General features: G+C 36.6%; 2 protein-coding genes across 3 annotated transcripts; both read left to right on the plus strand.

Moving 5' to 3' along the window:
• Positions 1-37,797: 37,797 nt before the first annotated feature.
• Positions 37,798-46,891, plus strand: LOC145123537 (Transcription factor jumonji (jmjC) domain-containing protein). Of its 2 annotated transcripts, XM_079058745.1 has the most exons (13): positions 37,798-38,041; positions 38,350-38,702; positions 38,782-38,906; positions 38,994-39,087; positions 39,161-39,293; positions 39,852-39,915; positions 40,001-40,697; positions 41,087-41,416; positions 41,912-42,190; positions 42,271-42,343; positions 42,412-42,497; positions 46,456-46,575; positions 46,666-46,891. In XM_079058745.1, the coding sequence occupies exons 2-13, from the start codon at positions 38,355-38,357 to the stop codon at positions 46,744-46,746; spliced, it is 2,430 nt and encodes an 809-aa protein (XP_078914871.1). In that variant the 5' UTR covers positions 37,798-38,041; positions 38,350-38,354; the 3' UTR covers positions 46,747-46,891. The 2 variants fall into 2 exon arrangements, with proteins under 2 accessions (XP_078914871.1, XP_078914872.1); XM_079058746.1 differs by lacking the exons at positions 46,456-46,575; positions 46,666-46,891 and adding an exon at positions 45,075-45,708.
• A 3,063-nt stretch (positions 46,892-49,954) lies between these two features.
• Positions 49,955-52,784, plus strand: LOC145127767 (glycosyltransferase BC10-like). The gene is made up of 10 exons (XM_079062900.1): positions 49,955-50,461; positions 50,823-50,939; positions 51,068-51,168; positions 51,263-51,334; positions 51,481-51,562; positions 51,658-51,738; positions 51,891-51,932; positions 52,018-52,077; positions 52,176-52,322; positions 52,424-52,784. Exons 1-10 carry the CDS (start codon positions 50,171-50,173, stop codon positions 52,559-52,561), a joined length of 1,131 nt encoding a protein of 376 aa, XP_078919026.1. The 5' UTR covers positions 49,955-50,170; the 3' UTR covers positions 52,562-52,784.
• Positions 52,785-72,089: the final 19,305 nt, after the last annotated feature.

Genomic DNA, 72,089 nt, shown 5'->3' on the forward strand with positions numbered 1-72,089 from the left:
AAGTACATACTTGGAAAAGGTACTAAAACGTTTTAGTATGGAAATTTCCAAGAAAGGAGAACTGCCTATCCATAGTAATACCAAAATGAGTAAGACTCAGAGTCCGAGTACCGATGCAGAAATAGCATAAATGACTCAGATTCCATACGCTTCCACCGTTGGATCGATCATGTATTCTATGGCATGTACTCTCCCTCATGTGTCCTTTGCCTTGAGTATGGTCATTCGTTATCAGGGAAATCCAGGTAAAGCTCATTGGATAGAAGTTAAGGATATTCTCAAGTATCTGCGAAGGACATAGGGCTGGGTTAGTACTTGGTGGCAGTGATACATTGAGAGTAACTGGGTATAGTGACGCCAGCTTTAAACAGACAAAGGCAGTGGCTTGGAAAAGTTCCAAACAAGAGACAATGGTTGATTTTACCTATGAATCAGAGTACATAGCGGCGAGCGAAGCATCAAAGGGGGCAATTTGGTTAAAGAAATTCATTAGAGATCTTGGAGTTGTGCTAACCATCAAGGAGCCAATGGAAATTTTCGATGATAATGAAGGAGTAGTTGCCTTGAAAAGGGAACCAAGAGATCATGGAAGATCAAGACATAACGATAGAAAATACCATTTCATCAGACATAGAATAGAAGAAGGTCACCTCATAATGAAGAGGGTATCATCTGAAGAGAATCCTGCAGATCCACTCACAAAGGGTCTGAGTATGTTTAAACACATTTTGCATGCTAGGAGCATTGGTTTGAGAGATGATATTAGTTTTAGTAGTTAGATAGTTATTTTGAAACTTGTAACAAAGTAAATGTAATTGACTTTTGGTGATTACATAATGGAGAATTATTTATGAGTTTGTGATAACGTTTAATTTATGCATATATTTATGACGTTTTCTTATTATTTTATACTATGTTTTTATGTTATTTAGAACTAAAAGATACTTAATACGCTTTGAAATGTTAAATTACAGTTAAAATAGGAGCTGGAATGCAAAAGGGGGAAAAGGGAGCCAAAAAGACGCAAAAAGGGTGTTGCTGGACAGCTTGACCCCTCGTCAGTGTTTTGACCATATCGCATGACTCGTAACTGCAATTGACAAGATTTAAAATGTTATAAAAACTAGACACAATTTCGGACGACTTTCGTGTTTTGAGAAAAAGTTTATTCCCAACGAAGTCGTCGATTTGAGAACAAACTCGTCGAGTTGAGCAGAAGTTTTGCGATTCTTGACGCTAACTTGGGGAATACGGGATTTTAATGAATAACTTGCCGAGTTGGTGTCCAAAAACATCGAGTTGATGCTGAAAACTATAAATAGAGCTGGAAATTATCCTTAATTATATATCTTCAACCCTAGATTGATTCCTGCGATTATAAACCCCCAATAAGTCGTTTTGAGGGTCTAGAAGGCGGTCGGAAGGCCGTTAAGCTGATATGGAGCAAAGATCTGAAGGATTGGAGAGCTGATTCATGTTGGTAATCATGTAGTTTGTTAACATGAACATGTTTAGAATTCCATTATGATTCTATATGCAATTACTTTGTGATTTGGGTGTTAGAACCATTTGCTTTGTGTTTATGATTAGATGAAACCTTGATTTATAGATTAATTGCTATTTGGATTGTTTTATTCGTGTTTAATTTATCTTGTTGAGCTAGTTAAAAGATCCTTATATGTTAATGATAATTATTTTCTGTTAATAATCAAGTTTATTGAGTTGTATGAACATCTTCTCAATTGTTTGAATCATATAGTTTTGCGAAAACAAGATTGTATGCCTAGTATTAGTGAACATGAACTGAGGGTTAATTAGAAAATAAGTAAGTTAATGTGTGAGCATGTGTGATGACCAATCATACAAGAGTTAATTAAATTAACAAATTTGATTAACTATTATTACAAGTCTTGCTTGATACGAACTGAACACTAGGAAACTTGTTAGTTTAATCAATTGGCCACTGTTTGAATTGACTTGTTTGCTAAAGGATTAGTAATAGTGCACATGAACCTAATCATTTTGGAAATCGGTGAACATGAATAAATAAATTTATGTGTGCAATTGTCTATGATTTCAAGATGTAATTTGTCTAAACCAAAGTACCTAAAGAGATTTGTCTTCGGTCAGCTTATCGAGATTTGATATTTATTTGTTTGTTTGATATTTAATTTCATAAAACCTTTCTTCACTGCTTTTGTATGTTTTGTGTAACCTATAATCAAACATTTTAAATTAATTCACTATCGTTTCCCTTGTGTTCGACACCCTTGCTTATCAAAGTTGTACTATACTCGATCGGGTTCACTGCCTGTAAGGTGTGGTTTAGATGCGATAAACTAGGAATTATAAATAAAAAAACTAGTGCATTAAAAATACACATCAGTTTGTTTACTACCTTTTGTCAATTGTTTATTATTATGTTTCATTTTTTCATGTTTTACTTCCCGAATAATTTGATTATTCAAAATTCCATAGTCAATCATACTTTTGGTAGTAAGTAGTGAATTAAGACTGTCGTGAATTAATTTTTAGATTGTCTAAAGAGTTTTGGACATAGCAATAGTGTTGCTACAATGTTCATGAGTACTTAGAAATGGGGATTTAACTATTAGATTAACCCACAATCAGAGAATTACTTTATGGAAATTATCATGAGTAATTCTACGACGATAATATCTTATAATCTTAAAAATGAGATATATGAGTTGTGGTTTACAAGTCAGTTGTGCATTGATAATACGTAAACACATCAGGAACTTGATGTTATAAAACGTATTGTTGTTCATGATTTATTGAGTAACTGGGGCAGTCATATAATTCAAATTTTATTCGTTCCTTTTCCCCTAACGGGAAAAGCGATATCTATAGGCCCCTCGGTGATTTGGTGTTGACTTATAGTGTCAGGCCCGACCAGGACTAAATTGATGTGTTCGATTAGAAGTTCTATGTCATTAAAAATCAGAAATCGGGAAACAAAGTATTGGAGAATGAGATTGATTCTATTCCATGTCTCACATCCGAATGATATCTTGCAGAATGGAGGATTATATGATCACTTATCTTAGGACATGTAACTGACTGGGTTAGAGTGTAACACCCGTAGATCAGGGCTAGTCAATTTAGAGACAATGAGCATCAAAAATGACTTTTTGATAGAAGATTATTTATAATGAATAATCTTAACTAAGTTGTAGTGGTCGTCACAAGGATTCCGGATATATAAAGAATGCTGAAATCCGAGTTATAACGAAGAAGTTATGACCTGTCGAAGTTTCGCGACAGAACCAACACGACACAGTGCGACGTAAATAGTGAATTTACGTTAGAGCGATATTTGGCCTTAGCAATCTAAATGAAATTCGTAGAATATGTTAAACCGAGAGCGTGCATAAAAAGAACGTCCAAATCTGACTTCGTATGAGGAAGTTATGATTTTTCTAAGTTTCAGCTTAGCAGTATGCAGCCCGAAGTTCGAATATGAGATCGAGGGATTTCTAGCCGAAATAATCTAAACGAGAATCGAAGATCTCGTCGATAGTAGTTCAACGGTAAAAAGACAGACGAAAACGGACCTCGGATGAAGAAGTTATGAGTTTATAACGGAGTTTTCCTATCCCGACCTACTAAAAATAATATAATAAAAATTAAAATCAAAATTAGCCGACGGAGTCTAAACGAGAGTTGTTGAGCATAATCTCACCTACGCGTGGATATAAAGAACGTTGAAAACGGAGCTCGTATGCGAAAGTTATGAATTTCTGAAGTTCGGGGCGCGAACCCCAACACTGCGTCAAAGTTTACGACGTGAAAAAGGGGTTCACGACGTGAACTCGGTGCTGACGTCTTCTGGAGCCTGACAGACTGAACATCGCGACTACACACCTGATGACGTCCAAGGCCACGACGTGAAATGATGGTTCACGACGTGAAAATTGAAAAATCAGCCCTATAAATAGAATCGAAGGGCAGCCGATTTTGGTTGCTACTTTCTTACTCTTTCACTCTCTATACCCTCTCTAAGCCATCTGGAAGCACCCCCGAAGCCCCGGTATCATCCCCGATACCCGAAGCGGAGTCCCGACGCTCCGAAGATCCCGAGAATAAAGGAGTTTCGAGCCGAAACTTTGTCCGCGAGAAGCCCGGTGTGTGAAGATATCCCGGTTTCACCAAAGAATAGTACTGGAAGAGCCGTAGTGCTGTCCGAGCATCGTCTAATCAAGTGAGTGTATAGTTACTTTCTTCTAACACATAAATATGAAGTGTTTGCCATGAAATACGTGCTATGTGTTATATATTGTTTGTGTATTTGAGATGGGTGTGGGTTTGATGTTTTATACAGGTTTTAAATGATTTAAAATGTATATGTATTTTATATCTACGAAAATGTTGGGTAGAACAGGGGTAGATGAAATAGTTGGTGTGTGATGAAAGATGGTATTGAGTAAACCCTGGCGACTATGCGACGTAGTGCCTATTGAGTAAACCCTGGCGACTATGAGACGTAGTGCCTGTCGTGTGAACCTTGGTAGCAATGGACTATGGTTAAATTCCTTAGGTCAATTCTTAGGAATGAATGGATGAAGGATAGTTAATTCTTAGGGTAAATCCTTAAGAAATAAAGGAGATATGTGGATGGGTAATTGGGTTGATTGTTTGATGATTGAATATAATAATTGTATTATTGTAGGTTGAAAACCCTATATGCTCACCAGGCTCCCAAGCCTGACCCGCTCAGTTTATTTGTATCACAGGTATCGATACGAAACTGCTTTGCACTGAGAGATTAAAGGAGATGTAAAGCACTAGTGTAAATGAATGTATGTTTTGTTTATGCTTTTGGTCTGTACCGATGTGGACATCCCGAGCTTTGTAATAAAACGAAAATACATTTCTTTAATAAATGCTTTGATAAATATTTATTATATTTTGTTTTGGGGACAAATTCCGCAACACCTTTTGAAAGATTACTTTGATTTTATTTTAAAAAGCATAAACGAAATCGGTCTTTTCTGACCGTGAAATGGGGGATGTCACATAGAGTTCGACAACGACTTTTGGAAGCTACAATTTACTTATAATTTTAGAAGTTATACTAGCAGTTATAGTTCCAGACTTATCCAAGTGGGAGACAGTTGGATTAGGTGTCTATAATTGGTATAAACTTGAATTGATAGTAGCACAATCGTTTTGGGTTGCCCTCAAACCTAGCAATTTGACAGGATAATTTTTGGAGAGTGAGGTTGATTTATTATTTGATTAATAAATTGAAATAAATGATTTATTAATTTATTATGAGAACAATATATTAATTAGAAATAGTAATATTTAATTAATAATTAATTAGAAATTAGTTGGAATTAATTTCAGGATTAATAGAATTAATTAAAAGTGCAGGGGTTAAAGTGAAGTTGTTCAATAGTTGAACAAAAGTCTCCAGAACCTTCCACCAAGAGGGTGGACGTTCTCTAGAGGATAATCTAGGGTTTCAAGATTATCCCATGTGGATAATTAGGAAGTTGGATAATTACCAATTCAAGATAATATTATTATATTGGTTTTAGGGTTATCCAAAGTTTCCTTGTTGCACTATATACAGGTCCCTAGGCCTTTGATTTTCGACATTCATTCTTTCCCAAGGGTTGGCCAAAATTCTTCCCTCCTTCCTCCTCCATCCTCTCTCCTTAATCTCTTTCTTTCTTGTATTGGGTGTGAATCATTAGAGGCAAGACGCTTGTGGTGCTTGCTTCCAAAAGATCAACAAGAGGATTTCTAGCTGTTTTCTATAACAACTAAATGTATGTAACCCTAAACCTTTTCTTTCGTAACTTCGAAAATAACCTAGCGTTCCTAGGGTTATTATTTTGATGTTCTTAGTTATAGGTTCAATAGTGAAAAACATAGATCTTGTTTTAGGTTGCATGCACAGTTAATAGTTTTAAGTTTGATTTGTTATGCCTAAAACCCATCATATAATTATGCCAATATTGTATCAAAATTTGGTTTTGTATAAGTTGGAAATATTTTTCTGTAAAATTTAGATTTCTAAGAGTAAATTTGTCTAACAACAATTTTAAATGGAAAACCCAATTTTCGCAATGTTAAATGTAATGTAATTATAACATTTTAGAAGATGTTTCAAAGGTTAAATATTCAAAAATCCAAACAAAAGGGGAAAATAATTTCCCAAACTTTATATTTCAGTTTTAACTGAAGTTAAAGACCTTAAGATAAATTTTCTTAAATTTTTGATTTGTCTAACTATTTTTCACCATTTTAATTCCTTGAATAATCATAAAATCATGGAAAATAGTAAATGATCATGAAAAATTCATAGAATTTTTGTGTAACTGTTTTACAGTGTCCATAATCTGGCAAAAATACTGAAAGTCATTTTTGAACAGTAAAGCCCGATTTTTAAAATTTAAGTGTGTTTAATACCAAGAAAATAAAAATAAATAGTAAACAGTTAAGATAAATCCTCAAAATTTTTATTTGTGATTATAATGTAATAAAAGATTTCCTGGTAAATTTTTATGGTTTTTTGACTGTTGGCTCGGGGAGCTAAATACCAACCTTGAACAAGTCGTCTCCGCTGCCAACCTCCATCATGATGATGCTCATCATCATACTGAAGACGACTCAGGTTCATTCTCGTTGAGATTATGGTGGGTCAGTTAGGGGCTCATACTCTCTCCCTCTTTTCGGGAGTTCAATGTTTGTGGAGCCCTAGAGTTCTTTGGGAAGAAGGACCCCATTACTAGTCGGCGTTGGATCGCTGACATGGAGAATGCTCAGTGAACAAGTTTCTGCCCTGAGGGGTCGAAGGTGTGATTTACATCCTGCCTTCTATGGGATGGAGCCTGTGATTGGTGGGAGGAGGTCGAACACTCTCTGGGAGTTGTGGTCGTTGCAGCTATGACTTGGGATGATTTTGTGACGAGGTTCAGGGATGAGTTTGCACCGGCTATTAAGGTGTAGCAGCTTGCGAGGGAGTTTCAGGACCTTTACTAGACTATGGAGACTATGGTGGAGATAACTGCCAATTTCCAGGAGAGAGCTCTATTGGTTCCTCAGTATGTGTTAGGAAATGAAAAGGACGAGATACCATGATATGAGGAGGGATGAGATCCAAGAGTTTGTGAGCATCTCCAGCTGCAAGACATTAGAGGACATGATTGATAGGGCCCGAGAACGGGAGATTGATTGGAGCTTCTGAAGAAACGGAAGTCAATTCAGACACAAACGGTGGAGGGCTCAGCGAAGAAGCCAAAGACTTTTGACTTGCAATCTAGAGGTCAGTAGGGCCAAATCCGTTACGGCAAGTATGGGAAACCGCATGATGTCGCATGTCGAGTTAGTGGTTCAGGATGCTATATGTGCGGCAAAACTGGTCACATGAGCAGGGATTGTACCTAAGTATCAGGTCTGATTTGCTTCCATTGGAATTATATATTGGCCACAAGAAGGCCGAGTGCCCTATATTGACAGGAGGAGCAGTTGCGGCTCCTGCACCAACCATATTGAGGGTTACCGTTGGCCGCCAAGGCAAGGCAGAGGCACCCTTGGTAAAGAGCAGGACATTCTAGTTGATAGCCAAGCAGGTGCGAACAGCTCCCGATGTTGTTATCGGTATGTATCTTTTCCATACCTTTTATTGCTTTCCTTATTTATGCTTATGTTTTATCTGATCATGTATAGGGACATTTTTAATCAATGGTATGACGAATCATGTTCTGTTTGATTCGCGTGCTACCTGATCCTTCATGTCTCTTGCGCTTAGCAAGAAGTTTAGCGATGCCCAAATAATCTGGATTATCTATTGGAGGTGGATATTACCTATGATCGTTTAGTGAGTGCTTCGAGGGCTCATTGAGGATGTGTTTAGAATATGTTCATTGAGATATATTCGATTGATTTGGTGTCGATTCCTTTACGATGGTCGAAGGTTATTGTAGGAATGGATTTGTTGGGACCTAATGGGGCTATGATTGATTATGAGCACCTGTCGGTGAGAGTTCGAACCCCAAGTGGGGGAGAACTAGTTATCTGTGACGAAGGTTCTCAGCGTGGACCGACTGCCTGTTCAACCGCGAGAGCTAGGAGGTATCTTTAGCAGGGTTGCTTCGGATTCCTAGCTTATGTGGCGTATACACGAGTGGAGGATAAGGAGGCTATGGATGAGGTTCCCATTGTTCGGGAATTTCCTGATGTGTTTCTCGAGGATCTGCCAGGGGTGCCTCCCGAGAGACAGGTTGAGTTTCATATTGATTTGATTTCGGATGCGGCTCTGATTGTCAAGGCACCCTATCGCTTAGCACCTATAGAGATGTACGATTTCTCTACATAGCTGCATGAGCTGTTAGACAAAGGATTCATTAGCAAGAAGTTTAGTGATGCCCAAGGATTTTGGATTATCCATTGGAGGTGGAGATTACCGATGATCGTTCAGTGAGTGCTTTGAGGGTTCATTAAGGTTGTGTTTAAAATATGTTCATTGAGAGATATTCGATTGATATGATGTCGATTCCTCTACGATGGTCGAAGGTTATTATGGTAATGGATTGGTTGGGACCTAATGGGGCTCTGATTGATTGCGAGCACCTGTTGGTGAGAGTTCAAACCCCAAGTGGGGGAGACCTGGTTATCTGTGACGAAGGTGCTCAGCGTGGACCGACAGTCTGTTCAGCTGCGAAAGCTAGGAGGTATCTTCAGTAGGGTTGCTTCGGATTCCTAACTTATGTGTTGGATACACAAGTGGAGGATAAGGAGTTATGGATGAGGTGCCCATTATTCAAGAATTTCCTGATGTGTTTCCTGAGGATCGACCAGGGGTGCCTCCCGACAAACAGGTTGAGTTTCATATTGATTTAATTCTGGATGCGGCTCCGATTGCCAAGGCACCTTACCTCTTATCACATATAGAGATGTAGGAGTTGTCTACATGGTTGAATGAGCTGTTAGACAAAGGATTCATTAGACCAAGTAGCTCGCCATGGGGAGCTCTGATCTTGTGTATGAAAAAGAAGGATGGTTCACATAAGACATGCATTGACTACCAGGAGTTAAATAAGTTGACAGTCAAGAACCATTATCCACTTCCGAGGATTGATGATTTATTTGACCAGCTTCAAGGTGAATCTTGTTTTCCAAGATTGATTTGAGATCAAGTTATTATCAGATGATGTTCAAGGATGATGATGTGTAGAAAATAGCCTTTAGGACTCGCTATGGTCATTACGAGTTCATGGTGATATCGTTTGGGCTCATCAATGTACCGACATCATTCATGGATCTCATGAACTGGGTATGCAAGCCGATGTTGGATTAGTCGGTGATAGTGTTTATCAATGATATCCTGGTCTACTCTAAGACCAAGGAGCAACATGAGGAGCATTTACGGGAGGTATTGGAGACCTTGAGGAGGGAGAGGCTTTATACCAAGTTCTCCAAATGTGAGTTTTGGTTGTGTCATGTGCAGTTTTTGGGGCACATCGTCAACCAGAAGGGAATATTTGTCGACCTAGAGAAGATAAAGGCCACGATGTAGTGGGAGGTTCCGAGGACCCCATCTAAGATTAGGAGCTTCCTTGCTTTAGCAAATTATTATCGGAGATTTATTAGATATTTCTCCAAGATTGTTGTTCCCTTGACATGTTTGATGAAGAAGAATGTTTCTTTCCGATGGGGGCCTGATCAGCATGCAACTTTTTAGACTTTTAAGCGGAAATTATGCGAGGATCCGATTTTGACCCTCCCTGAGGGTATGGATGACTTTTGTGGTGTATTTTGATGCATTCATTATGGGTTTGGGTGCATTTCTTACGTATAGAGGTCATGTGATTGCGTATGCATCGAGGCAGCTAAAGCCTCACGAGGCGAACTACCTTACTCATGATCTGGAGTTGGGGACACGGTTTTTTCCCTCAAGATCTAGAGAAATTATTGTTATGGGGTCAGGTGTACTAGTTATACTGATCACAAGAACCTGAGGTACATGATGGATCAACCAAACTTGAACATGAAACATCGGAGATGGTTAGACGTGGTGAAAGATTATGACTGTGAAATTTGGTAACACCCTAAGAAGGCCAATGTTGTGGCCGATGCCTTGATTCGCAAGGCAACGAGTACATCCATTAGAGATCAGTACTTGAGGATGGTTATTCTTTCACCACTATTGGATTTGATCAAGAAGGCTCAAATAGAAGGGTTGAAGAAGGAAAATTTGAATGAAAAGAGGATCAGGGGTCAGATTCTGTTATTTATTAGGTATAGTCGTGGGTTGTTGACTCAATGCGGCAGAGTGTAGGTTCCAGTTGCTGTTTGGAATAGGTAGAATTTATTTGAGGAAGCTCATAAGTCTAAGTTTTCGATCCATTCGGGGCCACGAAGATGTACAGAGACCTAAGATTGAGTTATTGGTGACCCTGTATGAAGAGGGAGATATCATGGTTTGTGGAGCGGTGCTTGATTTGCCAAAAATTCAAGGTTGTACATCAGAGGCCTCACGGAAAGATGCATCCATTACCCATTCCCATGTGGAAGTGGGAGGAGATCACCATGGATTTTTTTATGAAGCTGCCAAGGACGACATACTAGTTTGATTAATTTAGGTCATTGTTTGTAGGTTGACCAAGAGGGCTCATTTCATCCCTATTGTTGAGAGTATATCTGCCGAGAAGCTGGCTGACATCTACATAAAGGAGGTAGTGGTTTGGCATGGGGTACCAATTTCAGTGGTTTCTGATCGTGATGTTCGCTTCACCTATAGGTTTTGGAGGAAATTTCATGAATAATTGGGTACTTAGCTTCGTTTCAGTACCGCATACCATCCTCAGAATGATGGAAAAAGTAAGCAAACAATGTAGACTCTTGAGGATATGCTTAGGGAATGTGTGCTAGATTTTGGCGGATGTTGGGATATTTATCTTCCATTATTTGAGTTCTCCTATAACAATAGTTACCATGCCAGTATCGATCGTCCATCGTTCGAGATGATTTTACGGGATAAAATGTCGGACCCCGGTCTGTTGGGGCGAGTCCGGGCATCAAGTTATGGGGAGTATTAAGGCCGTACTCAAGACCACTGAGTTGATTCAGTAGGTGCGCGATCGGATGTAGACCGCACAGAGTCGTCATAAGAGTTATGTGAACCGGCGACGTTTGGACCTTGGGTTTCAGGTCGGAGATTATGTGCTTCGGAAGGTGTCACCTTGGAAAGATGTCATCCGGTTCTGGAAGATGGGCAAGTTGAGCCCCAGGTACATTGGTCCCTTCAGGATTATCGCTCGGCTAGGAAAGTTTTCATATCGACTGGATCTGCCTGCCGAGCTTAGCCAGATCCACAACACTTTCCATGTCTTGCAGCTTCAGAAGTGTTTAGTTGATGATTCTACATTGGTTCTTTTGGATGACATTCAGGTTGATGAGCGCCTGGATTTTGTGGAGAGACAGGTTACAATCCTTGATAGGAAGACAAAGACCTTGCGTAACAAGGTATTAAGCTTATTGAAGGTGTAATGGTGGCATCAGAGGGGTTCGCAGTGGACATGGGAACCCGAGGACGAGATGAGGGAGCACTACCCTGAGTTATTTATAGTAGCGGACTTCGAGCACAAAGTCTGATTCAAGTGGGGGAGAGTTGTAACATCCGGATTCCGAGGTATGAAATTTTAAATGTGTTTTTTGTAAAATCTGGTTGGCCATGACGTGGTAAAGGTATCACCACAACATGGAAAAGCTTGCTTGAGGCACACATTTTAAATGAGTTCCACAATGTCGCAACCATTTATGCAAAACCCTAATTTTTGGGCCTTAAGCCCTATTTAAAGGAAGTGATGGCTAGGGTTTCCCCCACCCTCAGCTTCCATCACCTCCAAACGCCACGTTGGCCAAAACCGAGCCCTATTGAGGCTTTTGAGCTCATTTTGCAAGCTTGTGGTGGTTTTGAAGGAAGGAAAAAAAGAACAAATGGTGCTTTGTTCCTCCAAGAAACCTGTCATCATCATTGTGTGTAGCTTCTGGACTTCTTGTAAGTCCTCAAACACTCATCTTTTTGTTGTACGCCTCTTAGATATAGGTTTTATGCCCTATTTTGCCCCCATTTTTGAATATGGGATGAGTATAAGAGATAAAGTTTGCAACTTTATGATCTCTCTAAGTCCCAAGTGCATTATACCTCATAGATCTAGGATGTGGTGGTCATTTGGGGATTTTGCATGAATTCTAGGTTATATTGCATCTTTTGACCTATATTTGGGAAAGGACATGCATGGGACATGCATGTCCATAAGGTTTGCATTTTTAGGGATCATTAGGGTCCCTAAAACCCATCTGGAAGTTTTGGATTGAAGAATTTGTTGGGTTTTGAGCATTCTAACACTCCTATGGTGTACATGCAACCCTAGAAACCTTGGATCTATGTTTTCTCTAAAATACATGCAAATTTGATTTCCAAGGTTTACAACCTAACTAACATGTTATGGGGTACTTGTAATATAAAACTTTACGTAGAATAACATACTTTTCTTTTGTGCTTGATTGCTTGGAGTTTTAGAGCCTAGCACCAATAGTTTGGATGCCTCAAGTGGTGTCACAAATCACCCAAAACAACTTGGAAATACTTGAGAGAATATGATGATTGCTAAAATCGGCCCACTCTTGTTTCTCACACACACTAGTGCCCATTCTAGAACCAAGCCCCTCTTTATATAGTATGGAGGATTAGGGTTACACCCTAATACCCATGACTCTTCATTTACCTAAGATCCATGGGTTAAAAGCTCCATGGACTTCCATATACTCTTAGCCTATCCTAAATAAATCTTAGCCCAAACCATATATATATATATATATATATATATATATATATATATATATATATGAAAGAGTCCATATTTAATTAGCCTCCTTTTGATCATTAAATTAATTCCAAAATCAATTCTTGATCAACACTAATTAAATAATATTAATATATTATAACTTGTAATATATTAATGGATCATAAACATCTTATTCTCAAAAGTATATCCATACAAATTGTTAGGTGAAGTGCAACCCAAATGGACCATGCCGGGTCGGGTCAAGTTCATATCAAATATAGTTACAGACTTAGACACCTTATCCAACAGTCTCCCACTTGGATAAGTCTGATAACTATAAGTATAACTTCAAGAACCAACCGCCAATCGTAGCTCTTTAAAACTCTGTTGAACTATGGAGCGCCATTTTAGATAAATGATCATATAATCCTCCGTTCTCAAGATATCAGCCTGACAAATACATGGAACAATGTCGTACTTATTGTCCAGCAGTTGTTTCTCGATCTATGATTTGTTTGACATAGAACTAAATTGAACACATCAATCAGGTTCTGACCGGGCCCAACACATAAGCCAAAACCAAATCATCGAGGGGCCCATATATCGCTTCTATTGCTAGAAGGAACAGATAAACTTCGACTCATATGCTTGTACTAACTACTAGTTGAATTATGCACAAAAGCACGTTTTATGACATCATGTTACTGATGCATTTTCGGACAATCAATGGACAACCAACTGATAGTCAACAACTCATATCTCTAGGTTTGAAGATATTTATGATATTACCGTCTCACGATCACTTGAGATAAATTCCATGAAGTGATACAAGTGAGCGTGGGTTTAATCCAATACTCAAACCTTATGAGTACTCATGAATGTTGTAGCAACCATTGCAATGTCTAATGCACCTTAGACAAATCATACAGGCCAAATTCATGACAGTCTTAATTCAATACCTACTTCCAATGTATGACCGACTGTGGAGAGTTTTAAATAAAATAATTATTCAGGAAGTCAAAACATGCAAAATTGAAACAATAGTAAACGACCAACATAGGATAGTAACACTTTACTCATAAATAGATAACAATTTTTATTTAATCATCAAATGTCAATTACATTTTACAAGTTTCAGAACTATCTAATTATTAAAACTAATATTGTTCCTCAGCCCGATGCTTCTTTGTAAGGTCCCTTTGATGGAGGATCTATACCAATGATCAATCAAGCTTAAGAAAACAAAGAAGAAATGGAGTAGAAGTGGAATAAAACTGAGCTTGCATACAATTCACACTTGGAAATGTCGGATACAACTCAAGGGGAATCGAAAACAGCAATGAACAACTGTAGATCAACAACTTTCAACAACTCTGACAAATGACCTGACAAGAGCTATATATACTAACTGGACCGAAAACAGCTTTCGGTCAGGCAGACCAAAAGCCTGTTTTCGGTCACACTCTAACCGAAATCAAGTCCAAGATCGAAAACGATAAACTACGCAATAAGACTCCAAATTACAAACATAAATGCCCTAAATCATCCATACATTGTAATGCCTAGCCCAAACCATATACTATGACCTTTCAATCTCCCCCTTGGTTTGCGGCTAGCATGAGTTAGTCTTTATCAACCAGCATCACATCGGTCCCCTCCATCGATCCACTCCACATTCCCTTTTGGATGATTTCTGTCACCATCGAAGTGAACTCCTGTGCAGCATGCTCAAAAATCTCCTCAGCGACTTTAATTTGAAACATAGACAAGTGATGGATATCCCACTTTCCAAACTGAAGCAAGTCATTTTTGTCATAGAGACGAAGACTGTCATTTGGAAGTTTGATGATAGCGGTAGCTGTTGTTTCATCATAAATCCAGTAGAGCATGTTTTCAAGTGACATGTCTCCGAAGTTTTGTAGCACAGGAACTTGCCTCACTTGGTTAGTGGGAGGCCACATCACAGTTCTGAAAGGTTTGTCTGTCTTTGGATCGATAACTTTTGGGTATAGCTTGATGATATGTAACGTCGTAAGTTCCAAAACAATTTTTCACTTTTAAAAATATAATTTCATTCATAAATATTATAAATCTCCATGTATCACATATCAAATCCATAACATTCATCCCAAGATCACAATACATAAAAACTCCAGAAGTGTGTACTGATCATGCCGGCGCCTTCCCGCGATCCTCACTGGTACCTGAAACACATAACACAAAACACTGTAAGCATAAATGCTTAGTGAGTTCCCCAAAATACCACATATAACACATATTAGCCACTCGAGGCTAGAACTCTGTGGGCCCACTGGCCCTAACTCTGTGGACCCTCTCGTCTTAACTCTGTGGACCTTCCGGTCCTATCTCTGTAAACTCTGGAATACACACATCATAAATCACATAGAAATAATGCAGTGCAACACATCACATACATAGCATACAAGATACTCTGTCACATACTCTACTTACCACTCAAGGTAAAGTATAGTGAGAAGACTCACCTCGGGTAACTCGGATAATCTCGCACACGGATATACAGATCTAGCCCCTGCCTAATCACATAAACAATATCCTCAAATAAATAACGGATCTCAAAGGCTAGATTAAATCCCTTTCTACAACCCCACATAAGGGTAAAAGACCATTTTACCCCTCCTTGACCCAAAAGTCTAAATGTTGACCAAAACCCTAAAAGTCAACAGGAGGCAGTATGCGGCGCGTACCATCTCTGTACGCGGGGCGTACGCCGGTGATCAATAATCGGGGTCTCAACCCCTTACGCTGCGCGTTCTGAGAGTTACACCCAACGTAAGTCTCAGTTTCAGCCTTTCTTGGATTTTGGTCCTAAACGGTTAAGACATAAACTCAAACTCTAGATCCGACTTCTCTAAGATCACTTAATCCATAAAGTCGAGACCTTTAATCCTTTGCATGGCTGTAAAGGTCCCTAATCACTCTAACACCTTTCCTTCTTCCTCATAAAGTCTAGATCTCATGTATGGCTCAATATTCACGTCCAAGATTGGATTTTTATGAACATACAACTCATATTACCCTGAAATATGGCAGATCTAGGCCAATGGAGACCATTTGCTCATAAAGTCTCCACCTTGGGACCAAAAACCCTAAAAATTGGTCCAAGAAGCACAAAACAAAAATGACAAGGAAAGCTTTGAGCTTTTTACCTCAGAAAGAAGCTCTAACCTCTATAGAATTCGGATCTACTCTTGTCCACCAACTTCTAGCTCCTAAAATGGTTTCCTCTTCTCTTTCACCACCTTGAAATGACACTTTGAAGCTTAGAATACACACTCAAGCTTAATATGGGTTTTCTGCTCTCTTAGGGTTCACTCACTGAAGTATGGTGGCTGGGGATAAGGCCTTAACATTCCTTTTATAGTGTACAAGCCTCAAATTAGGGTTTGCATCTGGGCCCGCTACGCCCAACGTAACCCTGGGTACGCCCAGCGTACCTAGGCGAGTCCGCGTCCAACTTAAGCGCATGAGTACGCGCAGCGTGCTCTTCAGTACGCCCAGCATACTCATTTGCCTTAATATTTCCTTTAAGGGTTAAACTTGACAACTTGGAAAAGAAGAAGGGTTTAAGAGACGCACCTGAATTTCGGGATGTTACATGATAGAATTGGCAGTCTTCATAGTAGGAAATCCCTTCTTTGTCTGATTTTCCAGAAATAACCTGAATTTAGTTGCTTGAGGATTGCCTGACGGATTCGCAAACGGAGCGTTAACAAGTTCAGTGAGATCAACTCTTGTCCAAGATTCGAAATCATGATCATTCTTGTAGTATTCAACATTATTGCTTTTTCGTCTCACGACCCACATGTTCAAACGGTCGTGGAATCCCCATGATCTGATTCCAGATCGGTCACCATAACAATGAACAAATTTCTTCTTTTCAAGATCAGTACGAGTGATTTTTGGTTGACCTGGAGGCGCGTTGTCATCTGAACTTCTCTTGAACATGATTTGCGGTTTCTTGGAGGATTCATTCAGCTTTGCTTTCTTGATGGCTATTATATGAGGAGCTTGGACAGGTTCTGTGGGAAATTTATCATAGATCATAGTTTTCTTGGATGAGGAGGAGTCACCAGGATGGGTTCCAGATGGAGGGTCAACTCGAAGGATTTCCACTGAGGACTTGAATTTGTCACCAAGTTCCTCTGTTAGTTTTTGTTTCATGTCAAAGTAGCATGCTGACAGAGTACCAAGGTGAGTCTCAAGAGTTGAAAGTTTCTCAGTCTTCAGTGACTTATCTGCCTCAAGATCATCAATACGAATAATGAGTTGCGCATTGGAGGCCTCAAGATCAGCAATTCGGGACGAATGCTGACTGATCACAAGGTCTTTCTCAATAAGCTTTTGGTTTAGCACACCAATCTCTTTTCTCAGCTCAGGCACCAAGGAATCATCATCTCCAAACAAACATTCCTCAAAAGATATTCCTTTTCCGCGAGAGGAATGAGTTGGACTTAATTGCTGGGCCATATGCATAACTAGCCTCTCAGATGCAGCATCATGATCTGACCTTGGAGGGGATGATCCCTGGCCAGCAGACGAACCACCAGCTTCATGGATTGAGCTGGGACCTTTTTGAGTGGGTACAAATGAGGATGGGGCAAATGTTGAAGATGGAGGAGTCACGGTAGTTTGAGTCAGGTCAGGAAAAAGTACTCCCATCCTTGGATCATTTATGCGTCTCTTCAAAGGAGGCTGGGAGGTCAGAGTTGTCAGGGAATCACTTACAATGGGCTCGGTTGTCGGAACAACATTGTCAAGGGGAGGAATCCCTTATGATGTGTCCATAGGAATTGATGAATCAGCCATCTGAACGGTAGACGGAGGCATAGTCTCTTGAGCATCAGCTTTCTCCCTTATCTCCGATGTTTGATTAGCACCATCATGGATGCAGTCAAAGAAGTCATCAAGGTCTTCGTTTGACAAAAGATTCTCATTCACACCACAATTCACCGCTACATCATCTCTGTCGTAACCGGATAGGTCAAGATCCTCATAATCATCATTTTCTCCTCCTTCACTGAAATCATTTTGAACTGTCACATTCTCAAGATCATGCTCTTCAGTAACAATGGTGGACGGAGCAACATCTTCAATCTCATGGTCTGAAACGGTGATGACATCATCATTTATATTTGCATGATCTGACGATGCTTGATCTGTAGACTCTTGTTCCGGGGACCCATGAGATTCTGACGAGTCGGCCAGTTCCATAAACTTTCCAAATTTCACGAGTGGATACTTTCCCTGAAACATGATTTTCCCTTTTCGATTTTGCTTGATGAGGCTTATAGTGTTGGGACCAAATGCTTTCATGTCTAGTATCTCTCCTGTCTTGACCAACTCAGGGTATTGCTTGTTGATAAAGATTTGAATGAATCTTGGGTACAATAGAAATTGATCTTTTGACTTCTTGTTGGCATTTGTAACCATTTCCTCCAAAATAAACTTTGAAAAATTAAAGTCAATCCCCGCAGCCAGAGTAACAATTGCCTGAGTATTCCTTGAACATATCTCATTTGAGCCACCCTTCCTTCCAGAAATGCAGTTAACGAATACGTGAGCTAGAAACCTCCAGTAAGGAGGTAACAACTTTTTCAAAGTGGGTGGGAAGTCACCTTCATATCCCATTTTCTCAAGATACGTTTCAACTTGTTCCAAATTGATATCAGTTGGGTAAGTTGCCTGATCATCAATCATTAAAACATCCCTGATAAATTGCTCAGTGATGACAACTTTACACCCTTTGACAGAAGCTTCAATGATCACTGAGCCATCTTCTCCTTTCTTGACATTTACAGATCTCCAGAACTCATTGATTAGGTTCAGATAGATGACTAGATTCCAGGTTAGTGCAGTGAAGATGCAACATTCCCTTAACCTGTACATCATTGATTTGAACTCGTTATGTGCCACTGGAGGATCGTCAAGAAGGATGGACACATTATGACTGTCTGCAACTTTAAGACTTGACATTTTTATCTGCACAAAACAGGCCAGGTGAGAAACCATTTTATTAAAACAAATTAAAATTATTTCCTCAATTATATCAATTAATTTTGGCCATTTCATTTGAATTTTATTAGTCAAACATGGGTTCTCGGTCAAGACAGTCAGACCGAAAGCCTTAGGACCGAACAGAGTGTAGACCGAAAGCCATATGGGACCGAATACAACTTAAATGAGCCGATTAATCTTATAAGCCGATGAGACCGAGTACAGCTCAACCGAAAGCCGTCTAAGCCCGCTTGACCGAAAACGGCTCGGCTTGACTGAAAGCCGGTTTTCGGCCGAAAGCTTGGACCGAAAACTGAGAATGACCGAAAGCTCCGACAGATCTTGTTTTCATGATTTGGCCACGATTTCATGGTCGATTCTCAGCGATAAGTGCATAGTTGTGATCGGAATCATCATACCTTTAGTATTTTGGGGTCAATCGAACAAAATCACACACAAAAAAAATTTCGAGACTTAGAGAGGATTGAGAGAGTATTCGGTCAGTAGAAGAAAAATGAGGGAAGAACCGAAATCGGTGTCCCCATTTCTTTATATACCCGGTTCAAACCTAGTGGGCTGCACCCGAAAATGATGAGGCCCAATACCCAAAACTATTTTAAAAACAAAACTCTTGGAGGATTAATTTCAAATAAAATAAAATAAAATAAAATAAAATATTCTAAATTTTACCAATCCTAAAAATTTAAAGAATAAAAATAAAAATAAAAATAATAAAATAAAAAACATTTTCTACAATTTATCAATCCTAAAAAATGAAAATAAAATAAAATAAAATAAAAATACCAAAATTTTTAATTCAAACTAATTTTAATCCTCTATCTTGAAATTGATTAACTTTTTGTGATATGGGATCAAAGTTGTTAGACAATCATTTTCCATTTATCAGTACCTCTCCTTTCATGAATAGATCTGGTCGATCGCCGATATTGTGATCCACTTAAGCACGAAAAATTGTGACAAATTTTAGGAATGCTATCAGTGACAGGACAGATTGATCCTAAGTTACTAGATAAAAATACCTAAGGACCATTTATCTGACGACGACCAAGGATATTGTTGTCCACCTAAATTGAGCAGCGAGATCTACAGACAATCTAGAGTTGTTCAATTTTAGATGTACTAGAACATGTTTCCCGCTTCCTGACATACCCCAATAATCAAGAACTTCCAAGATACTCCTTACTTTAGGTGAGCAGACGATTATTCATAGAAAGGATAGATTTAGATTGCATATGATGTACACTCAGATCGGATCTTTCAATCACCCAGAGAGTGAAACATATGACTGACTAGAATTTCAGAGGGATTGAGAAGTAGAAGGTTGCATATGCTGTGTACCAGGTCGGATTGTTAATCACGCAACGGAGACAGCATATGACTAACAGATAGGAAGAATTGCATAGATAGAAGATGTAGAGCGATAGAGTTGCATATGCTGCAGTCCAGGTCGGATCTTTCGATCACACAGAGGAGGCAACATATGACTAACAGTAAGAGAGAAAGAAAATAATTTTCTACAGACCTACTTTATCGGAATTCCCCAGTCGCTCCGTCAATACCGGAATTAAGGACAAAATCCATACATCGAGGAAAAGTTAAACCACAGTTCTAGATACGGGTTCTTTAATGTAACTGGTGGATTCTCATGTATATCTCCCTGCTCAACCTATCCAAGCGTCGTATTGTCAGGCTAAATGGAACTATCTAGGTCAGAATTTATCAAGTCTCTAGATTCCTTAAGTTCATCTGCACCTAGTCAAGTCCATTAAATTTTTCGTGCCTACCAGCGCATCGAACACAGAGCCTAAACAATTCAGCTTTGGTACTTTACACAGACTCAAATTGTCTGTTATCACAAGCTGATATCACTTCCCATAACATCACTTCTCAGTAATATTTTTGATTTTTCTGTTTTTCTAATGTTTTTGGATTTTCTGATTTTCTATTGTTTTTGGATTTTTAATTTTCTAATTTTTGTTTGGTTTTTGTTTATTTCCCCCCCTAAATTTGTGCATGGGTGAGAATGAAATTAAAATGCGCAAATTTAAACTAACCTAAACAAAAATTAATCCTCAAAGCGAATCATTTTCAAAAAGTTAACCAGCACATCGAATCGAGCTTTGTTAAACGGCTTGGTGAACATGTGCGCCAGATTATTAGCAGTGGGAACCTGTTCTAGCCGAATGAGCGAGCGCTCATAACAATCTCTGATAAAATGAACTTTAATGTCGATGTGCTTGGTTTTTTGAGTGCTGGACCGGATTTTTAGCAATTTGGATCGCAGCCTCATTATCACAGAATATAGGGGTTTCTTGAAAGTTCAAACTGTAATCCAACAACTAATGTTGGATCCATATGACTTGAGAGCAACAGGCAGACGCAGCCACATACTCCGCTTCTGCTGTTGAGGTCGAGACAGTATTCTGCTTCTTGCACTGCCATGACACCAACCTATCTCCTAGAAATTGACATCCGCCTGAAGTCGATTTCCTGTCAAGCTCGCAACCTCCGTAATTGCTGTCTGCAAAAGCATAAAGATCAAATTCGGAATTTTTCGGATACCAAAGACCCACTTTTGGGATGCCTTTGAGGTACCGAAAAATTCTTTTACCAGCAATAAGATGAGATAGTTTAAGATTAGCCTGGTAGCGCGCGCATTGACAGACCGCAAACATAATGTCTGGGCGACTTGCAGTCAGATACATCAGCGATCTGATCATCGATCTGTAGTACGTTTGATCTACGGATTCGCCTTCAAGATCAGGAGTCAGCAGTGGTCTCTCCGCCGTGGGCGTCAAGGCAGGTTTAACGTCTCTGAACCCGAACTTCTCGAGCATATCGTCCACATATTTGGCTTGATGAATCAGGATTCCGGCTGAAGATTGTTTGACCTGAAGCCCCAAAAACGTGGTCATTTCCCCCAATGAACTCATCTCGAACCGCTTTTTCATGACGTCCTCGAACTCCTTGCATAGCTGAGGACTCGTCGACCCGAAAATGATATCGTCCACATATATTTGGACAAGAATTTGATCTGGACCGACATGCTTGATGAATAGGGTCTGATCGATAGTGTCGCGGGAATATCCATGGTCGAGCAAGTGCTGTGTGAGGGTAGCATACCAGGCTCTGGGAGCTTGATGCAGCCCATACAAAGCCTTGTCTAACTTGTAGACATGGTTAGGAAGTTTTGAGTTAACAAACCCACGAGGTTGGTCAACATAAATCTCCTCCTTCACCTTGTCTTACAAGAAAGCCGTCTTGACGTCCATTTGGTAGACGGTGAAGTTCATGTAGGAAGCATAGGCGAGGAAGATACGAATAGCCTCCAAGCGCGCCACCGGAGCATAGACTTCTGTATAATCAAGACCCTCAATTTGCCTGAACCCACGGACCACCAATCTCGCCTTATTACGGACAATGACACCCGAATCGTCTTGTTTGTTCCGAAACACCCATCTGGTGTCGAGAGATTTCTTGCCTTTAGGCAGCTCCACCAACTTCCAAACCCCGAGCTTTTCGAATTGATTGAGCTCGTCATGTATGGCATCCACCCACCTAGGCTCATTCAAAGCCATTTCGACGTTCTTGGGCTCTATTTGAGAAATGAAGCAAGAATAGAGACATGTGTTGACGTCTCCACTCTGGCTTCTCGTTCGAACTCCGTCGCCCAGCTGGCCAATGATGTTTTCTATCGGATGATCGCGCTGTATGCGAGAGGGGATTTCGTGACTGATGTCATTGACTGAAACGGGAAGATTATGGATATTAATAGCTCCTTTATTTGCTGAAGAATCCACGGTAGATGAAACAGTTTCGTTTGTTGGATTTGCTACAAACTCATCAGCGATTTGATCGGGAAAGAGAAGTTCCATCAGATTTTGAGTGACAGCGGAAGCATCTTGGTTCATGAACTCTCTTTCAACTGGAGTTAGAGGAGTAGCATCAGCATCTGGAGCAGATTGATGTGTTGAGGACTCTAGAGAAGCGATTGGAACAGATGACACCACCGGGGAATTAGTAGTAGAAACCAATGGCGGTCTGTAAACAACCTCTTCATCATCGTCTTTAATGATATCCTTCGAGCCAGAGATAGACCCAGCTTGGTTATCAGATGACACACTAAAAGATTTGAATAGTGTTGTGTAGTCAAATAGCCAATCAGGACCCACCCTAGCGTCCGTATCATTCTCTTCAAGCCAGCGAACATCGAAAGACTCCACGATTTGTTTCGTCTTCTTATTGTATACCCGGTAAGTAGTACGAGCAGCGTATCTGACAAAGTAGCAATCATCAGCTTTTGCATTGAACTTTGGGTTGGATTCCAAGTGGAGAAGGGTGCAAGGACCGCCAAATACTCTGAAATGGCTGACAGACGGCTTGTGTCCATATAGAATCTCGTATGGTGTTTTCATCTGGGCTTTGTTGATCAGGACACGATTTTGAACGTAACAAGCTGTGTTGATCGCCTCCGCCCAAAAGAAAACTGGAAGTTTAAAATCACAAAGCATCATCCTTGCGGCGTCTTGTAATGTCTGATTCCTCCGCTCAGCAACACCGTTTTGTTGTGGCGTCCGAACAGAGCTAAATTAATGCACGATCCCTTTCTCAGCGCAAAAATGATCAAGAACAGCGTTCTTGAACTCTGTTCCATTGTTTGTACGAAGCGCTTTCACTCGGTTGTTGGTTTGGTTCTCGATCATCACAATGAACTTCTTGATAAGGTCGGCGATCCCAACTTTGTTGGACAGAAAGAAGACCCACGTGAAACAAGAGAAGTCGTCTATCACAACGAGGCAGTACAAATTTCAGTTGATGCTGAGAACGTTGACCGGACCAAACAAGTCCATGTGCAACAACTGGAGCACCTGATTGATGGAGTTGACCTGCTTTGGCAGATGTGGTTTCCGATGGTGTTTGCCTTGAGCACAGGAAACACATTTTTCAAAAGTAATAAAATCTCTGACAGGCAGACCGTAGACCATTTCGTTCTTAGCAAGCCGGTTCAGGTTCTTTGCATTTGCGTGGCCGAGTCGACGATGCCACAGCATTGCGTTTTGTTCTGAGACTTTGGAAAAGAGATAAGTGACTTCATCGGGTACATTGCTGTTCATGTCGATAATATAGGCATTCCCATCCCGCTTTGATTTTACGAGAATCCACTCCTCCGGGATGACAATGCCTGGCTTTAAGATTAGACATTCTTTATCGGTGAAGTGTGTCGACTAACCCTTGTCACAGATTTGAGAAACGCTCGGCAGACTGTGCTTTACTCAGGAGCATAGTTGACATTCTCAAAACTGAGCACTCTGTTCGTCACCGTTCCTTTCTGCGTTATCTTTCCGCCTTCTCCGCCCGCAAAGGAAACATAGCCCCCATTAAAAGATTGAATGTTACTCAATTGGGAGATGTCTCCTGTCATGTGTCGGGAGTAGCCGTTGTCGACATACCAGGGTCTGACGACATTCCTCCGCAACTGTCCCTGCACGATGAGCGGAATCATTTAGATTTGGGGACCCAGGTCATTACAATCCTGGGTTGACCCTTAACGTTTACAAATTGATCTTTTGATTTTCCTGAATTTGAGTTCTCATTTACAGCAGATACAGAGGATGATGATGACTAATTAGACTTTAATTTTGGCATCCATTGATATTTAGGTTTTGAAACAATTTTCTTTTCAGTTTGCTTTGAGCAAGTGGATTTTCTACTAGAAGAAGTTGAAGACCCAGACCTGCATTTTGACGAAATCGACTTTGGCTTAGCTTTGATCGATTTTGGCAAACTGTTTGGATTTTTTATTAAAAACCTGTTTGTTCTTATGAAGAACTGCCATTTTCTTGTTTTGATTTGCTTTCCAGTCATCATCTCGAGAGTGAGTTCTTGAGGACTTTCTAATTAAAGACCGTCCTCTAGACTCATTCTCTCCTCTTTGTGACAAGTAATGCACAAACATCCGATTGAGACAGTTTCTGGCAATATGACCAGCAGTACCACAATTGAAACAAATTTGTTTATTATCATTGGACTTGTTACTGCTTTTGTCAGATTTCTGCCTTTTATTATCGTTTCTAGCATTTTGACATCTGCCAGAACAAGTACTAGATTGTGTATCAAACGTAAAAGATGTAGAAGCACTCGAATCAGATTTAGCAACTTTATCAGAAACAACACCATTATTTTCAAAATTATCAGTCTGAAACAACACACCACCAGAAACAAAAACATTAGTGTTTGAGTTTAACACAGATTCATCACAAAATTCAACACCAAATTTAGACACAGAATTATTTGACTTAGACTTTTCAGCTTCTTGCTCCCCCTGAACTACTGACATATCTGCACTTGAGGTAGAAATGTTAGTATCCAAAATTTTATCATTAGACCGTGTTGCTTGTTCAGAAGCTGATTTCCCATAAACCATGAAAGGTTCTCTGTCAATTTCTTCTTGAGATAGAGGAATAGCAGTGTAATTATGATTGAAGGGAGGAGGGACACTCTCAAATCCTAATCCTACTTTTATCTGGTTACCACAAGTAATGTCCTTCCACTGCATTTGTTCCGCGATCATTTTTGCAACTACTTCACTTGACCCATCGAATTTTTTAAAATTAAATTCAGCATTTTCAAATCGGTTTTTCAATGCGTCAAGTTCAGTGGTTACAGCAGCAAATTTTCTTTTGAGATGATCATAATTCTCACACTTGTTGCTGTAATCCTCTTGCAATTTCTTCAAATCCTTTGTTTTGTTTTCTAATTGAGTTTTCAAAGGCTTTTGATTTTTCCTAAGTGTATAGCCTTCGTACTTAAGGTACTCATTCTCTCTCTTTATTAGTTCAATTTGGTCACGTAAGAATTTAACAGTTTTCATACGAGATTGAGAGCAACCAATTTCACTGACCTCGGGTTTGGCAGGCTCTGGAGTGGTTTGCACCATGAATGCAAATTGAAGATTCATCATTTCCTCTTCAGGATCCTTCTTTGTTTCTTCTTCCACACCATCCTTGATCTGGGCAAGATGTGCATTTTCAGGTCTTGAAATATTCAGAGCTTGAATCTGGTCTTCCCAATCAAAGGATTGAGCCACCATAGCCAAGTTTGCAGGCTGATTGTTTGCAGAGGACCCCTTGTTGTTGTTCACTGGCACCATAGCTCGCTCAGAATTCTCTCTTCGGTCTGGTTTTGGACATTCTCGAGCAAAGTGTCCAGGTTCATGGCAATTATAACACCTCAGATTTCCTTTGTTAAACCCCACTTTCTTGTCAGAGTTGACACTCCAGTTATTCTTTCCAGTTTTCTTGGAGAATTGTTTTGCCCTAAAAACAGCCATAGCCATTTGCCATGTGATGTCCATCTCCTCCACATCCTCTGGATGGATTTGATCTAGGTCAGCAAATGATAATTGTGGGGAAAGTTCTCCGGCCACAAAAGCATTGTAGCAGTTCACTAGACCAGTGGCGAGGGCCAAATTTTCTTCTTTTTCTTTCAATGATGAAGATTGAAGATTATTTCCTTGAGCCTGAATGGGTGCATTTGAGGATGAACCAACAACAGAACCAACTTGTTGAAGAGAAGATTGAGGTTGAGAAACTTAAATGTTTTGCATTGATGGGATAACATATGAAGTGGGCTGATGAGTCACATAGGGTTGAACTTGAGAAACATGAGATACTTGAGAAACTTGAGGAATAGAGAAACTTGAGAAAGCAGTGTTGTTGGTGGTTTGGATTCCAAGATTTGCAGAGGAATATGAATTAACATGATTAATCTCTCTTTTCTTATCATCGAGATCACAAGCCTTAATGATCGCCATTGTTTCAGCCAAACTCAAACGGTTCAAATCTTTGGTCTTTTTTATCACTGAAACATTCATATCCCAAGATTTTGGTAAAGAATTTAGCAGCTTCTTGTTTATCTCAGATTTTGTAACCATAACACCAGCATAACTCATTTCTGTGGTAAGTGTGAAAAATCTCTGCAACTGATTCTCAAGTGTTTCTCCCAAGACATGGTTAAACATATTGAACTTTTGTCGCAGCATGTCTTGGCGACTCTGTTTCATGTCTTTGTTGCCTTCATAGACTTCCATCAGTGCTTCCCATAAGGCCTTTGCTGATGTATACTCACGGAAATCTTGAGCGATTTCCGGAGATAATGCCATGGTAAGTGTAGCAAGAGCCTTTTCCTGCTCCTCGACTCTCTCAAAATCATCGTCCGTGTAATTTTCAACCTGCTTGTCAGTTATGGTTCCATCTTCCAATGTGGTTGTGATGCGGATTGGACCTCTAAGAATGCTTCGCCATATCTTGAAATCCTTCATTTTGATGTACTTCTCGATCCAATATTTCCATTCTGGAAATCCTTCTGCGGATAAAAGTTGTGGAATTCGAGAAGTGGTTCCCATAATGGCATCTAATTCGTGATGAGCTGACATGCTTTGAGATTCCATTTTTATTTTTGATTTTTGTTGTTTTTTGATTTTTTTTAAATTTTTAATAAAAATTAACTTGAAAAACAAACAAAAGGACAAGAAAATAGGGTTTTCGGTTGAGTGGTGATAACCGAAAACAAGGAATTCGGTTGGAAGGAGAAACAAGATAAAAGGGGTTTTCGGTTTAAAGGAGTTTTCGGTTTATGAATGATAATGAGTTTTCGGTTTATGAAGATTAAGAGTGTTCGGTTTCTGAATGTTTTATGGGTTTTCGGTTTTCGGTTGATGAATGTTTCAAGAGGTTTTCGGTTTCTGAAGGCTAATGAGGTTTTTTGGTTTCAAAAGCTTTCGGTTTCTGAAGGTTAAAATGATTTTTGGTTGAAGAACTTTGAAGATTCCGTTTGAAGAAACAGGTTTTCGGTTTCTGAAGAACTTGAAGGACAATTTTCGGTTTCTGAAGGTTGAACCGAAAACTAACAATTTGCAATGAAAAACTTGGTTTTCTGATTCTAATTTGACTTTCACACACCAAGAACTTCCAACAGAGCTTCCAAACAGCTTAGATCTGGACAGAAAATGATTGAAAATATGTTCTCGGTTGATGAAGATCCAACCGGAAACACAGAGAATTCAACCGAAAAGCTGAATTCCAAAATGATTTCAATTCCAAACGATGCAGATTCTAATCTAGTCTTTAAAACTCGAGCAAACAGTACACTTCCAAGGACCGAGAACTTGATGAACACGAATCTGTGAAGACCGAAAACAGAAGAACACACTTGATTGACATCGGTTAAGCTTTGATACCAATTGTAAGGTCCCTTTGATGGAGGATCTATACCAATGATCAATCAAGCTTAAGAAAACAAAGAAGAAATGGAGTAGAACTGGAATAAAACTGAGCTTGCATACAATTCACACTTGGAAATGTCGGATACAACTCAAGGGGAACCGAAAACAACAATGAACAACTGTAGATCAACAACTTTCAACAACTCTGACAAATGACCTGACAAGAGCTATATATACTAACTGGACCGAAAACAGCTTTCGGTCACACTCTAACCGAAATCAAGTCCAAGACCGAAAACGACAAACTACACAATAAGACTCCAAATTACAAACATAAATGCCCTAAATCATCCATACATTGTAATGCCTAGCCCAAACCATATACTATGACCTTTCATTCTTGCATGCTGCAAATGCCTAACCGTAGTCAGTCCCTTTGTGAGGGGATCTTCACGATTCTCTTCTGATGATACCCTCTTTGCCACGAGGAGTCCTTCTTCTATATTGTGTCTTATGAAATGATATTTTCTGTCAATGTGTCTGGATCTGCCATGATCTCTTGGTTCCTTGGCTAAGGCAACCACACTATTGCTGTCACGGAAAATCTCCACAGGCTCCTGTATAGATGGTACAACTCCAAGGTCTCCAATGAAGTTCTTCAGCCATATCGCCTCCTTTGCCGCTTCACTTGCTGCTATGTACTCTAATTCACAAGTAGAATCAACTACTGTCTCCTGCTTGGAACTTTTCCAAGTAATTACTCCTCCACTTAGGGTAAAGACCCAGCCTGAATGAGAGCGGAAATTATCCCTATCAGTCTGAAAACTAGCATCGCTATACCCTACCACTCTCAAGTCATCACTCCCACCGAGGATAAGAACCCAGTCCTTAGTCCTCCGTAGGTACTTGAGAATATTCTTTACCGCAGTCCAGTGAGCCTTGCCAGGGTTTCCCTGATACCTGCTGACCATGCTCAAAGCAAAGGCCACATCAGGACGAGTACAAGTCATAGTATACATGATCGAGTCAACAGCGAAAGCATTTGGTAATCGACTCATCTCAGCTATCTCAGCCTCTGTACTCGGACTCTGAGTTTTAATCAGTCTGGCATTGTGCTGGATCTGTAACTCTCGTTTCTTGGAATTCTCCATGTTGAATCTCTTCAACACTTTATCCAAGTAGGTACTCTGACTAAGTCCAATTAGTCTTTTACTCCTATCTCTCAGTATCCTTATCCCTAGGATATAGGCAGCTTCTCCAAGGTCCTTCATAGCGAAACACTTCCCAAGCCAGGACTTAACCTCCTGCAAAGTTGGGATGCCATTTCCTATGAGTAGTATGTCATCCACATACAACACCAAAACTATACTCCCACTAGCCCTAACATATACACATGACTCATCCTCACTCCTCAAAAATCCAAACTCTTTGACTTTCTCATCGAAGCAAAGATTCCATCTGCGAGGTGCTTGTTTCAATCCATAGATGGATTTCTCAAGCTTAATCACCCTATTAGGGTATTTAGCATCAACAAAACCCTCTGGCTGATTCATGTACACATCCTCAGCCAACTTTCCATTAAGGAAAGCGGTTTTGACATCCATTTGTCATATTTCATAATCACGAAATGCAGCAATGGCTAGAATAACCCTAATAGACTTAATCTTTGCTACTGGTGAAAAGGTCTCATCATAATCAACTCCTGGAGTTTGAGAAAAGCCCTTTGCAACCAGTCGTGCCTTATAAGTGTGTACATTACCATCCATGTCGGTCTTCTTCTTGAAGATCCATTTGCACCCGACTATCTTACGACCTGGTACATTGTCAACCAAGTTCCAAACTTGATTGTCATACATGGATTGTATCTCGCTGTCCATAGCCTCTTTCCATTTAGCAGCCTCAGGGCCTGCCATGGCTTCCGTGTAGCTGTTAGGTTCATCCAGACTTACCAGTGTACTATCACTGATAAGTGTATCACCTTCCGTAATAATATGGAAACCACAGTAATGCTCAGGTGCATTCCTAACTCTTGTGGAACGCCTCAGAGGTATGGGCTCGTCAGTTGGATCAACAGGAGTTTCCTCCACAGGTTGATTACTAGGGTTTGAGGTTCCTTCACCACTTGACTCTTGAATTTCTTCAAGGTCAATTTGCCTCCCACTGTCTCCTTGACTTATGAACTCTCTCTCACGAAAGACTCTTCTTCTAGCTACAAAGACCACATTCTCACTGGGTCTGTAGAAGAGGTAACCAAAGGATTTCTGTGGGTAGCCGATGAAAATACACCTCTCACTTCGAGGTTCGAGCTTGTCGTGAGACTCGCGCCTCACGAAAGCCTCGTAACCCCAAATCTTGATGTGGTCTAAGTTAGGAACTTTCCCAATCCACATCTCATGAGGTGTTTTGGCAACCTTTTTGGTAGGGACTAGATTGAGGATATGGGCGGCAGTCTCTAAGGCATACCCCTAGAATGAGATTGGTAGCGAAGCTCGACTCATCATGGAACGAACCATGTCCAACAAGGTTCGATTGCGCCTCTCAGCCACACCATTCAGCTGTGGTGTCCTAGGAGGTGTCAATTGTGAGACAATCCCACATTCCTTAAGATAGTTAAGGAACTCGATACTAAGATACTCTCCTCCCCGATCGGATCAAAGCATCTTGATGTTCCTGCCCAGTTGATTCTCCACTTCCTGGTTAAACTCTTTGAACTTTTCAAAGGTTTCTGACTTATGTTTGATTAAGTAGATATATCCATATCTACTATAATCATCAGTAAAAGTGACATAGTAGCGATTAGCATCCCTAGTGGCGGTTTTGAAGGGTACACACACATCTGTGTGTATGAGGTCCAACAAACCTTCACCCCTCTCACAAGAACCAGTGAAGGGTGACTTTGTTATTTTTCCAAGTAAACAAGACTCGCAACTATCATCTAATTTTAGGTCAAATGATTCCAAACTCCAGCCTTTTGGAGTTGGCCTATGTGCTTCTTGTTGACATGTCCAAGACGACAATGCCATAAGGATGCTTTATCCAAAGTAATAGAAGAATCAATATGAAATACATTATTTCCTAAGTTGTCTACAATCGACACAGTTTCATATACACCATCACAAGGTAATGCTTTAAAATAAAACACATCATTATAAAAGGCATAAATAGCACCAATTTTATTATCAAATGAAAATGTGAATCCTTGTTTGTACAAACTATGAAAGGAAATAATATTTCTCTCCATTTATGACGAGTAACAACATTTATTCAAATCTAAAGTTAGCCCATTATTAAGCAATAAAGAATAAACTCTAATCTTGGTCACATGTGATGCTTTCCTATTGCACATGATTAAGTTTATCTTCCCGTGCTCCACTTCTACACTTCTTCTTAGGCCCTGCAAATCAGTACAAATGTGAATACCACAACCTGTATCAAGTACCCAAGAGTTAGAACACAATGAGTTATTAGACAATATAGTATAAATACCTGCATGGGTGGGTTTAACTTTCCCATCCCTTACATCCTGCAAGTATTTAGGGCAGCTTCGCTTCCAGTGCCCCTTTTCCTGGCAGTAGAAGCAATGTGCTTCTTTAGGGTTTGAAGAAGGAGGAATGGAACCTTTCTTGGTTCCACTTGAAGAGGAGCCATCAAGGGGCTTTCCCTTGGTACCCTTCGAAGGGGTCTTCCTCTTCTTCCCCTTTCCTTGCCCGATTGCCAGAACAGGGGCAGTAGTAGGAGTAGGAGTAACAGCTGATGTACTTTTAAGGCCACTTTCAGCGGTCCTTAAAAGTCCTTGAAGCTTGCTGAGTGTGACTTCCTCCTTGTTCATATGATAAGTCATGTGAAACTGATCATAACTTGGAGGTAAGGAATGGAGAATGATGTCAATCGCCATGTCCTCAGGGAAGTATTGAAACTATTCAAGACTTTTCATTTCATAACTTATGAGTTTAATGGTCCATTAAAGTGAAGACTCTTCACTTTATGTAACCTCTTATTCTTTAATGACACTTTTAAAGAAGTGACTTTTGGTTATCCATAACTTGAGGACAAGTTATGGATTCCATCATTAGGCATTAAGATCAATAATCAATCATCAAAGAATTCAGCAAATAATTCCTATGATCTAACCATAACTCATAAGAACATGAACATTCATATCAAAATTCCAAGAATCATATTAACACATATAAAATAGGGAATTTTGATATTAGCCATTGTAAATGGATTAGCATAAGCATTACACCAACTAAAACAAGTTTTAAAACACCAAAACAGTTTAGGGTAATGTTTCTAGTCTATTTCCAGCAGCAAAACTCGAAAATATGCATTCAGGGGCTCCTACTCGTCGAGTGCAAGAACCTACTCGACGAGTAGGATGAATTATCACATGGACTCGGCGAGTTCATGCAACAGATAGCAGATTTCTGAGTTTTTTCAACAAGTTTGCATCAAGTATCAAGAAAACAAGCCTAGGCTCTGATACCACTGTTGGGTTTTGAGCATTCTAACACTTCTATGGTGTACATGCAACCCTAGAAACCTTGGATCTATGTTTTCTCTAAAATACATGCAAATTTGATTTCCAAGGTTTACAACCTAACTAGCATGTTATGGGGTACTTGTAATATAAAACTTTAAGTAGAATAACATACCTTTCTTTTGTGGTTGATTGCTTGGAGTTTTAGAGCCTATCACCAATAGTGTGGATGCCTCAAGTGGTGTCACAAATCACCCAAAACAACTTGGAAATACTTGAGAGAATATGATGATTGCTAAAATCGGCCCACTCTTGTTTCTCACACACACTAGTGTCAATTCTAGAACCAAGTCCCTCTTTATATAGTATGGAGGATTAGGGTTACACCTTAATACCCATGACTCTTCATTTACCTAGGATCCATGGGTTAAAAGCTCCATGGACTATCCATGGACTTCCATATACTCTTAGCCCATCCTAAATAAATCTTAGCCCAAACCATATATATATATATATATATATATATATATATATATATATGAAAGAGTCCATATTTAATTAGCCTCCTTTTGATCATTAAATTAATTCCAAAATCAATTCTTGATCAACACTAATTAAATAATATTAATATATTATAACTTATAATATATTAATGGATCATAAACATCTTATTCTCAAAAGTATATCCATACAAATTGTTAGGTGAAGTGCAACCCAAATGGACCATGCCGGGTCGGGTCAAGTTCATATCATTTATAGTTACGGACTTAGACACCTTATCCAACAGAATTTGTGGATTAAGTTATTAATGGTTGATTCCAAGCATTAAGTTGCCTTTTAGGACTTTTGAAATGGGATCTTGTCTTAGAGGGATGTCTCAATGGATAAAGTTGGAAACTTTATCCATTAAGACCTTAGGAAGAATCAAATATGAGTTTTGGAGCTCATGGAATCGATGGAAAATGGCATAATACTTTAAGGTGTTGAACCTAGTTTCCACGACGTAACATTTGGCTGCCACGACGTGGTGACTGAGGGAAGTGGGCGACTCTTTTGTCCTTATTATGCTACAACGTGACCAATAGTAGGTGACGACGTGACGTCTCTCTAAAGTCAACTTTGGCCCGTTGACTTTGATCATTGACTTTTTTACTTGGGTTGACTTTTGGTCAAGGTGCTAATTATGGGGTATAGACTAAGGTTGTACCTTGTTTGATTGTTAGGTGTGTTGTAACATTGGTTTCGTGGCGGTTAGCTTTGGTTTATCTGACTTCGTGAGACAGGTCTTTTCACTATATTGTGTGGGATGTTAGTTGTCTTTATTATACTTGCGTGGAAGACCTCGTGGGTAGCCCGTGGCATTTGTATGAAAGACTATGAGGGTAGCCCATGACACTTATATGTAAGACCATGGGTTAGCTAAGGAAATGCAAGGAAATACCATGGGAGTAGCCCATGGAAAAGGTATGAAATACCATGGGGTAGCCCAGGACACTTGTATGCAAGACCCTGGGGGTAGCCCATGGCAATGCATGTATGGTATGTGGTATTTTGGGGAACTCACTAAGCTTTATGCTTACGGTTTTGTGGTTTAAACATTTTTAGGTACTTTCAGTTCGAAAGGGAATGACCTGGCTTGACTACACAACATTTCCCCCTGATGATTTTCCCTATGATGATTGTTTTTATACTCTGATGATTATGGTACATTTTTACTATGATGAGTTTTTGGGACAAATAATATGTGATTTGACGAATTAAAAATGAAAAATTTTGTGCCTGATTTTGGGATGTTATAGCCTAATTTTATCATAATTTTTTTATCAAATAGAAAATTTGATAGAATCAATTCCATTCGTGCAACAAATGAAAAAAATAAAAAGTTATTACCTTCGATTCCATTAAAGTTCTTAGGCTGCTGGGTATACCCTCTCACTTTTTGCATGCGTCATCATTTGACTTGTACCCTCCCCTCACCCCTTTACTCAATGTTGTAAAACTCGGACAACTCGGACGAGTACTCAAAATCGCCCTCTTATTGATACGAGTTAGCCAACTCGACCAAATACCTCAAAATTCGGTCAACCTCGGTCAAAATCGGACCAATTCGGTCAAACTTGGCTAACTCGGTCAAACTCGAGCAAAATTGTCTTAAAAAGAGAAAAAAAAAATAAGAATTTCATACTTTATCTAACATACTAACTTTAAAAGTAAAATAATATACGAAATTAATAAATTATATATGCTTTCTCTATCTCATTCTCATCTTCAAGATTTTCATGATTAAAATCTTTAATGTTTTGAACTGACAATCAAACATGTATCTATTTTAGTGATATTTCATATACTTTGTTATGAATTTTAATAAACTTTTGATTTTTCATATATATAATTTCTCCAAATATAATTTCATTATAAAATACCATATCCGAATATTCTCCGAGTACTCGCTACTCCGACCGAACGAGTACCGAATAACAAGTTCGGCAACATTACATTTACTGATAGGAGACGATCATCTCTCACTACCTCTCACATTTTTAATTAAATATATTAAAATGTAATTTAATAATTATATAAATATTTAAAATAATAAAATAGGAATATTTCACTAAATTAATTAAAAACCATTAAATACTTAGAAACAAAACTTAAATAAAAAAATAGAAAGTAAGTCTACTTGAAATATATTTTTTCATAATTTCCTTTTATCCTCAAAACCATCATGAGTTCGTCTCCTAAAAGATGGTCAATGTTTTGCGTTAAAAATTCCATATTGCTTTTTTTGTTATTCTTCTCGTGCTTTTTGCTTCTCGGTTAATTTATCTTTTTTCAAATTGCAAACGACTTCCAAAATTCAAATTATATATTCTGAAGCTACTTGTCACCTTGCGTATGTCATCATTTTTATCCGATCAAGCTGCATTAGACAAATATCCTCTTTTTTTTCCTTGTTTGTACTGATTGGACGAACTGTCCTTCGTGATCAAGGTCGCTATCTTGGTTTAAGTCAGACCTGAAATTAGCATCCGATGAAGTCATATAAATCATTTTAGGTTTTTCTGTTCTTTTTGAACCACCATTTTCTTCTTCTATTTCGATAAACTCTTTCCATTTTTGGCGACCGGATAAAAACTTCCAAACATTTGACAAATTTGAATGACTTTCCACTATTGTTGATTTTAAATATTTCAAGCCTCGTCTCGAAAATGTTTATACTGCTTTGTCAACTTTTTCTTTGGCTAATCAAGTTGTTGTACACCGCGTTGAACTTTGTAACTATCTTATTCATTTCATGAAACTTAGTTGTACATTGGTACTTTGTACGATACTCGTCAAGACCCATTTCATTGTGAAACCGCTCTGTAATGCATCGCCAAAAATGTTCTTGCGCATGCGCATTTTCGTACATAGGATCCTCGAAAATGTTGATCCATGATTCATCTAATACGCTCTTCTTCTGGTTCCCATTGTCGAGGGACTACCTTTTTTTCCAAGGCTTTGCCCTTTCTTTTTCTTTTGGGGTCGGATGGTTCCGGTTCAAGTTCGAGTTCGTGTTCGGGTTTGGGTTTCGTTTCCCGAACAAATTTGATTTCCGGCTCGATCGGGGGTTTGCTTCTTGGAATGTATTTGGGGAGAACCGAAAAATTGTGAAAATATGTTGGGCTAATGGGTGGCATAGAGTAATATTGTGATATTTGTTGATGGTGAAATTGTTGGGGTTGGGGGTGAAAAAATAGGAGCACCAATTTTTGGTTGGTAAACCGACTGATCAACAACAAAAATATTTCAAATCGGAGTTGTTGAACTACTTGCGCGCAATTTATTTTGGCCGAATCATGGGGTGATTTTTGTGGGATGATTGTTTGGATTCATTTTGATAGTAGAAAGTGTAGTATTGCGTGTAAAATGAGTAGTAAAAAGTATAGTGGTTGTGTGGAATAAAGTTTTTGGTAGTATAGTATTTATAGTGGTTAAAAAAAATGGCCGTAGTTGGAGATGTATCGGTAAAGGAAGAAAAATTGGACGCCGTGAAGCTTTGTAGCATGGAATGGAAACCGTACCATTGGTCACCGGTCAGTATAGTGTTCACCAATATATCACAGTGTCGCACAATACCTCTCGTAATGTAGAGTTTTTGACCAAAATATGGTTAATGAAAAAATTATTACCAATCCAATGTAGTTTCAAAAATACTTACCAAATTAGTATTTTTCTTATTTTTCTTTTATTTTTTAGTTTTTTCTTATTGTTTTTATTTTATTTTCTTATTAGTTTTTTTTTACTAAAGAGTATCATTTATATTTGTATATCCCTTTTTTATTTCAAATTTCTCATGGGACTCGTTTATGAATTCTATATTCGTTTAAAATCAGGTAAACTCTTTAATTCATTCAATCACTTATAATAATAAATATTTTATTAAATTAAATTAAAAAATAATCTAAAAAATTATATACCGAGATTATCTAAACATTCAATAGTTCATTTTTTTAATATTTGTGAAAATGTTAATCTTTTGACGAGGAATTTCATCAAGTAGTAACCAATCTCTTACAATTTTATCATTTGTAAATTTTTGTTGTAGTTTATGGTATTAGTAATGATTTTAATGTGTGTTGTGTTGATTATACTATTGATGTATTCTTCAATTGTAATCACAATTACTACATGGAATTTTTGGGACGAATAAAAATATCTTTCCTGGCTAGTAAAGAAAATAATGATGCTAGTGAATAATTTTTCGAATTACTATTTTTAATTTAATTTCAATAAAATAAGAATTATTATAAGTGATTTTTTTTAAATGAATTAAAAAGTTCAATTGATTTTTAATGGAGACGGAAATTATGAAGAGTGCTGTGCGAAATTTGAAATAAAAAGGGATATACAAAAGTAAAGATACTCTTTATTAAAAAAACTGATATTTAAAATTTTAAAAGAAAACCGAACAACTAAAAAATAGAAAGAAAAGAAAAAACACTAATTTAATAAATATTTTTGAAACTTGGTAAATATTTTTTTCAATAATCATATTTTAATTAAAAACTCTTTTATAAAATCCGAAAAACAAACGTGCTCAACATATATCCCAAATCCACGTGTTTATGAATGAGTTAAATGAATGGATACCCTCTTTGAATATGAATATATTTTGTATGGGTAAATGTGGAAAAAGTAAAAAGGCAATAGAACATAGAATTATAGAAACATATTATGAACGCCCACCGCTTTCCATCCTCTGTTTCCAGCATACCCACAACGCTCTCGCCCATAATTAAAGATTTCCATTACAGTTTCGTTTCTATCTCTGATTTGTGTCCATATCTTCACTCAAATCTTCCCAACCAACGCATCGAATCGTATTCGATTTAAACGAACCCAGAATCACTGCCACAATTGATGATTCTTTTTCCTTATTCTTCGTGATTTTCGGAGCTAAAATCAACGAATTCGGTGAGCTTTCTTCGTTTTCATTGTGAAGTTTCATGTCTTTGCAATTTTTTGTTTCTGCTGATTATAGATACATGTGAGCTTTCTGATTTTATGAATCGGTGAATTTGACCTGAGTTTATTCCGAATTTAGTTCTTATTGTGGTATCTGCTGTGATCCATTCGTGCTCCCTCGGCTTCCAAAGTGTTAATGCAATTAACGATTCTTTCCACAAATTTAAGAAATCTGCAGTTTAGAATGGACCATTTGACATTCTAATTCAAGTTTTTGAATTTTAAGAACCGTTTCTCTTTATTGTATGTTTTGACAGTGAAGATGGAGGTGCTTATTCCTAACGAAACTCAGGTGAGTAAATATTCTACTAATGAAATCAATACGAAGCAAAAAGTCTGCAACTTTCTTCAATATGGAAGAAAGAGAAAGCTTCAACCCCTAATTGATCCTCAAAAACGAAGTGACAAAGTTTCATCACCGAAGAGGACAAGAACTTCTATCAAGAAAGACACTCCATGGATCAAAACTAAAGCTTTTCATGGAAAGAACATACCAAGTTACGCCAGTGCCCCTGATATCTGTGATTCTGATGAGGATGATAGCGAGGAAGAAGATGATGATTATTATGAATACATTCCATCTTCATCACGAAGGTCTAATACCATGAAGGTAGACACTTGCACTTCAATCCCATCCATATATCCACGTGGCATTTTTTTTTAAATTCACGAATGTGATTTATTTCCAGCTGGATCATAAAAGTGGAAAGGAGCCTTTGAAGTGTCACCAATGTAAGAGAAATGATAGAATAAAATTTATTCCTTGTTCCAAGTGTAAAGAAAAACTGTACTGTGTCCACTGCATCAAGCAATGGTAAATCCCGAAATCACCCTTTCAAGAAATGGTAAAAAAAAAAAAAACATTTCTTGATTAAAAAAATGTGTTTTCTTGAGTATTTAGGTATCCTCAATTGTCAGAAGAAGACATTGAAGAGATATGCCCATTTTGTCGTGGAAACTGCAATTGCAACTTGTGCTTACACTCGAATATTAAGGTTTGTGAGATGTTCTACATATTGAAGAAATTAAATTATCAAATCATTTACTGTTGATATTAATGAAAAACAGATGCCAAAAATAGAATTTGATGATGATGCGAAGTTGCAGCATCTTCACTATCTAATCAACTCTCTCCTTCCATTTATAAAACAAATTCGGGAAGAACAAATGAAGGAGATAACCGTTGAAGCATTTGCTCAAGGTTTGTTTAAAAGAAAACCACCCTCTTACCTTCTTTGGCATTTAATTTAGGGTTAAATGTAAGAATTAACAACACACTTTCCTCTATTTTTGTATTATAGCATCGCTCTTTCGTTTCTTTTTGTTATAGCATTGTACTTTCAACGTTTTTTATTAAAACATCTTAATTCGAAATATCTACCGAATTTTAGCAATTGTAGTTTTAATTTTAATTTTTTTTTCTTTTTTGGAGATTATATTTTTTTTTTTGAAGAATTTTAGCGGGGACCACCGATAAAGTGTTTCCGCTAAATATTCAAAAGTTGGTCATTTTAGTAATTAGCCCTCGACAAATCTACCAATTATAGCAGTGAAATTGCTTTTTTATTTGGATGACATTGCTATAATTAGTAACAATGAAACATGAAGAAACAAAAGTGTAATACTATAATGACAAAATTACAAAAATAGTCCCTGTGGTTTACCAAATGTCACAAACTTAGTCCCTGCTAATTTTTTTTGATGCACATGGTCCTTGTATATAGATTATAGAGCCTTCAAAAACTTTCTCTTCGTGTAGGGGTGCCACAATCTTCAATACGAATCCAGCAAACAAACTGTTCCAATGATGAACGCATCTATTGGTAATTTTCTCATATATAACATTTCATATATCCATAATCACCTTATTATCTTTTTCCTATTGGCCCTTTTTTTTTCTTGGAACAGTGATCACTGCTCAACATCAATCGTTAATCTTCACAGAAGTTGTTCAAACTGTTCATATGAACTTTGCCTTACATGCTGCCATGAAATACGAAACAACAATCTTCTTGATGAAAAAGTTACTTTTGGGTACTTACATAGAGGTTCTGATTACATCCATGGTGGCTATCCATTACCCAACACTTGTCATGAATATATTTCAACTGAAGAATCAAGTTCTATCACAAAATGGGTAGCTGAAGATAATGGGAACATATTTTGTGCCCCAAAAGAAAATGGTGGATGTGGTGATTCTTTATTGGAGCTCAAACGGATCTTACAAGAAAATTGGATTGAAATTTTGGAAAAGAGAGCGGAATATATATTGAATAATTTCAAATTTGATCAACCGAATGTTGGATTATTGGAAAATGGTGGTGATAGTTATATGTATTTTAGGGCGGGTAATAGGGAAGGCTCGGATGGGAATTACCTATATTGCCCTTCATCGAAAGATGTAAAAAGGAGGGAGGAGATTGTCCGCTTTCGTGACCACTTTGCTAAAGGTGAACCTGTGATTGTGAGGGAGGTATTAGAGGAGACAAGTGGTTTAAGCTGGGACCCGATGGTGATGTGGCGTGCATTGGGTGAACATGTGGATGAAAATGTCCGTTTAAAGATGTCGGAGGTGAAGACTATTGATTGCTTGGCTGGTTGTGAGGTAATTTTGGCTATTGTAACTAAAATATTGTTTCTTGTGGTTATAACTTATAAGGGCTAATCATGAAAATGACCAAAAATGAGAGGGTCATATCACAAAATGCGGATCTTTTGAACATTTATTACAAAATGACCACGTATTTTTTTTTCGCGAAATAACATCGTTTTCGTGAAAAAAAATATGAAAACTCCGTGAATTTTCTAATGATTTTTGTAACGGGGAACACTGATAAAGCAATATCTCGAAATAGGTGGTCATTTGCGATAAATGTTTGAAAGGTGGTAATTTTGTGATAAGAACTTCCCATTTTTGGTCATTTCACATAACGATTAACAATGAAAGTGCATCACCTTTTAAAGCTCTTTTTTTTTTTTTCAAATAATATGCAGGTTGAAATTAGTACTAAGAAATTTTTCAAAGGTTACACAGAAGGAAGACAATATTTAAATTCATGGCCAGAGATGCTGAAGCTAAAGGATTGGCCTCCATCCGATAAATTTGAGGACCTTTTGCCACGTCATTGTGATGAGTTCATAAGTGCATTGCCTTTTCGAGACTACACCGATCCAAAAACTGGTTTTCTAAATCTTGCTGTGAAGTTGCCACCTGATGTTGTAAAACCAGATTTGGGCCCCAAAACATATATTGCTTATGGAATGGCCCAAGAACTTGGAAGAGGGGATTCTGTCACCAAGCTTCATTGTGATATGTCGGATGCGGTATTATTATATCATCCTACTTTCATTGCTTTCTTTCAATGCTATAACTCGGTAGATTTTTTCAAAATATAATTGACTATATAAGAACAAATTCGAAGTATAATGGTCTAATTTGGTAGATTTTTCAAAGTGTATCGACTTAATAAGAAAAAAAAAGATCAAAACTACAATGTTGTAATAGAACGAAAAGAAAGTTGGACTATAATGCACAAATAGATGAAAGTATGTTGCTATTTCTTGCATTCGTTCATGTCTTTTTGTCACACCATAGTACTTTAAAAAATACACCTTATTTTGAGCAATACCATCCAAATAAATAACGATTTTTACGGGTAGAGTTTTCAAAATAGAATGGTCTAATAATAATAAAATTGGAAGTAGAATGTTATAGTTGGATAGATTTTTCAAAGTATGATATTGTGATAGAAAGAAATATAAGTAGGATGCTTTGATACATAAAATTAATGAAAGTATGTTGTTATTTTCTGCATTCAGGTGAATATATTGACACACGCCATGAAAGTATCGATTAGTGACAAGCAACAATTAGCAATTCAAAAATTAAAAAGAAGACACAAAATTCAAGACGAAAGAGAGAAGAAGGAAAATATTGTTCAATGTGATTTATATGATTGTCATCCACAAGAGGATTGGGGGGACAAAGGTGGTGCTCTTTGGGACATATTTAGAAGGGAAGATGCGAAGATGTTAGAAGAGTATTTATTGAAACACTCGAAAGAATTTAGACACACATATTGTTGTCCCGTTAATAAGGTAAAAATTATTTTTAATTTCTTGACCTTTTGTAATTTGTGGTTATGAGGTAATTAGTTAATAATTAATGGTATATGTAGGTTTATCACCCTATTCATGATCAAGCTTTTTATTTGACCTTGGAGCATAAAAGGAAGCTAAAAGAGGAATATGGTTAGTATTTACGAAATTACCCTTAATTATTTAATAGGACTTTAATTCATATAAAATTATATGTTTAGGTGTAGAACCGTGGAGTTTTGAACAACGGGTGGGAGAGGCAGTTTTTATTCCTGCTGGATGTCCACACCAAGTCCGAAATCTCAAAGTAAGTTCCTTTTTCCATTTGTATTATTATTTTTTTTTTTCATTTTTTTTGTTTTCCCCTTTTTATCTTATTTGTTCCTTCTTGATCGTTCATGCATAGGTTAAACATATTTCAGTTTTAAAGAGTAGGTTAAACATATTTCAGTTTTAAAGAGTACGAAATTTAAAAAATTTAATGGTTAAACACATTAATATCCATTCTAGTTATGGAAATTTGGAAACAAGGAATATGGTGTTAATAATATGCTAAATGGTTGGCCAATAGACATTCATTGCTACTTAAAAACAAATAAATAATATAAAAAATAGGCTTTATTTGTGGCATTCTTTTAAGTCTTGTAACTTCTCGTAAACATGTGAAATTTGAGTTTCTATGCTTACAAAAAAAGCCATATGCCCAATAATGCCATCCTCTAAAAATTTGTATTTTTAGTTTTCTTCCAAAAATTCCCCTCATTTGCATTTTCTCTGACTGGTTCAATTTTCTTTCACACTTCTATCGAATCCAATCTTGATGTCTTTTTAATTGTACACCTTTCTTTCTCTTTCAAACTTCCAAAACTAATGCTTCCATTGCAGCACCCGCTTCTAATGTGTTGCAATGATGCAATAATAAGAGGGGAGGTTTAGTGGCATAACAAGGAAACAAACTTTATAATGTATGCAATAATGGGTTAAGTTCCTATTTTTGTGCTGAATGGATTATGTCCAGCTGAAGATTCCGTACCCGTAAGGGGAAAAAATTTGTTAGAATTTTAGCAACCTTGTAGTGGGTGCACATTGCAAGTTGCACAAATTGGTCCAAACATTGAAACCGCTTGACCAAAACTAGAATGAAGCTGAAAAAAAAATCAAAATGAGGGTATTATTTTGTTCTTGATTCTCAGTTCTTGGAAAAATAAAGTATTTTGGTCATAACTAGCCAAAAAATGCACCTAATTGCTTTCTTTCCTTTCAGAAATATTTCCCAAATGGAATATGTAAAGCTTTCAAAATATTTATAATTTTATATTGAGCATATAAGTTGAAGCGAGCGTGTTTGGATGGATAGAATATTGGATAGAATAGAATGAACTATATAATCTTAATGGGGGAAAGCATTCAATTCGGTGACATGTTGGTTGAAATGCAAAACATGAAATGAATTTGTTTATATTATACATTAGACGTGTTCGGCAAAATTAGCTGGTAGAGGGTAGCTTGTAGCGGTTAGCGGTTAGCTTGTAGCTTGTAGCGTTTTGTTAAACGCTACATGAAGTAGCATTTGAATTTGGAGCGTTTTGTTTAAACTAAACGCTAGAAGCTTGTAGTGCCAAACAAGGTTTTTTGTTCAAAACGGAGCGTTTTGTCAAACGCTAGAAGCTAGAAGCTCTCAAACGCTCCGTGCCGAACACGCCCATTGAATCAGTATATATTATAAACCTACTTTATAAATTATGTATTTATAATTAATAATTTTTTATTTACAAGATAAAAATATTAAACCTAATAAAAGCTCTTGAAAAACCAATATATATATATATATATATATATATATATATATATATATATATATATTCTTTTTCTATTTCTAATAAAAATAATATATATATTTTTCTTGTTCTATTTCTAAAATTCCAATTGTAATTTGAATAAAGTCATCAAAGGTCTTTTTGCGGATGTCTACAGGACGGATTCTTTTTTAAATCTTTTAAACTCCATTTTTGTCTTATTAGAATTTGGGAACGATGCGATCACCCCCTATATCTAAATGTAGTTAAAACAAATGTTTTTTGGCAATAAAAGTCGTAATATCTAAATGTAGTTAAAACAAATGTTTTTTGCCAATAAAAGACGTCGTGACGTTCGTAGTAGAGGTGTAGAAAAACGGGTTAGTAATTTGGCATGGACCAGGTTCTGGGTTTGATCAATGTAAGCTTAAATTCGGGTCTGGTCAAGCCTAGGCATGAACCTATATAACCCAGGATGTTGAAACCCATATGTAACTAGAGATGTACAAAAAAATCGATTTGGAAATTGAAATTGGTTTGACGGAATACACACCGGTTTAGTGCCGAACTAACGATTTATACTGGTTGAGGGTTATAGTCGTTAAACTGATTTGGAACCGGCTTTGAATATGATTTGGGGGATAGAGATTTTTTTGTGCCAAACAGTCATATAGCCGGGGGCGGACACGACATAGGATCTCCTACTAGGGGCGGACACGACATAAGATCTCCTACTAGGTGTGGAACAAGAAAAAAAATTCGCCTGTAGTGGCACATTTTCTTTTATATAGTTGCACATTTTTTAAGTAGTGGCATAATAGTAGAAAAAAAAATTCAAAATTTTTTGAACTGCATACAGAAAAAGGTGTTGTCGGTGCCACTACCGGCACCCACATAGAATCACCCCTGCATATAGCTATTTTATAGTTGTTTTTTTTTTCTTCCAAAAATGACCCTTTTGCATCTCATTTTCTGGTATAAATAGGTATGGGATGTTAGCTTTCTTACACCACTCAAAAACGCTCTCTAATATCTCAAAACACAATCTTTCTCATTGCTCACTTGCTTTATTAACTTCTCCTTGCTAGCAATGGCATCCGAATGTGGTCGATCACAATCTTCCGTTGGTGTTGGAGTTTCGGCAAACAATCTACCGGTTGTTAAAGTTTTAGCTACAAAAAGAAGGTTGTTGATTTGGCAACAATATGGCTTGTGTGAAATGTTGAGCATTCCGAAGAAATGTGGCCTCTTCTTAAAGGAAGGTGAAAATACGACATTTAAAAACCATGTAAATTGTATTGTTAATCGATGAAATTTGGCCCAAAACGGGAAGATGGAAAAGTTCATGATTCAAGAAAGTTTACCTTTTTACCATACTCGATTTGTGGAGTACTTAAGGAGAATGCTCTCCTATGATGAGCAACGAGGCATGCATGATGTGCTCCTATGTGCATGGGAGGTCGCCATGTACATCCTTCAAGAACGAAGGTTCTAAAAGCAGTTGCATGGCGTCCCATGATTGATCAACAATTAAGGTGTCCCCTTCATGGGCTCTCATGGGCTAATTATGGATAGGTCTTGCCCACCATAATTAGGGTTTCTAATGCTTGCCTATAAATAGGCACATATAGGAACATACCTCCTTCATTATGCTTTGCACATATACATGTGTGTGACACAGATTCAAGAAGAGCAATCAGTGTAAGCTTGAGAGCATATCCTTTTGAGCAGTTTGTAAGCAATCAATATCCTTTTGTTTTGAGAGCTCAAGTGAGGTGAAACATTTGTGAGTAATTGTAATTATTTTTGGAAGTTAATAAAATCTTTTCTCTCTTTTGTTTGCCCGTGGACGTAGTCGAATTGACTGAACCACGTTAAATACCGTGCTCCGATTTTACAGTTTTTCGTTTCAAGTTTTTCATAAATTTTATTTTGTGTGTTTTACCGAAGTTCGTTAATCATCTGTCTCAACTTTTTAACTTATTTTGTTGAAACAGGTTTGACCTGTGTATTACACATGTTGATTAAAAAAAGATTAAATATCTAAGGGTAACATTACATATTTTTTAAAGTAAATTTTTTGAAATAAGAAACATATTCATTGCAATTTACTATCACATTTATTATATTTAATACTTTACATATATAAGTATAAGTCTTAATGTCTTATGTAGCTTATTAATTTTAAAAATTGAAAAAACCAGAAATTGACATGTGCATATTATTTATTTCAAAGATATCACAAAATGACAAGTCTAAAAAATCATAAGAGATTGACATGTGACAAAATGTATCTTTATTTATTAGAGTAAGAAGATTTCCCTGTAGTTATTGAAATCAACTATGAAATAATAATTTTTGAAATAATAATTTTTACACTAAATTGATATAAAATTGCTACTATTTTGACAATATGATAAGATAAACATTTATTTAAATCACATTAGCTTTACACTTATGTTCTTGCAGTCGTGTACGAAAGTTGCAGCTGACTTTGTTTCTCCAGAAAACATTCAAGAATGCATACGATTAACATACGAGTTCCGTAAGCTTCCAAGAGGTCACAAGGCCAAAGAAGACAAACTAGAGGTGAGACATAATTTTTAACCCATTACAACATTAACTTTTCATCATACTTTCTAGTAAATTGAGCAAGATTGTATCTTTTCTGTGAAGCAGATAAAGAAAATGATCGTGCATGCTATGCACCAAGCTCTTACTGATTTTGAGGAATTGATGCATACACACCAAACAAACTAACATGTAATGTTTTAGAATGCATAGGAAGATGAGTATTGAGTATATACTTCAATGTTCATGGAGCCATTTGTGTTTTGCTCTAACAAATATAGAGTTTTGGAGCATTAGAATTTAGATTTACTCTTTTGTTATGTTTTACACTTTGATGAACAGTCTTACTAATTTGATTATTCTGGCGATGAGAAATAACTCGTTGCATGCTTTTCTTTGTATGTATGTTTTTTGATCTTTTGATTATTTTGATCATAAGAAATAAGAAATTTAGAATAAATGTACCAAACATGGCAAATGGGCTATTGATCTTAAATGCATAAAAAATGAGTTCTTTAATATTTTGCTGAAAAAAATCCGATATATATATATATATATATATATATATATATATATATATATATATATATATATATATATATATATATATATATATATATATATATATATTTCTTTGTATGTATGTTTTTTGATCTTTTGATTATTTTGATCACAAGAAATAAGAAATTTAGAATAAATGTACCAAACATGGCAAATGGGCTATTGATCTTAAATGAATAAAAAATGAGTTCTTTATTATTTTGCTGAAAAATCCGCCATATATATATATATATATATATATATATATATATATATATATATATATATATATATATATATATAGGGTGAGGTTCAATAGAGAACCATAATTAACCAAGGAACCAAGGAACTAATCTTTTTTTCAACTTTTAAAACTTATTTTTAATCAAAAAAAAAAAACTAAAAATACAGAAATTCATAACCAATGAACTAATCCTTTTTCCAATGATATCAAATTCGATTTTTTTTTACGTCAAATTCACAATGTGAATCTTTGAAAATTCACAATGTGAATCCGGATTCACACGGTGAATCCGAAAAACATTTTTCACATTCACAATGTTAATATATGAATTTAGATATTTTTAGATTTTTTTTCGATAAAGAATAAACTCTAGAAATTGAAAAAAAGTTTTGGTTCCTTGAAGAACCAATAATTATGGTTCTCTATTAAACTTTTCTAATATATATATATATATATATATATATATATATATATATATGGGTTTGTCCATCACAACATTCTAAATTATTTAAAAGATATAAACTACAAAATTATATATCAATTTAATGTAAGAATTTTTATTTTATAGTTAATTTTTTATTATTTTTAATTAGTTTAATATTGTAATATTAAAAAGTATTTAAAAATGTTCTTATTAAACGGTGTGATTCCAAAGTCCAAACAACATTTGAGTTATTCTATGCAAATCTAAAACCTCAAATTCTTTTAAGGGTTATTTCCATAAAAGACCCTACATTTTGATTTTTTTTCTTTTTAGACCTAAAAGTTTTTTCTTTTCCGAAAAAGACCAAACTTTTACCTTTTACTTGTTACTTTAGACCCTAATAGGTAAATTAAGTATTTTTATTTCATAAAAGACCCAACATTTTGTACTTTTTTCCAGTTTAGACCTAAAATATTTTTTATTTCAAGACTATTTGTATAAAAAACGTGATTATATCCTTTTAGTTTAAAAATATACATCGATTTAAACAATATAATTATTATGCCTACATTTATTTATGATTGTAAAATTCTTTGTCCATGCATATTTATAAAAAAAGACCCTATATTTTGTAGTTTTTTCCGTTTTAGACCTAAAATGTTTTTTTTTTCAAAATAAACTCAACTTTAAAATTGGTTATAATCTTCAAGACCAAATATATAAGGTACTTTTTTATTACGCCGAAAAAGAAAGTACACATGTATACACTAAAAAATATTATCTGATCTATTATCTTTTGAACGAATATAACCTAGAAGAATTGCAAAATTTTATTTTTGTCTAAAAGATATATCTTGGATATATATTATATCATTAAACTTGATATATTATTTATAAAAAATGTTATTATTACTGCTAATAAAAAGTTCGATGTTAATTTGATATTTTTTTGTAACATGGATAATACATGGCTAGGAAGAATCTTTTAGCATAATAACATTTTTTTTATTTGTAGGAAATAAACATACCAGGTAATTTAACAAAACTGTATACAAAATATTTTTTTTTAGTTTGTCTATTATACTTATTTCGTGAGTTTGGACATATTTCCCTCTCTCACTTTTCTATATTATTTTTTTGGTTGAATTTTTTAATCAATTTTTTTGGAACAGTTAACAAACGAACTAACTATCATACTCCTAAACCAAAGCCATAGAATATTTTGTAGCATTAGCACGTTATTGAATAATATGGTATAACTATATCAAATACATACATAAAAATATTAATCCTAAACATTCATAATAGTTTTGTTTAGATATATCAAATTCAAGTTTTGTTTAAAATTGCAAAATCTTATTTTATATACAGTTTATTAAATTACATGGTATGTTGTTTTTTTCTACAAATAAAAAAATTGTTATTATGCTAAAAGATTCATCTTAGCCATGTATTGTCTATGTTACCAAAAAACATCAAATTAACATCGAACTTTTTATTAGCGGTAATAATAACATTTTTTATAAACAATATATCAAGTTTAATGATATAATATATATATATATATATATATATATATATATATATATATATATATATATCCAAGATAAAGTTTAATTATATCTTTTAGAAAAAAATAAAATTTTGTAATTCTTCTAGGTTATATTCGCTCAAAAGATAATAGATCAGATAACATTTTTTTGTGTATACATGTATACTTTCTTTTTCAGTATAGTCAAGAAGTACCTTATATATTTGGTCTTGAAGATTATAACCAATTTTAAAGTTGAGTTTATTTTGAAAAGAAAAACATTTTAGGTCTAAAATGGAAAAAAGTAACAAAATATAGGGTCTTTTTTTTTATAAATATAGGTGAAAAAGAATTTTCCAATCATAAATAAATGTAGGCATAATAATTACATTGTTTAAATCGATGTCTATTTTTAAACTAAAAGGATATAATCATGTTTTTATACAATTAGTCTTGAAATAAAAAACATTTTAGGTCTAGATTGGAAAAATGTATAAAATATAGGGTCTTTTATGAAATAAAAATACTTAATTGACTTGTTAGGGTCTAAAATAACAAGTCAAAGCTAAAAGTTAGGTCTTTTTCGGAAAAGAAAAAAGTTTTAGGTCTAAAAAGAAAAAAAATCAAAATATAGGATCTTATATGGGATCTTTGGGCGGTTTGTACTTTGTATTTCACCATAAAGACGCCTGAATGATTTTGAGATTCACGCAGTACACACGTTCTCACATCTCCATTGAAGTGCCCATAAAGTTTTCCCATCTCCATTGAAGTACCCATTAAGTTTTCCCCAATTCTTCAGGAAGCTACGTCTATGGTCTATATGCACATCACCATGAATTTACCCTAAGAAGCGGAGATACCAGAAGAAACTATGATGAAAAGAGCACCACCTGTTTCATCTTCATTGTTTTCAAAATCCCAGAATTTGTGGCTTATTTGGAAGCTTTTGATTCTTCTGAGCATCATTTTTTTAGTCATGACACTTGCGCGAATTCAGTTTTATTATGATACTTCCCCACAGTCTTCTTCGGGTCGAGTTTATCGGCGATCTCAGCTTCCTATGATCGATGATGAGGGTTTTGAAGGAAACCCTAGAATTGCTTGCTTGTTTCTAGTCCGTCGCGATCTGCCCCTTGATTTCCTCTGGAAAAGCTTCTTCGAGGTTAGTGCTAAAAACATTTCTGTAGTGTTAAATCATCCATTAATCAGTTGTCATCATCATCCCATCTCATTCTTCGTTTCTGTATCATTTGATTGGATTTAAATACGGTTAATAAGATGAATACTTAGCTTGATTTAATCAACATTGAATTACTAAAAATGTAAACGAATCAGGGGTGTTTAGATGCACTATGTGAAAGCGATTATAGCAAATTGAAGAATGTGTTTTATCTGAACACCCAAAACTTCATTGATAGCTAGTAATTTAAGTTCGAAAACTTCCATGGATCATACACAGATCTTAAATTGCTGGGATTTGTTCTCTTGTCCATAAATCCATAGAGTAAATAACATATGTGCAGAATGCTGATGCAGCGAATTACTCAATTTATGTTCATTCAGAGCCTGGTTTCATATTCGATGAAACCACCACAAGGTCCAGCTTCTTCTTCAATCGACAGTTAAGCAACAGCATCAAGGTAATCAAAGATTCCACTTTATATTTGTTTCTAAATGTTCTATAAATTCTTTATCTTTATAATCATCAAATCAATAGCATTCAAATTGTCTCTTATCTTGTGAAATGATTTCAGTGTTGATGTTGCAGGTAGATTGGGGTGAATCAACCATGATTGAAGCCGAAAGATTGCTTCTTCAAGCAGCTCTTGAAAATCCAGCAAACCAGAGATTCATTCTCTTATCAGACAGGTAAGTATATCCTTAAAAGACTGTTGTTAACTTGTTATAGTAGCTATAGTTACAGCAAATCAGAGTAAATGACCATTTTACCCTTTTCCTACAGCTGTGTTCCCCTGTACAATTTTACCTATATTTACAACTATCTCATGGGCTCTTCTAAAAGTTTCGTGGACAGGTAAGTGGGCAACCATCTCTTGTAATAATCCCCTATTTTAAAATTTAAATTAAAGCTCTCTTTTTTTTTTTCATTGTATAAAGGGTATATAAGTAATTTTACACTGGTATGTGTATTGATCTTGGGTTTATGTTCTTGTGTTTAAGCTTTCTTGATATGAAAGAAGGTCGCTATAATCCTAGGATGTCTTCTGTTATACCAATGAGGAAATGGCGAAAAGGCTCACAGGTTAATTATATTTTCATTTTTAATATTATTATAAAACTGTATGCAAATGTACATGTTTTTACACTTTTATTGGTTTTTTAAAATGAAAATTTCAGTGGACTGCTTTAATTCGAAGCCATGCAAAAGTTGTTGCATATGATGACATCATATTTCCAGTTTTCAAGAAGTTATGTAAGGTAATAATACATCTTTTATATTACAATGTTTTTAATGCTAATTATTATCTTAATTCTTATTGTATGATATAAATTATAAAAGCCAAGAAAACCAAAATTTTATTTTGCTCTATCTATTTTTAATTTTTACTAATTTATTTAATAACTTTCAGCGACGTCCTCCCTTAGATTCCAGTAAAGGAAAGCAAAATCTTGTAAGTTACACTTACACCCTGTTCTTTCTATATTAAGTAAAAAAAGAAAAAACCCATAATAATTAGATTCTTGTTTCTTGTATAGAAACTTCAGAAGCAGCATAATTGCATTCCTGATGAGCATTACGTGCAAACATTACTTGCGGTAAAAATAAACATATTTTATTTTCTTATAAATCTTGATTTTTTTAAAAAATTGAAATAAAATTTTATTTTACATTTTCATTTTTGTCAAATTTCAAGATGAATGATCTGGAAGGTGAGCTTGAACGAAGAACAGTAACATACACTTTATGGATCCAATCCGCCACAAACATGGAAACAAAAAGTTGGCACCCCGTAACTTATAATTATGCAACATCTAACCCTCAACAAATAAAAAATATCAAGGTGACTTTTTTTTTTTTTTTTTTTAATCAAGATATTAATGAAGGACTTTTAGACCCAAGTTAAATAAATATAACTCAAATTGACTGATTTTAATATTGCAGGATATTGACCATGTGTATTATGAAACTGAACATAGAACAGAGTGGTGTCATAGTAATGCAATATTAGTCCCTTGTTTTTTGTTTGCTCGAAAGTTTTCAAGAGATGGAGGTATGAGGCTTTTGACCCAAGGAGTGTAGTGTAATGTAGTGTGAGGTTAATTATTTATATTGTTATTTAAAAAATATTGAGATTGGATAGTAGGTTGTTATTATAGGTATACAGGTCATACATAGTAAGAGTTGGTATTTTTTGTACTAATGAAAGTTGAATGATGTTTATTTGTACAAATTTGAAACTTTGTCATTCTCTTAAGTAATTTTCTTAATTATTAGTGCATTAGCTTAATGCACCTTATGCCCATATTATATACATTCTCATTTAGGTCATTATGATCACCTCTTTGTATTGTACAATGTATTTACTCGATCATAATGAAATATTTGCATCGAAAACTATTTAAGATTTCATGGTATCAAAACACTCATTCATTTTCCTTTCTCTTTTCTCTCTCGGGTTTACCATAACAACCAACAACATCTTCCTTGTTTCCGTTGATCACACAATGTTATCCTATTTTTTCCGTTTCTCTCAATATATCACATCATGGTGGAAGCCCCCGTCTCCAACAACAAATCCCACGACATCACAAATACATAAACCTATGTTCCTCTTGTCCTAGATCTCAATGAACATAACTTTGAAATGTTGAGTATGGTGTTATTGGACACTTAAACGACTCCATAAACCATATTAGACCTTAAGACATGGAATGGTTTAAGTTGGACTTGTTGGGAAAAATGTGGATATATGACGATATGACACTATAACACAATCTTTTCTCAATATGATTTTCAAAAAAGGATACAACTCGATATGTGTAAACTAGTTTTGAAGACTTATTTCGTGATAAAAAAAGCCCATGCTATAGAGTTAGACAATGAACTACGCATCATAGAGTTAGACATTTGATGATCAAGATATTGATCTTGCTCAAGCCTTAAATGTTATGACCATTAATCAACCCAATGTCGACTAGTATATTGATACTGCAGCAAGATCACTCTTAGGCTGTGTTTGGCGCGCCACAGCTAGCTTATTTTTCGAGCTTTTTTATGTTGTCGTGTTTGGTAAGCCAAAAAGTAGCTTATAAGCTAGCTTAAAAGCTAGTGTTTTGAAAAGCTACTTAGACTAGCTTTTTAGGAGTTTTTTTAAAAATTTCCAAATACACCCCTTAACTAATTATAGAAATACATACTCTTACATGTCCTTTTATGTAATTTTATATATTTCAGCTAGCTTTTCAGCTAGTTTTACCAAACGTTAATTTTTTATCAGCTAGCTTTTCAGCTATCAGCTAGCTTTTCAGCTAACAGTTAGCTTTTCAGTTAGTACGCCAAACATAGCCTTAACCTCAAACCTATGCATACTCACAACTTTTAGAAAAAAAAGCAACATAAATTCAATTATTGTTGGAAGTGGTTCCCTTATTCCTTTCACTCACATAGGTCAAACCCAACTAAACACACCTCACCGACCATTACTTCTCAATAAAGTACTTGTCTCATACACACACATCTTCACGAGCTTAATTTATGTCAGACAATTTATCAAACAAAAACATGTTTTTAGAGGTAACACACATCTTGACAATTTTTATTTTTATTTATATTTATATTTTTTATTTTTTTGTGAAGGATTTTCGAACCCGATAAACTAATTTTAGAGGTAACAATTATAGGGGAGATCTACCCATCCACATCTTCCATCCGTCCCTCCGTTGTTCCTCTTTCATCGAGTGTCTCCATATGGCATCAAAGGCTCGGTCATCCCAAATTTAATGTCATAAAGTATTTAGATTTGAATAGATTTATTTCTTTTAATAAAACCATATTTAATGTTTCTTTTCAAGCTTGTCGAGAACAAACATATTGGCCTACAATTTAGTACTATCAATTCTAATGTTTCTAGTGTGCATTCTTAACATATTGGCCTACAATTTAGTACTTTCAATTCTAATGTTTCTAGTATGCATTCCTATCTGTAGGCATCATCTATACCTACTATACAGATCATCTATACCTACTGTGAGTGGAACTAAATATTAGTTCTTATTTTTGGATCGTTTTTCTCATTTTCTATAAGTTTACATACTTCGTCAAAGAGTCGATTTATTCTTTAAATTTCTTCATTTTTATGTTTTGTAAAAAAACCGAATTTATCCATGAAATCAAGCCCTTCCGATATCAAATTACTAGGCGAGTCCCCATGCTTTTCGTGTGGATATAATTATCTAGTTATAATGATAACAAATATATTTCCTTAAAATATCTATGTCATTTTCATTAACTATGCAATAACTATTTTTATATACCGAATCAAAAGGTTGATATAAATTATTACCATAATACGGAACCATATGATAAAATATATTAATGCATGGTAATATTATTTTTGAAGTTGAATATATATATATATATATATATATATATATATATATATATATATATATATATATATATATAGACACACACACAATGAAAGTACATTTGAAATCCTAACTATCAATGGCATTATATACAGAGGAACCAAAGCCCTAACTAATATTAAGTCGAGCACACTTGCTCAAACTAACTACCAATAAAGGACGTCCATACCGCTTGAGGCTCCATTTTGATTTCGGGTTTTTACACTTTTACTCAAGCGGGTTGACATCCATTTAGGTCATCAATTCTCAAATCATATTGCACGGTATCCATTACGTGAGGCCCTCCAAGTTTTACATGATGACCCATTATGTGATATCACTGAATCAAGAATCAAAGCTGAACTCATTGCATAATTGATCAAATTATAATAACACATACAATCGATAATGGGGTTTTTTATTAGCGATCAAACTGGTTACTGAGTGTTGATGCACGACATTTTCAAAAGTTATCATTAATGGGCTATTTGGATGTACTAATTATTATGTAAAACCCCGTTTTCACTTTACAATATGATGAAATATAAACATTTGTTTATGAAACTCAAAGTAGAGATATAATTACTTTTAGTTAAAGTAATCCATACGAAAGTTATAGTAGATGAAAAATACGAACCCGTGAGTATAAAGAACGACAAAATCTAACGTCGTATGAGGAAGTTATTAATTTCGGAAGAGTATTTCACTATATAAATATCATATATTATTTATATAAAATAAAAGAGAAATATATTACATTTTAGACTGAGTAGTCTAAATAAAGGTCATAGTACTTGGAATTATGAACTCATAGATATAAAGAACATCAAAAATAAAGTTCTTATGAGAAAGTTACAATTATTTGAAGAAAACGAGAAAATAGTAGAAACATGAAAGGAAGGCAGTTGGCAACACTTGGCTGCCAAGCCGCCACATAGTAGCACCAGGAACCTCCCAACCCACCTACCCTAGGACGCGACGTGCTTTTTCGTAATTTTGGCCCTATACAAGGGAGGCCACCCCTCCTTCAATTTTTGCACCATTTCTTTTCCAGAGATAATTTCTCTCTCACCCTGGAGCATTTCGGCTCCTCGTGATTTGACTTATAGTTCTATAGTTTTAGTAGTATCAGTAGCAAAGCGCTGGAGGTTTCGAAAAGATATAAAAAGAAAGCGTCGAAGTTCTGCTCGGGGATATTCATAGTTCTTCAATCGAGTTAATACATGTTTGGTGTGTCTTTCGCTAGTTGGATAGCTGTTAGTTGTCTGAGAAATTGTTAAAGTGAGTTTTCTCACTATACTTTATACTATCGTATGTATCCTCTGTATGTTAGGATGCAGTTGCATCGTAGTATGCTGTTAGAAAAGAAGACTAGTTTGGTCAGTTGTCTATTGTGTTGGATTGGGTTTGTTTGTGTGTGTGTGTGTGTATATATATATATTTATATACTCACACACACACACACACACACACACATATATATATATATATATATATATATATATATATACATATATATGGATTGAAGGTGAAATGGTGGCAGGCCGCAAGTCTATAGGCTCATGTTGACAACGGAATAGTGGTACGACGTGAGTCCAAATACACACGTTATTGGTGGAATAGCGAAAGGTCATGAGCCATGGTTATATGCATTGTATATGTATTGATATATGATATCTTGGGAAACTCACTAAGCTTTGACTTACAGTTGTTGATTAACGGTTTTGCAGACACTTCTTCAGATCATAGGAAGAGCAAGGCTTGACTGTACACACGCATCGACATCATATTCTAAGATTCATGCATGTTCTATTTTGTATTAGCTTTGGAAATCATATTTTACAATGTTGGACAAATGAGTTTTATATTACTTTTGGGAACAAGTATTATCTGTATAATCTACTCTGAAAAATGAAATTTTTAATATGGAAAATCGATACGTTAGATATCAAGTAAATACAATTGGTATTTAAAATAAATTATAACGGAAATGTTAATGAAAAGCGAGGAAATAGAACCATCAATGCAAATTTAAAGTATGTATCCATAAATTTTAAGAAGTTGCCAACTTATGAGAATATTTTTGCAAAATAATGTCTCTAAAAATCAACACACTTTAATTGTTGGTCCAAAAGTTAAAAAAAATGATACATAAAAAATAATAATAAGCAAAAACAAAGACTATATGGTACAATACAAACATGCTTTTGTACTTACCTAGGATTTAAAGATATCTTCCATTGATAAGACAAATAAGAATGATGGAGAATAAAAACAGAATCATACTTGTCAACTCGTGACTTGAAATCCGAATTTTGAACAGGTGACTCAACTCGATATACATGCATGCATACTTCCTCAAAGTAGAGCTTTAATTGTAACTTCTCAAGTAACCATAAGTTAAAAACACTCTTGAATTATAGTGACATAAATTATAAAACTCTTGAGTTATAGTGGTGGTTTCAAATGAATATAATCATAAGTTAAAAAAACTTTTGATTTGTAGTGACATAAATTATAAAACTCTTGAAAACAAGGGAGATACTATAGCTAAAGAAGGTGGGTCAATTGACCCACCTAAAAATAGTAATAGTTATATATAAAAATAATTTTTGACATACCTTAAATATTTGAGAGGACCAGCCTCAATGTTTTTGGCAAAAAGTATGTACAAAAATCAAGATTTCTTAAGCACACATTTTATATTTGAATATACCAAAATCCCAAATACCCAATTTATTTACGATATAATACAACAAAGAAAAAACCTCATAAATGGTCATTGTGGTTTCCCGAAATCTTGGATAAAGTCCCTACGTTCAAAAAACATCATAGACGGTTTTATGGTTTTCAATTTATATCGTAGTTGGTCCCTCACCCACCTAAAAAGATTTATTTACCATTTTTAATATACTTTTTTTTTCTTTATTTAAATCTATTTTTTTAAAGAAAAAAAAATAAATAAATTGGGCTCTCTCTCTCTCTCTCTCTTCGTTCGTCTGATTTTCCCACTGTCATTGTTACACAACTCCATTACTTTTCTCTTCCTTCTTCATCGGTCTCTCTACCTCCGCTCAACGACATCCCACAGTCGTTTAACGTCAGATTCGAAAACAATATTTGAATAAGAAGTCAACATCACAGTTGACTTTGTTAGTTAGTAATGGTTGTAACTGATTTTGTTAGAATTATAGGTAGTTAGAGTTAGATGTGGCAGTTAGATTTCTCTCCTGTATATATATGTATATTCATTGAATAATGGAAATAAGATGGGGAATTCTTTTCACACGTCTTTCTCTCTCATTCTCAATCTGTTTTACATGGACAGTTTTGATCCTTCATCCATTTTTTCATCCCTTAATTGTTCTTCATCAATTGCTTTCTTTCATTGTTTTCATGGCTAATTTGTCAAGTTCTACCAATGGTCCTAATGGATCTAACATCAAGATTTTGAGCCCTTATTACCTTGGTTCTTCCGATAATCCTAGCACAATTCTTGTATCAACAGTCTTCAATGGCACAGGTTTAATTTGCTGCTTGGAAAAGATCGATGACACTTCCACTTTTAGCAAAGAACAAAGTTTGTTTTTTTTATGGATCTCTCACTCCTCCAGATGTCAATTCCAATCTATTTCAAATTGGAATAAAGTCAAGTCGATGGCAATTTCATGGATTCTGAATTCGTTGATCAATGAAATTGATGATGGCGTCTTATTTCTACAATCGACGCATGGAATCTAGTCAGAATTGAATCAAAGATGTGATCAATCAAATGGAGCATTAATATACCAGATTCAGAAGCAACTGTACTCAATTAATCAAGGATCTGAGGATTTCTCGAGCTATTTCACAAAAAAGAAGAAGATTTGGGATGAAATACGAATGATAAAGATATAACCACGTGTTCTTGTGGACCGAATGCAATTTTTCACAAACTACTGGAGGAAAAACGACTATTTCAGTTACTCATAGGATTGAAGGATTCATACAAAGCAATCAGAGGCCAGATCTTGATGATAAATCCATTACCTAACATTGCAATAGTTCACTCCCTGTTGATTCATGAAGAAAGACAGAGAGATTTCATCTTCCCTAAACGTCGTTACTGAAGCTATGGCTATGCACGCCAACAACAATTCAAAGAAAAATCGGAGTTGCTCTCATTGCAAGAAAACAGGCCAAATAAAATTGCAATGTTATAGATTGAATGGTTTTCCATCTGATTTTTAATTCACCATATCAAAGAAACCAGAATCGATTGTTCATAATGTTGCTGACAACTCTCAATCATTCACAACTGAGCAATACAAGAAATTGATGCAACTTCTAAATAGCACCAACAATTCATCGATAGTCAAATCTATAATCAACGATGGAGGCATGGATTCTGCAGGTAAATATATTGATGCTTCAGGAAATGATATATCTTATGTTTTCAAAGTTCTTGATGATTCAAAACATGAAATTTTTTTGTGGATTATTGATTTGGGGGAAACAGATCACATCTGTTCTGATAAGTCTTTATTCTCTTCAATAATGACTTTATCTCAATCTCATTCTCTCAAACTTCCAAATGGTTAATCACTTCAAGTTTCTCAAATCGGAGATGTTCCATTTCATGATACAATCAATCTTAATCAAGTTTTATATGTACCAGAATTCGAGTATAATCTGATCTCTATTGCTAAACTTACTAGTCAGTTAAAGATTTGGGTTCTCTTTACTGATGAGTTTTGTGCAATGCAGGCCCTTTTGTCGAAGAGTAATTTCATTATTGCAAAAGGGTTCAAAATCTTTACATAATAGAGTACAAGTGTTTGAAGACTTCTGCATTAGTAAATCATTTTTCTAGTGTCAATCTTGTAGATTCATGTAATAAAGTCAATGTCACTAATCTTTGGCATAAAATGTTAGGTCATTTACCATTTTACAAAATGAAATTATTGTCTTTAACTTCTAAAGATTGTACAAGTGATATGTTTGATACGTGCAATATATGTTTTCAAGCAAGACAACACAAAATGGAATTTTCTTTGAGTGATAGCAGATCTCAGCAACCATTTGATTTAATTCATATGGATACATGGGGACCATACAAAGTGCCAACATATAATGGTTATAAATATTTCCTAACCATAGTAGATGCAATTGGGTTCATCTTCTCAAACATAAAAGTTAATCCTTTCCTATCATTCAAGCATTTGTCAAGTATGTTTAGACTCATTTCCATGTTAATGTCAAGACAATTCGAACAGACAGTGCTTTTGAGCTAGGATCCACTAATGAAGAAATTGCATTTTTTCAATCTTTTGGGATCACACATCAAAAGCCTTGTGCCTACACTCCCCAACAAAATGGGATTGTAGAACGAAATCATAAGCATTTGCTTGAAGTTTCACATGCATTATTCTTTCAATTCGGGCTAGGGAAAAGTTATTGGGGTGAATATGTTTTGACTGTTGCACACATTATCAATCGTACTCCTTCTAAAGTTCTGGATAATAAATCTCCATATGAAGTTTTGTTCAAGAAAAAGCCATGTCATGACAATATTAAATCATTTGGTTGTTTGTGTTTTGCATACACTTTATCCATGAACAGAGAAAAGTTTATGCCCAGATCAAAAGCTTGCATATTTATGGGTTATCCTTTTAGACAAAAAGGATACAAAATTCTTGATCTTCAAACCAAGATTATCACTGTTTCACGGGATGTCAAATTTGGTGAACATACATTCCCACTTCATCGTCTTGAGAATCATGACAATCATGAATCTTATCTTCCAAAATCCTTTCATGATGATGATATGCAATCAACACAAACAATTGCAGAATCAACAAATGATGTTGATCCTAATTCTCCTTCATTATCTCAAGAAGAAGTTCTACCAGTCAGACGATCAAGTAGAAATACAACTCAACCTACTCGATTTCAAGATTATATTTTTTACTATGTAACAAATAAACATGATACTTTTTCAATAAACAATATTATGAGACTTGTTGCCAAAAGTTTTACACAACAACCTACTCGATCAAGCAGAAGTCAAATTTCATACAAAAAGAAGGAATAGACTATCATGAGACTTTTTCACAAGTAGTCAAATTTCATACTGTGAGAAGTCTTGTTGCCTTAGATGTGAAAAAGAAAGCGAAGATTCATCAATTTGACGTGAATAACGCCTTCTTACACGGTGATTTACATGAAGATGTCTATATGAAGTTAGCACCTGGAACGGACAAGATGCATCCTTCATATGTTTGCAAGTTGAAAAAGTCCTTATACGTATTAAAACAAGCCTCTCATCTGTAACAACCCAATTTTTACAAAGAAAATTTTCATTTTTAAATAATCAAAACATTTCCAATAAACCACAAAATCTCAAGAACAATTGTTTTCAAATTCATAACATCAACAATTTTATTTCAAATATCAGAGTGTCCCAATAAAACGTCTGAGAGAGTGCATGCCGCACCATCAAGCCTTGCCCTTGCCCTTAGGCTAAGAAGTACCTGGAACAAATCAACAAACTGTAAGCTAATGCTTAGTGAGTCCCCAGAGCATACCCCACACAATCCACATAATCACATAATCCATATTAGCTATAAAAGCTACATAAACCACATAAGCCATTTATACAACATACAAGGATGCCATGGAAACCCTCCAAGGTCTTATACCTATGCCACTGGAACCCCCACGTGGTCTTAACTACCTGCCATGGTAACCCCCACATGGTCTTCCTGCCATGGGAACCCCCACATGGTCTTAAGAAAATATCATACAAGCTAAACATGCAAATATAGTAGGAGGCCATGGAAACCCTCCAAGGTCTTACACCAAATGCCATAGGAACCCCCACATGGTCTCAATCTATTGCCACGGGAACCCCCCGGGGTCTTTCATGCAAATGTCATACCAACATAATGCATAATCAATCAGTAATCCACATATCCTAAAATGGGCCGGCCTTGGTGCCTTAGACCCATTGGTATGGTGAGAAGACTCACCTCAAATGCAAACTGTAGCTGAATAGGTCCAAGCTCCGAGTATAAGCTCTGCCAACTCCCTATTCATAGACAACTCCTTAGTATACAACTCAACTCTTCAAACCCTTAAAAGTCCAACTTGGTCAACCATGATCGAAGTCAAAGTCAACGGTCGAGGTCAACAGTCCATGTTGACCCAACTCGTCGAGTGCATCTAGCAACTCGTCGAGTTCCTTCAGTGTTCAGAAAGCCGGGGAAAACCCTAACCAACTCGCCGAGTTATCTTATCAAATCGCCGAGTTACTCGTCAGACCGAAAACGGGGAAAACCCGATCCAACTCGTCGAGTTGCCAGGGCAACTCGTCGAGTTTTCCCTTGTCTTAACATAATCAGTCCTTCCAGTCAAATCCAAACCTCCAAACTACAGATCCAGTCCCTTAGGACTGAAATACCACGTAAAGTTGCAAACTTTACGTGCATGCAAGGTCTCAAAAGGCTAAAACACTAAAACTAAGGTTCATAAAAGGTTTAGGGCATGGAAAAGGGCCTAGACTAGATAAAGTGAGCAACTTTATGTCCTTGGAGGCCTAAAGATGTCCAGATCTAAACCATATTCTCATGACAAGTCCAAATCCGAGTATGACACCATTTTGCACCAAAAGTGACCATATACTTCCATAGGATGAGATCTAAGCAAATAGAGATCAAGGTAGCAACTTTTTACCTTCAAATGAATGCTAACACCAGGTAGATGCCGGATCTAAAGCCCTCTCCTCACTTCATTCTCTTCAATCTTCAAGTTTCCTTTTAAGAAGCACAAGATTCACTCTCTAAAGCTCACACACACTCAAGAAGTCACTAAAGCACGACTAGGGTTTCCCTCTGGACAGTTAGGACAGTGAGGGAGGCCACAAATGACCCATAAGTTCCTTACATAGGGTACAAACCCCTGAAAATTAGGGTTTTCCTTTACAGTGTCTACTCATCGAGTTGGGGCATTCTAACTCGTCAAGTAGACCTTAAGTACCGCGTCCAATATCGATCTCTACACGTCGAGTTGGGCTCCCCAACTCGTCTGAGTCCCAGTGCAAAACCCTAAAAACTTGAAAAATAAATGATACCTGGAACAGGCGTTACATCGTCAGTGGTATGATAAAATTTCATCAACTCTCATTACTAAAGGTTTTTCCAGATCTCAAAATGATCATTCAATATTCATCAAAAGGTCAACTCTTCAATGATCAAAGTGGCAGTCTACATGGATGATGTCCTTCTTACACGTGATAACAATGAAGAAATAGCCATTCTTAAAGATTTCTTAGACAATCCATTTAAGATTAGAAACCTTGGCACAATCAATTCTTTCTTGGGATTGGAGTTTATTGAGGTAAAAGATGACATGGTAATTCATCAACACAAGCTCATAAAAGAGTTATTAGACTCTAATTTGTCTCAAGATGACAATATAACTCTTTCACCATTACCAAGCAAATTAAAGTCTCTTTATCTTGATTCTTCACCTTTACCTGATCCAACCATATACATGCAATGTAACATTCGAAAAATTCTTGAAAATTTTAAACTTTTTAAATAACCACAAAACCATCATTTATTACAATTTGTTTTCAAAATAAGTTTCACATCAGAGTTTTCCCAGAAATCATAACACAAAACATGAGGAGGTGCACGATCAAGCCTTCGCCTTCCCGCGATCATCTGAGGTACCTGAAACATAATCCAAAACTGTAAGCCCAAAGCTTAGTGAGTGTTCCCCGAAATTCCACCACAATACATAATCATAACTATCACACAACAACACGTATACATAACCTTCAACATGTCTGGACCGCCACACTGGGCCTTCGGCCTGTCTGGACCGTTCTCTAGGCCTTCGGCCTGACTGGTCCGCCTCACAGGCCTTAAGTCTATCCGGGCCGCCCTGGGTCTGTTGGCCTTCAGCACAAAGTCGGACCGCCTCAACCCAACCACACACATGTCGACATATATATAACTCATAAACATATAATCAATAAACAAACAAGCACATATCATACATATCAATAAGCATAACATCATCCTATCTACCAGGATTCAGATCACTACAGTACTCAATCATACGATAATCAGGATAACAATCCAAAGGGCTGGACTTGGTGCCTTCGACCCGTAAGTATAGTAAGGAAAACTCACCGCACAAGTAGTGCATAACTGAAAAGGTCTCACTCCGAATCTCAGCTCCCGACTCAAAGCAAAGGTCCAAAAGAGTGCCAAACTGAAGATGAGAGCTTAGCTCGCTAGATCATTGCTTCCTTCTTCCAACTTCTTCTCCTTTTTCCCCAAAAGAACCACACTAAACACAAAATGAGAGGGAAGGGTGATTAAGGTTTACTAGGGCCGCAAAAAGGGTTTGGAGGCTGATAAAGGATCAACCCTAGGGAGTTAAGGAGATTAAATAGGGTGTAAAACCCTAAAATTTAGGGTTTCATAATCGGCCGCCAACTCGTCGAGTTTTCCTCTCCAACTCATCGAGTTGGTCCAAAAAGATGTGCGGCCCACAAACCTTCCAACACGGCGAGTTGAGGCCATCAACTCACCGAGTTCCAAGGGAAACTTGCCTTTTAAATAATAAATCTCATACCTGGATATTGGGATGTTAAACTCTCCCCCACTTGGACTAGGCTTCGTCCTCGAAGCCTGCTGTAGAGAACAAATCCGGATAATGCTCCTGCGTCTCAGCCTCCGGCTCCCAAGTCCATTCAGAGCCCATCCGGTACTGCCATTGTACCTTAACCAAAGGTATTCCTTGTTACGCAAAATCTTCACCTTCCTCTCCATTATAGCTACCGACCTCTCGACATAGTTCATGCGCTCATTAACATGAATATCATCTAATGATACCACTGCATCCTCGTCCAATACGCACTTTCGTAACTGCGAAACGTTAAAAGTGCTATGAATCTGACTGAGCTCCTCCGGAAGATCCAATCTATAAGCAACCTTGCCAACCCTGGCAATAACCTGGAACGGACCAATAAACCGGGGACCTAACTTCCCCCTCTTCTTGAAGCGAGTCACACCTTTCCAAGGTGATACCTTCAGCAACACCATGTCACCGACCTGAAACTCCAACTCAGATCGGCACCGGTCGGCATAGCTCTTCTGCCGACTCTGAGCAGTCTGCAATCTCTATCTGATATGTTGGATCATCTCTGTAGTCTGAAGGACCACCTCGGTCTGCCCCATGACCCTGTGACCAACCTCCCCCCAACAGACTGGGGTACGACATCTCCGCCCATACAAGAGCTCAAAAGGCGAAGCACCAATGCTAGAATGGAAATTGTTGTTGTAGGAGAACTCTACAAGAGGTAGGTAAGAGTCCTAGCTCCCACCAAAATCAATAACACATGCCCACAACGTATCCTCGAGAGTCTGAATGGTCCACTCAATCTGGTCGTCGGTTTGCAGATGATAAGTTGTGCTGAAATGAAGCCTCGTGCCCAGTTCCTCATGAAACTTCTTCCAAAATCGGGAGGTGAACCGAACATCACGGTCTGAAACAATAGAGACCGGAACCCCATGGCGAGCAACGATCTCGCGAATATACACATCGGCTAACTTCTCGGCAGATGAGCTCTCCCGAATTGCCAGAAAGTGGGCACTCTTGGTCAATCGATCCACGATGACCCAAATAGCATCAAAACCCGTTGCTGTCTTCGACAACTTGGTGATGAAGTCCATTGATATTTGCTCCCATTTCCACATGGGAACCTCCAGAGGCTGCAGCTTGCCATGCGGCCTTTGATGCTCGGCCTTGACCATCCTGCAAGTCAAGGACCTCTCAACGTACCAAACGATCTCTCTCTTTTCATGCACGGCCACCAATAAGTCAATCTCAGATCCCGATACATCTTGGTGGCCCCGGATGGATAGAAAAGCGGGACTTATGAGCCTCCTCCAGCGCAATCTGTCTGACCCCACCAGACATAGGAACCCAAACCCGACCACAATGAGTCAAAAACCCACGACTGTCCGGAACAAATCTGGTAATCTCACCCCTGATCCTCTCAATCTTCCAATTCTCCTCTCGAACACCCTCAGTCTAAGCCTCCCTAATCAAACCCACAAGTGGAGAATCCACAGATATCCTCATGCATGACGCCCCAATAGAAGGTCCAGCCGACTTGCGACTGAAAACATCCGCTACCACATTCGCTTTACCCGGATGGTAAAGGATCTCATAGTTATAATCCTTCACTACGTCCAGCCACTTGCGCTGCCTCATGTTCAGGTTCGGATGATCCATAATGTGCCTCAAACTCTTGTGATCCGTGTAGATAGTACAACGGACCCCATAAAGGTAATGTCTCCAAATCTTGAGGGCAAAGACCACTGCCCCCAACTATAGATCATGCGTGGGATATCTCGTGTCATGGGGCTTTAGCTACCGCGAAGCATAAGCTATCACCCGTCCTCTCTGCATGAGGACTGCTCCCAAGCCGGTGATGGATGCATCACAGAAAACCACAAAATCCTCAATTCCCCCTGGGAGGATCAAAACTGGGGCCTCGCAAAGTCTCCGCCGAAGGGTCTTAAAAGCAGACTGCTACTCAGGGTCTCACCAGAAATCCACCCCCTTCCTCGTCAGACGAGTGAGGGGTACTACAATTTTGGAGAAATCCTGAATGAATCCCCGGTAGTACCCTGCCAATCCCAAGAAACTCCTGATATCCGAAGAAGATTTCGGAACCTCACACTGCATCACCGCCTCGATTTTGGCCGGATCAACCAAAATCCCATCGTAGTTAACGAGATGTCCAAGGAACTGAACCTCTCACAACCAAAACTCGCATTTCGAGAACTTAGCATAAAGTCGTTCTCGCCTCAACACCTCCAGAAGCTCGTGAAGGTGCTCCTCATGCTGCTCTCTAGTCTTGGAATACACCAAGATATCATCAATAAACACGATAACCGAACGATCAACCATCAGCCTACATACCCGATTCATCAAATCCATAAATATTGTAGGCATATTGGTGAGTCCGAATGGCATCACCACGAACTCATAATTCCCATAGCGAGTCTGGAATGCAGTATTCTCCACGTCCTCCTCCCTCACCCTGACCTGATGATACCCATACCTCAGATCAATCTTGGAGAACCAAGATGCTGCCTGCAACTGATCAAAGAGATCATCAATCCGCGGAAGGGGATAACAGTTCTTCACCGTTAACTTGTTCAAATCCTGGTAATCAATGCACATCCGGTGTGAACCATCCTTCTTCTTGACAAATAAAATCGATGCTCCCCACAGAGAACTGCTCAGACGGATGAACTGCTTTCCTAGCAGCTCCTACAGATGAGATGATAGCTCCTGCATCTCAGGTGGTGCCAATCGGTACGACGCCCTGACAATTGGGGCCGCACCTGGCACGAAGTCAATCCTGAACTTGACTTGCCTCAGAGGAGGCACACCGGGTAACTCTTCCGGAAATACATCGGCGAACTCTCTGACAACTGGAACATCAGCAACCGAAACCTGATCCCCAACCTGCGTATCTGTTGGGTTTTAGTATACTACAACATCCTATGGTGCACATACAACCCTAAATACCTTGGATCTATGTTTTCTCTATTATACATGCAAATGGTTTCCAAGGCATTAAACATATAACTAGCATGCATTTGACATAAACCATATAATATACTAGTTAGGGAAACATACCTTTTATGTGGCTTGAAGTCTTGATGTATTTAGCCTTAAGAGCTTAGCACCAATAGTATGAAATGCCTCAAATGGAATCACAACACACCTAGGACAAAGGTGGCTCTTGAGAGAGAATTCCATGCACCAAAACACCTCCATATTTCTCTAAGAAAAGAAGTGGTGATTTTGGCTATGGAGTAACCTATTTATATGTAGGATTCCAAGGGTCATGGTATAACCCATAATCCATACCCATGGGTTTTATGATCCATGGTTCATGTGGCCCAACTCTTTATGTATCCATACATAAACTTGGTCCAACATGGATCATAAGCCCAACACATATAAATATAACTAATTATCATAATTAGTCCCCATAGATTTAATTAGTCTCTTTTGATCACTAAATTAATTCTTGATCGATACTAATTAAAACATATGATTTCATATTAATATATTATAACTTATAATATATTAATAAACCATAAATAACCTTGTCTCAAAAGTCCATCCTAACAAATTGTCCTGATGATATGCAACCCAAATGGACCATGCTACTCTCGGGTCAAGTACATACCAATAATAGTTATGGGCTTAGACATCTAATCCAACAGTCTCCCACTTGGATAAGTCTAAAACTATTATTGCAAGTACGACTTCATAACCCGACTAGCAATCGTAGCTCTTAAAGCCGCTGTCGAACTCTGAACAAATCAATGACGCGTCCATTAGATAAGGGATCATATATTCCTCCATTCTAGATATCATATGGACTGAGACATGGATTATAATCATTCTCTCTGTCCATTTGTTGTTTCCCGATTTTCGATTTATGATGACTGACTGATTGAACAAATCAAATCAGTCCTGGCTTGGCCAAGCACTCACATGTGTCATCGCTAAATCATCGAGGGGCCCACAGATATCGCTTTTATCCCGAAGGTAAAAGGAATGGATAAACTTCGACTCATATGGCTTGTTCTACTACTTGTTGAATCATACACAAAGGCACGTTTTATAACATCGAGTTACCAAATGCGTTTTCGTGCAATCAATGTATAACCAACTCATAGTAACAACTCATATCTCTAGGTTTGAAGAATATAAGATATTATCGTCTCATGATCACTCGTGATAAAATCCATGAAGTGATTCAAATGAGCGCGCGTTGAATCCAATACTCAGAACTTATGAGCACTCATGAGTGTTGTAGCACCAGTTTGTCCACCAACTTGGACCTCTACAAACCAACCCATGACAGTCTTGATTCATATCTACCTCCAACATATGACCGATTGTGGATGGTTTGAATAACTTAATCATTCAGGAAGAGCGACTTAGTTATTCTGGAAGTCAAAACATGCAAAGTGAAACACAAGAATAAATGAATCAAATATGGTATCAAACCCTATGAATATAAATAAACACTTTTATTTATCACCATATTGATTACTCATTATTCATTGTTTCGGTTTTATCAACTTTATACTTGAATTAAAAACACTAGTTGTCCCATGCTCCAAGCATGTACACTATGTTTTTCTTAAACAATAGCTTTGCCATACACCAAGTATGCACTCTATGTTTGTCTATGATCCTTACTTTGTGAAATAAACCAATTGAACATAATTTCAATGATTCTAATTTCACACTCCCAAATCCTTATCGAAAAATGTGAGAATTTCAAATTCCTATCATTTATCGAAATCTGTTTAGATTTTAAACTTATATGCACTGACCCTCCTATAATGAATATGTACAAAGTCACAAAGACTTGTCAACAGTCATTATAAGGTATTCCAATGGAGATCAACTCCATGGAAACTAAGTCTCATATTCAAAGTACATTGCTTTGGACATGCTTCTTGCATTAAGTTTTCTAATCTTACACAGATAACTTCCACCTATGGAGACAACTCCATATTCTCATTTTGACTATCACTTCTGAATAAGAGATGCCTCTTTTCAGAATATGTCAATATGGTCCTTCCAAAATTAGCACTATACTTCCAACTGTCCCTGAGCAACCAATCTTTGGTAAACCTCAGATTGTCCTCGACAATTGCTTAATCATTTTAGTCATATCCAATTCTAGACCTTTTCCCTTCTTAATGCCTCTGGGCATTTGGAAAAATTTAGAAATGACAAATATTATAGCACATGCAATCGATCCTGTACCCAAAGCAAATGGTACACGGTTCATGATGTCTCACATAAAGACATGATTCTAGACCAGTCTTTTGCTACAATATTTTTATTTGCCATGTTTTCAAAATTTGACTATGAAGAGGGATGTCGTAATCATAATCGAATTTTGAGAACGCAATATATAGAATTTCCTTAAGTTGAACCAATCCAACATGAAATTCATATATATATTCTTGACTAAAGATGATTAAGGTCTCAATCTAAGCCTTTAGAACTGAAATGAAGTATATCCTCTCCCTTAATTATAGCAAAACAACTTTTTCAATCCTTGCAGCCTCACGAATTGAAACTTTTGTTTTCTCTAATTAACATTGCTAACTTGCAACACTAACAATAATTATCATGCTCCCACTAACATGATGATTATTAGCATAACACTTATGCTCCCACTAGCTTTGACATGTACTCAGAAATCAACTGGACTTCTAGAAATCAATACTTTATTGACTTTCTTACCAAAGTTCAGATTTCTGATACGAGATGCTTTGATAAAACTTTATCAAAATCATACACCTTTCCTTAGATAGCATGCATGTGTGTCTAAACAATTTCAGAACTATGAAAAGGGATGCCGTAATCATAGTCTCAATTGTTTAGACCTTTTGCCATCTGCTTCAAATCTACTTGGTGGAAGTGTTTCCTCACCATCATTTTCATGAATCGGAGAGAAACCTTATGACCCTTAGATTTTATGGTGTATGTGTTCTTATCCACGTGAATCGTCAAAACCATAGTCACAAGACAAGGATAATGACAAATTCAAACTCATATGGACTGAACTTATGCAATCTTAACTTCTTGCCACCTGGCAGTACAGGGCCTGCCATTGCTTCCAAGTTGTTATGCAACCAATTGAGAACTTTCAGAACTCCTATGCAAAGCCAACTTTAACTGGACTGGGCACAGAATATGTCAACACGATAGGTTATAAACCTCAAGTCGTGTGCTAGTGAAGAACCTCAGGTTTTATTCTTGATTAGTTCTTGAAATTCTTTTTAGGATCTTTAAGACTCCCACTATCCTCTTGACATATAAGACTATCTTGCCAAATATTCAAGAGATAGTGCGGATTCTTTATCAAGACAAACACTTCACACAATTGGCCTTAGTTGGTCTTTGTTTTATCCAAAACATCACAACTTACCAATTTCAAATGTACAAGAGTAGGACACTTTTACTCTTACATTTGACAAGTGTTTTAAACCTTTCTTTAAGATATGTCACTCAAGTTACAATCTTGGAGTATGACTCTAAGAATTGTTTTGGAACGAAGTATGACTCATCTTCCTGATCTAACCATTTCAACAATTCATGACTCCTCTTCTTAGTCATAAGAATGCACTAAGATGACCTTTAGAGGACTAATTGTGATATGATTTCTAAATCATTAAGATGATCACAAACATGATACTAAAGTACTCTCCCATCTTTTCAGATTTGAGAAACTTTTATCTTTCTGCCTAATTTGATTCTTCCCATTCGTTCTGCCATACATTGAGACTTTTTCAATGTTTCAGAATTATACTTAAACTTGTAAGTATAACCATATTTACTAAACTTTAGTAAATCAAATAGTCTTAACGATCTTTGTGGTGGACATGACCAGTGCACAAGAATGTGTACTCGATCCCTTTAGTCCTTCACTTGACTCACACATCCATGTGAACAAGTAATTAGTCTTGATTTTCCAATGCTTGAAAGTTCTCATTCATCATACTATTCAACTTGCATGATTCCAAGTTTCGGTCCAATTGAAACTTGGGTGATGAGGAACTTTCCTGATTTGGTAAATTTAGACACTACCACAAATGAAAGAATCAAATCCATTTTCCAATATTGCTGTCAGTGGAATCATATAAGCAACAATTTTCCACAAATGCCATTGTAAGGATACTTCAAATAAATAAAATTAAACAATTTTCTTTTATTTTAAAACTTTGCGGGAAAGCTTATCCTTACAATCCACATGGAAAATTGTTGTTATCTATTCCTTAGCAATATATCATAACTTCTTAAGTAACTGCTCAAAATTCTGATGCGATCGAAATCCACCTTCGCGATCAGAATCAGCATATACTCCCTTTAAGATTTCTCTCTATTCTTTGATTCTTAAAACATCAACATGTGACCCAGTCACATCATGTAATGAGGATCTCATAATAGAACTTAACAGAGTTAGATAATGGGCTCTACCTGATGTAGAGTCCAACTTATTGACTTTAACATCCTTAGGTAAATTTGGCAGCTTTGCAATCAACGCCCCTTGCTTTGGCAAAATAAACATATGGACCCTTTGGTAA

The sequence above is a fragment of the Lactuca virosa genome, chromosome 7 (genome assembly GCF_052849685.1).
Source record: "Lactuca virosa cultivar CGN04683 chromosome 7, Lactuca_virosa_CGN04683_v6, whole genome shotgun sequence".
Lineage (NCBI taxonomy): Eukaryota > Viridiplantae > Streptophyta > Magnoliopsida > Asterales > Asteraceae > Lactuca > Lactuca virosa.

Excerpts from the sequence above, each read along its gene's own strand:
- LOC145123537 (XM_079058745.1), top strand. The coding sequence starts at position 38,355 with ATGGAGGTGCTTATTCCTAACGAAACTCAGGTGAGTAAATATTCTACT. Across the intron at positions 39,916-40,000 it reads AATGATGAACGCATCTATTG|TGATCACTGCTCAACATCAA; the intron begins GTAATTTTCTCA and ends TTCTTGGAACAG. Across the intron at positions 46,576-46,665 it reads CCAAAGAAGACAAACTAGAG|ATAAAGAAAATGATCGTGCA; the intron begins GTGAGACATAAT and ends TCTGTGAAGCAG.
- LOC145127767 (XM_079062900.1), top strand. The coding sequence starts at position 50,171 with ATGATGAAAAGAGCACCACCTGTTTCATCTTCATTGTTTTCAAAATCC. Across the intron at positions 50,940-51,067 it reads AGTTAAGCAACAGCATCAAG|GTAGATTGGGGTGAATCAAC; the intron begins GTAATCAAAGAT and ends TTGATGTTGCAG. Across the intron at positions 52,078-52,175 it reads ACGTGCAAACATTACTTGCG|ATGAATGATCTGGAAGGTGA; the intron begins GTAAAAATAAAC and ends TCAAATTTCAAG.